The sequence below is a fragment of the Gordionus sp. m RMFG-2023 genome, chromosome 5, assembly GCF_954871325.1.
Source record: "Gordionus sp. m RMFG-2023 chromosome 5, tfGorSpeb1-WG-v2, whole genome shotgun sequence".
In the NCBI taxonomy this organism is placed as follows: domain Eukaryota; kingdom Metazoa; phylum Nematomorpha; class Gordioida; order Chordodea; family Parachordodidae; genus Gordionus; species Gordionus sp. m RMFG-2023.
Genome location: NC_088779.1, coordinates 20,022,607 through 20,094,695, shown reverse-complemented (window position 1 = coordinate 20,094,695; position 72,089 = coordinate 20,022,607). Strand labels below are relative to the sequence as shown.

Below are 72,089 nucleotides of genomic sequence, written 5' to 3'. Positions count from 1 at the left end.
TAACCGCGTAAATTACCGACAAAGCTTCTCTTTCGATATTGGTATAATTTAACTCTGATTTCAATAGTGCTCTTGACGCGAAAGCGATGGGTTTTTCTTTGCCATCACCCTCAATATGAAATAAGACTGCGCCTAAACCTTTCTTTGAAGCATCAGTTGTAATGCCCACTGGTAGATCCGGGTTATAAAAATTTAACGTAGGCGGAGTGCTTATGAGTTTTTTTAGGTAATCAAAGCTTTCTTGATGTGTACTATCCCATGACCACTTGTCTTTATTTACTATTTTGTTTAAGGGATCGGCGATGTCAGCAAAATTGCACAGAAATTTTCGATAATAGCTCGCCATCCCCAAAAAAGTTGCCAACTCTTCTTTTGTCTTAGGTTCCGGCATATTTGAAATAGCCTTTATTTTATCTGCGTTCGGATGGATTCCATTGTCGTCTATATCGTGACCTAGAAACCGTAGTTTTTTTTAAAAAAATATACTCTTTGTGAAGTTTGGTGTAAGCCCATACTTTGATATTTTGTCAAATACCATTTTTATGTTGTTCACGTGAGCTTCATCATCCTCCCCAGTAATCAATAAGTCATCAATATAAAACACGACGTCTTTCATGTTCCCGAAAATATTATCCATAGTTTGTTGGAATATTGCTGACGAAGTTTTTAATCCAAACGGAAGTCTTGTAAACCTGAAATAGCCTTTATGAGTTGAAATAGTGAGAAAATCTCTTGATTCTTTGTGTATTGGAACTTGAAGAAATGCATTTTTAAAGTCGATCTTTGTAAATTTCTTGCCTTTCGATAACTTTGCCATAAGGTCATTGATGCGTGGAATTGGGTACTTGAAATCCTCTAACGCAGGATTAATAGTATTCTTGAAGTCAACACATAGCCGAATTGAACCATCGCTCTTGACAACAGGAGTGAGAGGACTGGCCCATCTTACCTCTTCAACAGGTTCGATTATTTTGTCGCTTATCCACTTCTGTAGTTCTTTTGTAACCAAGTCAATTCTTGAATAAGGTACACGCCTGGGAGGTATGATTTTCGGTGTAGCACCTTGTTTTAGATGTAGTTTGACATAGTTGCGTAGTATTGGTTTCTTGCTAAGTTTTGACTCGCATTGTTTGATCAGTTCTTGAATAGTATTGTCATAATCTTCTTCGACTAAGTTTACAAATCTATCTAGTATATTTCTAAAGACTGCTATCCAGGTCCTTCCTAACAGTGCAATCTTATCACTCTGGACTACATAAGCAGTTAAGATTTGACTTTTGTCTTCGAATTTTGCCTTGACTTTGGTAGTTCCTAAAACATTTATTGTGTTTCCATCATAACCAGTTAATTTAATATCTGATTTATTTAAGATTTTTACTCCAATCTTTTTCGCGATATGAATCGGTAGAATACTATACTTTGACCCGGTGTCGATCTGCATCAAAATAGGCATGTCGTTCAAATATACCGTGACCTTATAAGCATCGTTAGCTGTGTAATTATTATCGGTATCCATATTGTTTATGTCTAAATTGTCTAAATTGTATAAATTATATTCTTTTCTTTCTAGTTTGTCATAATCATCTTCTTTTATCTCTTCTAAATTTACAGTGTTTACTTTATTTGTATATCGTGATTGATTATTGTCGTTGTTATGATATTTACAATTGCATACTTGATTAGTTCCTCGATTTCCAATATTATGATTATCGTTATATCTTTGAATACATCTTGAATCGTTATAATGTCTGTTATATCTGTAATTATAATCATTATTAAATCTATTATTATTATAGTCATTTTTATTATAAATAGCTCTATTATCAAATCTCAAAGAATTATTGTACGATCCTGGATAGTTTGCTCTGACGTTGTAATAATTCGCGTTATAATTCTGATATCTAGGGTTGTAATTATTTCCTTGGTAACTGGGGTTATAACTATTTCCTTGGTAAATATTTCTTTGAAAGTCATGGCCTCTTGCTGTCCATCGTTGTCTGTTATCGTTATTCGATCGTGGATTATGTCTATCGTCGTATCTGACCACCTGTTTGTTTTCTTCAACTTTTATGCCTCTTTGTCTTTCCAAATGTTTTACGCTTGTTTCTTCTTCAGTCTTTTCACTTAAAGAAATGTTTTCAACTTTAGCTATTATATTTTCTTTTAATTCTGTCTCCTCAAAATCATCTCTTAAACTAAAGACTTCTGCTAACGTAATATTCTCTTTCAACGTAATTTTCTGCCTGATACTTCTGCTATTTGATGAAATTTTTACTTTTTCAATGACTCTACTATCGCTTAACGAACATTCATTTTGTAAAATACATAATCTACTTACCCAATTGATGTATCTTTCATTTTTACCTTGTACAGCTGCATTGAATAATAACAATTTCGAACTTGTAGATTTCCTCGGGTGTAATAACCTAAATTTTTCAATCAATATCGATGGATTGATGAAATCGGTAGGTGAACATATCGATTTGAGCTTGATGTATTCTTCGTCTGGTAGTCTTCTTGTGAAGGATCCTGCTTTTTCGATATCAGAGATCTGAGCATCGTTGAATATGTCTTCGAAACGACTTAGAAAAACATCGCCATTACCTGTGTATGTTGGAAATTCAATATTAATATTAACGTTATTATTTGAGGTCTGTTTCATAATTTATAATTTACAATATCCTTGAATTTTTCTATTTTATAGTATTGGATTTTATAAAAATTTTAAGAAGTTAATTTATATTTAATATTTTAGAAAATTTTAATTTAGGATGCTGCCGCTGCCACCATGAAAAGGTTGCAGAAATCAAAGGCAGAAATCAAATGTTATAAACGTATATTACGTCAATTTATTGATATTTAAATTTAAAAAATATAATCATCACATAATTCAAAATAGTTTCCTATATATATTGACAATTTAATTTAATGTAGTTTATAATAAATTGATTTTTTTTTTAAAGTTAAAATAAAAAATTGAACATTAGTTTATTAAGTAAATTGATTTATAAAATATAAAATTTAATATTAGTTTATTAACAAATTGATTTTTAAAATATAAAAGTTGTTTTTAACAAAAAGAAAGAAACAATTCTTATTACATTTGAAATATATTAAGTTACGCCATAAATAGCTTAAGGATGTAAAAAAAACAATTTTTTAAAGTTAAGATAAAATACATGAGTGTCACTGTTTAACAATCCTAAATTAATTTTATCCAAATAAATAAAATAGAATATAGAAGAAATTGTAGTCCATAAATTTAAAATATGTATAGAACTACATAGAAAATATAACATCCATAATAAATTTTAAAAATCATAAATATATTTTAGTTAGATGGCGTAATACATTAAAAATTTAGTTTTTAATTTAAAAAATATGAATTATAGGAGCATAATTCTTTACTTTGGATTAATTTATTTGGTACAAGCTATATAATCATAAAATGAAAAAAAATTTAAGTTTCCATCATTATTTTTGGAGTTATGATGTCAATTTCAGTTTAGTCAATTTTTTAGATTTTTGGGATTTCAAAAATATTTTATTTTTTTGACACATTTTGTGTAAACTAACTTATATAAACATAAAATGAAAAAAATTTAAGTTTCCGTCATTATTTTTTGAGTTATGATGTCAATTCTCAGTTTAGTCAAAAATTTTTAGATTTTTTGGATTTTAAAAATATTTTAGATTTTTGGGGATTTTAATTTTATTCTTTTGATTTATTTTGTGTAAACTTACTCATATAAACATAAAATGAAAAAAAAATTTAAGTTTCCATCATTATTTTTGGAGTTATGATGTCAATTTCAGTTTAGTCAATTTTTTAGATTTTTGGGATTTCAAAAATATTTTATTTTTTTGAAACATTTTGTGTAAACTAACTTATATAAACATAAAATGAAAAAAATTTAAGTTTCCGTCATTATTTTTTGAGTTATTATGTCAATTCTCAGTTTAGTCAAAATATTTTAGATTTTTGAGATTTTAAAAATATTTTAGATTTTTGGGGATTTTAATTTTATTCTTTTGATTTATTTTGTGTAAACTTACTCATATAAACATAAAATGAAAAAAAAATTTAAGTATCCGTCATTATTTTTTGAGTTATGATGTCAATTCTCAGTTTAGTCAAAAATTTTTAGATTTTTTGGATTTTAAAAATATTTTATTTTTTTAACTCATTTTGTGTAAACTAACTCATATAAACATAAAATGAAAAAAAATTTAAGTTTCCTTCATTATTTTTTGAGTTATGATGTCAATTCTCAGTTTAGTCAAAATTTTTTAGATTTTAGGGATTATAAAAATATTTTATTTTTTGACTCATTTTGTGTAAACTTATTCATATAAACATAAAATGAAAAAAATTTGAAGTTTCGATCATTATTTTTTGAGTTATGACATGAATTGTAAAACTAGTTTACTTCAATTAAAATTTAGGGGCCCTTAAAAGGCCGTTGGGTATTTATTGGTCTTAAAAAAGACCGTTGGGTATTCAATGGATGTTAAAAAAGACCGTTGGGTATTTATGTTTTAAAAATAACGTTTGTTATAAATAAAGATTTAATAGTAAATAATATATTCTTTAAACCAATTAGAAATAGCAATATTCCTCAAATCATATTAAATATAATTTTATAAAGAAAAATTAAGATAAATGGAAACTCATTATAAAGTTTCATACGAAGATAAGAAGGTTCTTTCTTGCACATAATTAAACTTACATATATAAACTAAATTAATAATTAAATTTGACCGGAACCAGATTCATACAAAAACATTTGTAGGTATGAAGAAAAAATGAATTGTTCGACACTTTGTATCCTAATTTACCCAAGATACAAAATAATAAAAAAATGAGTGAATAAGAAAAAAATTCGTTAGCCTTAGTCTTTTATTAAAACGATTGTTAGACTTATTTATGACATAAATACCCAACGGTCTTTTTTAAGACCAATGAATACCCAACGGCCCTTTTAAGGGCCCCTTAATTTTAACTGAAGTAAACTAGTTTTCCGATTCATAACAACTATAAATTATTGCATTTATTTATGAGTCAAAAAAATAAAATATTTTTAAAATCCCAAAAATCTTAAAAATTTTGACTAAACTGAGAATTGACATCATAACTCAAAAAATAATGACGGAAACTTAATTTTTTCTCATTTTATGTTTATATGAGTAAGTTTACACAAAATGAGTCAAAAAAATTAAATATTTCTAAAATCCCAAAAATCTAAAAAATTTTGACTAAACTGAGAATTGACATCATAACTCAAAAAATAATGACGGAAACTTAAATTTTTTTTCATTTTATGTTTATATGAGGTTTACACAAAATGAGTCAAAAGAATAAAATATTTTTAAAATCCCAAAAATCTAAAAAATTTTGACTAAACTGAGAATTGACATTATAACTCAAAAAACAATGACGGAAACTTAAATTTATTTTCACACAAAATAAGTCAAAAAAATAAAATATTTTTAAAATCCCAAAAATCTAAAAAAATTTGACTAAACTGAGAATTGACATCACAACTCAAAAAATAATGACGGAAACTTATATTTTTTTTCATTTTATCTTTATATGAGTTAGTTTACATATGAGTCAAAAAAATAAAATATTTCTAAAATCCCAAAAATCTAAAAAATTTTGACATAACTGAGAATTGACATCATAACTCAAAAAATAATGAGGAAAACTTAAATTTATTTTCATTTTATGTTTATATGAGTTAGTTTACACATAATGAGTCAAAAAACAAAAATATTTTTAAAATCCCAAAAATCTAAGAAATTTTGACTAAACTGAGAAGTGACATCATAACTCAAAAAATAATGATGGAAATTAAATTTTTTGTCATTTTATGTTTATATGAGAGTTTACACAAAATGAGTCAAAAAAATAAAATATTTTTAAAATGACAAAAATCTAAAAAATTTTGACTAAACTGAGAATTGACATCATAACTCAAAAAATAATGACGGAAACTTAAATTTTTTTTTCATTTTATGTTATTTTGAGTAAGTTTACACAAAATGAATTAAAAAAATAAAATATTTTAAAAATCCCAAAAATCTGAAAAATTTTGACTAAACTGAGAATTGACATCATAACTCAAAAAATAATGACGGAAACTTAAATTTTTTTTCATTTTATGATTATATAGCTTGTACCAAATAAATTAATCCAAAGTAAAAAATTATGCTCCTATAATTCATATTTTTTTAATATAAACTAAATTTTTTTAAATCTATTACGCCATCTAACGGAAATATATATATGAATTTTTAAATTTATTATGGGTGTTATATTTTCTATTTAACATATCTGTTCTATATATAATATTCTATTTTATTTATTTAGATTATTTTATTTTGTATAAATTTGATTTACATAATATAAATACATTATTTATATTTTTAAAATTTAATTGATAGGCCATAAATAAATATACCTATCTAATCTCAGTTTACCTGTCCATTCGCAGTTTACCTCTCAATTCTCAGTTTAGTTACACCCGTAATTATGTTCCACAAAAAATATTCACATAGATCGATTTGGAATTTCTAAAAAAAATGTGAATTAAAAATTCAAAGGAATGACAACATTAACTTTATGCAAACAAAAAGATGAGACACGATTGACAAAATTTATTAATTATTTAATTATATATGTTTGTTATAATATTGTATTAGTCTATATTTTATCTAAAATATATAAATGCAAACTGTTCATAACCCCCCTTTCCCATTCATGTAGACGCTAAACACTGACATTCGATTTATTTTAATACTAATATCAACATAAGCAACATAATTTATTTAAAATAAACTCAGTTCTTGCTCCCCAAGCAATAAAATATATGTGAAATTATCAGTTATAGGCTTTCCTTATACGTTCAAATGACAGTTTGTCAGACAGTTTTGTGAAGTACGTGAAGCTTGTTAACAGCTTGTAGAGGGCTAAACATTTTTAATTTTTCACGAACTTGACTTATTCCAGTTAGATGAAAATAACTAGACTAGCTCTATTGAATCTTCAACACCAGAGGGATATCTTTTTTATCATGTATCACATATTAAAATTATGTATTTATTTGAGGAAGGGGCAGTGATGTATTATTTACAAAAATTGGCAGGAGGCCAGAGGCTAAGGCTATTATATTTTATATAATATCAAAAAATTAAAAACTCTCGGTATTTCTGGTACGAGTGTTCATAGGATTTTCAAATATGGATTATTGATAAACTTAAGGTGTGGATATAAGAACTTGTTTTATAATTGATCTCTTTGTATTCATATTTTTTAATTTAATATTTTTATTCTAGGTTCTTGAACAATGCTATAAACAAGAGTAAAATTAACATAACTTCTCCATAATGAAAAATTTTATTTAAACGGCCATCTTTTATTTTTCAAAGCCATAGTAAGTGGCTTTGCCTCTTGCGTGCACGTGTAACTACGACCAAATTAAAGTTCCTTGTCAAAATTATTCCTATAAGCTAGTTTTCAAGTTTGATAGAATTTTTATGAAAGAGTTATTCTACTCTTATACAATAAATAGGACTATTCTCTTAATTATCAAACATATCAAAAAATATGATATGTGTAAAATCGATATTTTTTATTACGAATGTGAATAAATTATTTATTAAAATTATATTTCAATAATGCCGCAAATTAAATACTACCAATATCTATTAAAATATAAATATATAAATTTCGAACAGATTATATGAGTTAAAATGAAAAATTGAATTGAATACCAGCGTCTACATGGCCGGGGGGGGGGGGGGTAGAAGACAAATGCCTCCAATATATATTGCCATTTTTGGGGGTAGGTATTGATTTTTGGGGGTTGATATTAATTTTTTGGGGGTAGGCATTAAATTTTTGGGGGTAGGTATTGATTTTTGGGGGGTAATTTTTGATTTGAATTATAATCTTTTTAAATCCATTATTTGATACGATTATGATGGTTATCGTTGATTTTCTGACAATGTCAATTAAAGTAAAGATATTTTTCAATTAATAAATAATATAAACTTTCTTTGTGAACCATTTTTATTTACCATTTTATCAAGTTAATATTTACACATTTCCTATTTGGTACTTTTCTTAGAGGTTAATATATTTATATTATGTTTTTTAATAAATTTATAGATTTTTTTAGCAGGATAAATTTTGGAGGTAATTTTTTTAGTCATGCTTAAAAACATATACCAACAAGCAAAGAATAATAAAAAACATAATATGTAAAAAATAATTAATTATATCATTATAGATGCCAAGTAACAGAACCTTATTTAAAGTGAAATGTGATTATATTAATTGTAAAACTTCTAAAATAAGAAGTGACAAGATACATGAACATTATAAACATAAACATCCTCATGTAAAGCCAGCTGATATGAAATTTACAAAGGTAGCCATCAAAAGAGATAATAATAATTGGGTATCCTTAAATTGTGATATTCCATATAATATAACAAATGGAGTTGAAACCCAGTTGCAAAAAAAGACAATAACATCTTACTCCCGAAAAGTAATATTTTTAATTTATTATTGTAACTAAAGACAATAAATATTATTGAAAATATACCTTAAATTTGTGAATTAATAGAAACTGATTTTTTATTTAAAATTTTACCAATATATTAAAATAAAATTAAAGTAGGCAGGGTATAGAGAAAATAAATTATATATTTATTATTAAATATTTTTTTTAGCTATTTATGACACTATTTTTATATCTATATATACTTTATAAAGTTCAATTTAACAATATGTTTAGTAGTTTAATTAATAATAATAATTTAAAACCAAAGTATTATAAAATATTTAGTTAATATAATGTAGTAAAATAATAAAAGTAAGGTAATGTTAATTTTTAGGAATTTTTAAATTTAAATCTTTTCATCTTTAATTGAATTAAGATTTCAAAGTTCTTTTACTTTTTTTTTATATAAATTTTCTTAAAATATGAATTGGATTCAACTATTGTAAATTTCATCCCCTTTATTTACATTATGTGTTATATTAGGTATGTTTATATTATTATCATTGTTTATTTAGCTATTAGAATTTCTTTAGATAATATACTTTCATCATGTGATCGCAGTTTTATATTAATCTGCATCTATTATGCCTATGAATCTTTCAAGTATATTTTCAAAATGTTTTAACATGATCTTCCTAACAAAGACATTTTATTAATGTTTATAATTAACGCGTTCAAAATTTGTGAATTCCCTTTGTATTCTACATTCACTTGTGCTGTACCTATCACTCGTATCGTCTTGCCATTATAACCTGATAACTTTATATTGGACTTCATAATATTTTTAATGTCTGTTTTCTCAATCATGTATTCTTGTAGAATTAAAACATTTATTAAATACTTAATTATAATGTAGTTAAGAAAAAAATTACCATTTGGCTAAAATTTTATTAAAAATATAGTTTTTCATAAGGAAGCAAATTATAACTCCTCTTTATTTATAGAAAATATCAGTTATTGAAGATTCACAAATTGTATTATCACCTCATCCAATCCCCAGTTACAGTGAGGCGCTTACTTTGCATGATAAGGTATTTAATTTAAATACGAATTATATGATAATTTTTGAAGGAAATAAATTATGATTATGAGGTTATTCAAATATTTCCAACATTTATTAAAAACTTAATTATAATGTAGTTAAGAATAAAATGACCATTTGATTAAAATTTTATTTAAAAATCATAAGTAAACAAATTATACTCTTTATTTATAGCAAATCTCCATTATTGAAGATTCACAAATTGTATTATCACCTCATCCAATCCCCAGTTCCAGTGAGGCGCTTACTTTGCATGATGATGTATTTAATTTAAATACGATTTATATGATAATTTTTGAAGGAAATAAATTATGATTATGAGGTTATTCAAATATTTCCAACATTTATTAAAAACTTAATTATAATGTAGCTAAGAACAAAATGACCATTTGACTAAAATTTTATTAAAAATATCATAAGTAAACAAATTATACTCTTTATTTATAGCAAATCTCCATTATTGAAGATTCACAAATTGTATTAGCTCTACACCCAATCCCAAGTTCCAGTGAGGCGCTTACTTTGCATGAGGTATTTAATTTAAATAAAATTTATATAATAACTTTTGAAGGGAATAAATTATGAGGAAAAGTCCAAGTCTTATTCAGCTATACAAAAAGAAGGAACCAAATGACCCATTTCACTTCATATTATTTAGGATGACAAATATTTTGATTAATTTCATAACTGCTGTAGGCCCATGTCAGCCATTTACAAATAAATTTCAATATCCTGTTACTCACAAGAGGTTTTAAATAATATATAATTTTTATTTATTTTTACCCATCCATTATTTCTATACCAGTATTTATTTTTTTTACTTTTTAAACAGGAGCATGAATATAACCTATTATAGAAAGGTTAATATAGATGGTTACCTCAACCCCATAAATTGGCTATCTTATAGCACTACTTTAGACAAAGTCTTTTGTCTATATTGTATTATGTTTGGAGGCCCTAAATCAAATACTTTTTGGACTCAACTTGGAGTAAATAATTGGAAAAACATTAAGCGTGACTTAGAGAGACACGAAACATCTTCTCTTCATAAAGATTGTTAATATGCAAACATGACCTGGCTTGCAAATAAGAGCATTCAAGATCATTTGCTATCAAATAAACTTGATATAAGATGGAAAATCGTAATATAGTTCATAATATTATCTATGCCATTATGTACCTTATAAAATGTAATATAGCCTTTTGGGGTTCTAATTCAAATGAAGGTAATGTTGTGTGCCTCATAAAATTAATGGCAAAAACGGTTCCAACTTTACCGTTTTTGCATACATGGATAACAACAAAAAATTGCGGAGAAAAAAGTCAGATAAAATTTAGAGACCTTATATAAATTTGCTGACATATGGCCACGTGAAAAAAATAACTGAAATTATCTATATTATAATTTTCCGATGCCCTCACTACGTCATCGTGACGTCATGTCATTGTGACGTCATGTCATTGTGACGTCATGTCATTGTGACGTCATGTCATTGTGACGTCATGTCATTGTGACGTCATGTCATCGCTACGTCATGTCATCGCTACGTCATGTCATCAGTACGTATTTATTTTTATTTTTTTTATTTGTTGATTTTACTTATTTATTTTATACAAACAGATGAATGGAATTTAAAGAATTGATGGTGTACACATAACTAACAGGGATTGAGAGATTTGAAAAATCGTCTTTGAATTGATATATACAATATTCCTTCAACTTTCTAAATATGAATGAAATAAATGATGTGAATAAAAAGATTCAGGCTAATATTTTACTTAATCCTTTCTTTATTTTTTAGATTACCTTATCAATTTTTATCTCATATTATCAATTACACATTAATGAAATCTCTACAAGATACTCAACTTGTATATTTATTTTGAACATACTCACAATTTTTGTCAGTACTTACATTACATTTTTTATACTCATATTTTTCTTTCATAACCAATAATTAAGAAGATAACTAAGTATATTCAAATATTTAAATATTCTTATCCTAACTTATTTATAATCTCCAATCCTTATAAATAAATCTTACTTTATTTTTTTCCCCTCCCTTAATGAATTTATTTATCACTAAATTTTATTATCTCATTCTTTTCTTTCTATCTCTATTATCTATTAACCACTATTTCTCAAAACCTTATCAATCCTTTAATTTAATTTAATTTAATTTTTATTATTTTTATATTATAATAATTTATACCTTCTTTTTCCCCCCTTTTTTAATCTTATTTTTTAATTACCTTACAATTAATTAAACTTAATCTTAATAACATTACATTCATTATGTTATATTTTAACTTTTAGAATATCATAATAGGCTTGATAAGTCCCCCAAAAATTTTTTTTGATGATAGCCCTCCAATTACTAGAAATATGCATCTAATATTGACCCATCTACCGGTTTTACATTATTTTAATGTTTGTATAATTTCAACAATAGTTTATTTATATTTTTGCCTGATTTCTTTATTTGTCTAGGCTAACCCTAATCCCTCACATTGCTACAAAACTTGATGAATCTATTATTAAAGATTAGCAAAGAAAATAATGACGATTAAACAAACGCCTTACCCGTTCTAGAGTTACTGGTAGACAAAATAATAAATAACTACGCTTGAAATGAACTCATATGGAGGTTTATTTTGTTTTTTTTATCTTATGTTTTATATCTATGTTTATTTTATTTTCACCCAGTTCTCCAAATGATATTTCTATCACCACTATCACAATCCTTATGCCACCTCCGCCTATTTTTTAACAAATATAAACATTTAATTCTGTACTATCATTCACTTCACTAGGAGTTAATATAAATATTACTTTATCCGATTCTCTGAGAAACTTTCATGAATATTTAGAGGAATGTTCAAACTTGAATGTACAATACAGCCAATTTCGTCAACTTTATTAATGGAAAAATATGCAATAGTTCTGTCGTAGCTTTTATACAATACTTACGACCGTTTTATGGTTGAGTTAACATTGTCGTTCATGATTCTATTTTAGAAGGGGATACCAATGCTGACATTGACAGAAATATCGTTTTGCGTGTTCAAACTTGAATGTACAGTACAGCCAATTTCATCAACTTTATTAATGGAAAAATATGCAGTAGTTCAGTCGTGGCCTTTATAACAATTCTTCATTAAATACGGCAATTCGTAGTTTAGTCACTTTATTTTAACATTAGATACGGCAATTCGTAGTTTAAATTTAACATTAAATACGGCAATTCGCAGTTTAGTCACTTTATTTTAATATTAAATACGGCAATTCGTAGTTTAGTCACTTAATTTTAATATTAAATACGGCAATTCGCAGTTTAGTCATTTTAATTTAACATAAAATACGGCAATTCGTAGTTTAGTCACTTTATTTTAAGATTAGATACGGCAATTCGTAGTTTAGTCACTTTATTTTAACATTAAATATGGCAATTCGTAGTTTAGTCATCCTATTTTACAGCATTTTATGATAATTTATCAATATATACGGCAATTCATAGTTTAGTATGGCAATTCGCAATTTTCATGGCAATTCGAAGTTTATATCAATTCGTATTTTAGTCATGACATTTTAAAGGCCACGACAGAACTATTTCATATTTTTCCATTAATAAAGTTGATGAAATTCCGTATAGTACATTCAAGTTTGAACATTCCTCTAAATATTCATGAAAGTTTCTCAGAGAATCGGATAAAGTAATATTAAATATTAACTTCTAGTGAAGTGAATGATAGTACAGAATTAAATGTTTATATTTGTCAAATAGGCGGAGGCATAGGCAGCGTCTACATGACAGGATTTTCACTGGATGCAAACCCCCTTCGAAAACCTTTGCCTACCCCCCTAAAAAAATTTGCTGCCTTCAGCGGCGGTGTCTCCCTATTATTATTTTTTACCTTTTTAATTTATTGATACTCTTTTCAGAGAATTTATAAAGGATAACTTAAATTAATCTATCTCTACTACCAACTATCGATATTTTGTGAAAATAAAGAATTTATTTTTTAGATAATAAATTCAATTAAAACCTCCATTATTTACAATAAATTAATTATTATGGCATTATGAGCTTGCTGAAATATCTAAACCTTTTAAATTACATTTAAAGGGATAGCAGAAAGTTTTATTTGGAAAACTATGTGTATGATTGTTTGCAATACATAGATTTGGTCGGTGAATTATATTATAATAATTCTATGATAAAAGTATTAATTTTTACAGCAATAAATTTTGTCTTATTTCATCTCGAAATTTAATAGATAACCCCCAAAATAATTTATCTTACCCCCATTAAAACAGCATCCCCTCCCAATAAAAAATAGGATGCAAACTGTTCCTATTCCTCCCGCTCATGTAGACGCGGGCATAGGGATTGTGGTAGTGGTGATAGTATAATTTGGAGAACTGGGTAAAAATAAAATAAACATATATATAAAACATAAGATAAAAAAACAAAATAAACCTCCAGATGAGTTCATTTCAAGCGTAGATCTTTATTATTTTGTCTGCCAGTAACTCTAGAACGGGTAAAGCGTTTGTTTAATCGTCATTATTTTCTTTGCTAATCTTTAATAATAGATTCATCAAGTTTTGTAGCAATGTGAGGGATTAGGGTTAGCCTAGACAAATAAAGAAATCAGGCAAAAATATAAATAAACTATTGTTGAAATTATACAAACATTAAATAATGTAAAACCGGTAGATGAATCAATATTAGATGCATATTTCTAGTAATTGGAGGGCTATCATCAAAAAAATTTTTTTTGGGGACTTATCAAGCCTATTATGATATTCTAAAAGTTAAAAAATAACATGATGAATGTAATGTTATTAAGATTAAGTTTAATTAATTGTAAGGTAATTAAAAAATAAGATTAAAAAAGGTGGGAAAAAATAAGGTATAAATTATTATATTATAAAAATAATAAAAATTAAATTAAAGGAATTGATAAGGTTTTGAGAAATAGTGGTTAATAGATAATAGAGATAGAAAGAAAAGAATGAGATAGTAAAATTTAGTGATAAATAAAATAAATTCATTAAGGGAGGGGAAAAAAATAAAGAAAGAGTTATTTATAAGGATTGGATATTATAAATAGGTTAGGATAAGAATATTTAAATATTTAAATATACTTGGTTATCTTCTTAATTATTGGTTATGAAAGAAAAATATGAGTATAAAAAATTGTAATCTAAGTACTGACAAAAATTGTATGTTCAAAATATATATACAAGTTGAGTATCTTGTAGAGATTTTCTTAATGTGTAATGGATAATATGAGATGAAAATTGATAAGGTAATCTAAAAAATAAAGAAAGGATTAAGTGAAATAAAAAGTTTCATTCATATTTACAAATTTGAGGGAATATTTTTTGTACCATTACATCCATGTTAGGTACGTGTACACCATCAATTCCAGTCATCTGTATGAATAAAATAAAATAAAATCAACAAATAAAAAAAATAAAAATAAATACTTACCGATGACATGACGTAGCGATGACATCACATAGCGATGACATGACGTCATGATGACGTAGTGAGGACATTGGAAAATTATAATATAGATTATCAATATACCAATGATCTTTAATTAATTTAATAATCTATTTTAGATTGATATAATTGCTCGTTTCACTTATGACTTTGTTGCGAGTGAAAGTCTATTAGGTTTATTTTTGATTCCTTGATTTCATCTTCTATTTTTTGTAGACTCATTGGATTTTTGCTTTCTCTACTCCCAAACGGAATAAAGCGTCGGCACATTTGTTTTGATTTACAGGTCTATGAATTGTCTCATAGTCATAATTTAATAGCTTCGTCGCCCACCATGTTACACTGTTATTTTATATTTTATTTAGGTGTCTTTTATCACCTAATATATTATTTAAGGGTTTATGATCCGTAAATAAAATTTAATGTCTTCCATAAAATGTCTTCCATAAAATGATGGAACTCCTCGATAACGAACATGATCGTCGAGGCCTCCCGATTAATGGTGACGTAATTCATTTCAGCTTTATTCTGGACTAACTCCAAATATTAAAATGTATCTCCTAAATCTAACATCAATAATATTTCAGCACACGCGAACCTATTTGTCAGGTCGACGAAAGTTGGCAATGAATGGTTATCTATCGTTAAATATTTGTTGATTGTTAAATAAAAATCTCCGTACGGTACCGGATTAAGACATAAACGATTGGCGTAGTCCAAGTGATTGTAGCTGTTGTTGGATCCACCTTTTCAATAACACCTTCGTCTAATATATCCAAATCAGCTTCAGAGGTTTGACGTTGTGGAAATGGAATTCTTCTTGCTGGTAAGGCGATCGGTGATGCGTTCGGTTGTATGCAGATAACTGCTTGTTGGAGTTTTATTCTCCTAATTTTTTTAAAAAACTTTAGGTTCGGTGCAATAGTATTTTAAGTAAGAACATTCATATTTCTATTATTTACCCGAACTTCTATCGGAAGCTTTATATAGATATCTCTAAAAAAAGGTAATCTAAAATAAGGGAATTCTCTCCTTTAACTACCCAAATAGGAAAAATTTAGAAATATTTTTTACTTCGACTTTGTACATTTACCCAACACTTTGATTTTAATATTGTTAAATCCTACTAGTTTATACGCTGGTGGTAGTGATGATTTGCCAATATGTCTCAAGGCAACTTCAGCTATCACACTGCAGCTGCATGCAGCACCGGTATCGAATTCCATTGTAAACCACAAATAATTTATCGCACATATTTTACCTTTATTAGGAAACAAAAGGCGAGATATCCGTGGTATTATCATCTATATGACATGAGTTCTGCAATTTTTAGCGATGTGGTTTGCCTTGCCGTATAAAAAGCATATGACTTTTTTTGTGAAGTTAGGTTTAGAACTATATTTATAATTATTAGGAATATAATTATTACGATTGAATTTCTTGGCATTATAACTATTATTATTATATTACCATTATTATAGCTATTATTCCCAACGTTTTTTTGGAATCTTGCGTCAGCTTATGATTAATGAAGTATATTACACAGTTAAAGCACTAACTTATGTAACTAATGTATTAAATATTCAAAATATTATTATAATAAATATCCAAAATTATTGGATTTTAGTAAATAATCAAAAATATTTCTAATTACTCAACATTTTACTATTAATTTTTTTTAAAAAATATCAATCAATTAAAAATGGCTGATTGGCAAAAGGACACCGAGAATCCGATAAAATATAATCCTGATTTTTTTTTTCAATTTTTATTGTTTAATTCACTAAACCTACCTATTGAAATCTCAAATTACAATTACTAGATTTAATAGATTTTGTTAAAATTAGACTACATCTTGTCTGTAGTATTGTAAATCGACTCAATCCTAACAGTCAAAAATATTTAGTAAGCCTTGTGACATAAGTAAAAAAATTTTTTCAAGATTGTGCTATCTCTTAAGATTAAACCTCTAAGACGATATTTTTTCCCCCTAAAATTAGGTTTTGTTTTTTAGAATCGCCTCAAAATCTAGTAAAAATAAAGCCATTATCCTCACTACTCGCTCTAGGTGAACCGAATTCTATACTTTAAGTAAAGCAAAATTTTTATTAGGGTTGTGAATTTTTTTAAATAAAATTTCATGTTTCAAATATTAATGGGTAAATATATTTTTATTTGGAGGGGTGTCGGCACTACTAAAATAAATTAAAATTTACTGTCATCGCTGTCGGTTGTTCTTAAATATTTTCTCATCAACCTGTACCGTTTTTATAAGCCTTTATTTTAGTTTTAATATTTAATGATTAATTTTATAATCTTTTAACCTTTATTAGTATTCATAAAAATTGCTAAATTAGAAAAATGACTATTTTAAATAAAAATATATCAAACTTAAAAATTTTACTTCTCTATCATCTATGCTATAGAGTGAGGGCAAGCTAAGTGCTTGAGATGAGAAAGCCCTTTTTGAGAATTAGCAAGTTGAAAAATAGATTAGCACCCAATTTTTAAATAATTAGTACCCATTTTACATTAATATCTAAAATATATAATCGCCATAATCAAGAAATGAATGTTTTAGTATAATCTTAATGTTATTTTTATTTTTTCTAACAACTTTTCTATCATCTTAATGTTAAATAAATTGAAGGAGACTATATACCTCTAATGTTAAATTTTTTTTAAAAAATGTTTCCTTTTTTTAAAATTATTTTCTATACATCAACGAGATTCGAACCACTGACTTGATGTTCGATAAGTAAACGTTTTTTTTATAATTATAATGGGTCGGGCTGGGTTTGGAAAATATTTTTATAATATGTTTTTTATTGGAAGCTGAAAAAAATTTCAAAATTATTATCGGTTGGCCAGGTTTGAGAAAAAAAATTATAATGGGTCGGGCTGGGCTTGGAAAATATTTTTAAAATTATATTGGGCTACGCTTGGGGAAAATTTTTTAAATTATTATCAGCTTGGATGCTTGAGAATTTTTTTATTATTAACTATGGATCAGACATTGACCTCAAACAAATAAACAAAGGCCCATAGAATCTGATTTTAATTGTATTTTTAAATTCATTATATATTTTTTTAAATATTTTATTCCAGTTCTCAACTACCAAAATTATTATGATCTTTGGTTGAGGTTGGGAAAATTTTTTAAAAATTGTTATGATCTTTGGTTTTGGGTGGCAAAATTTTTTCATAATTATTATTGGCCTTGGACCTTGCTTGGGAATTTTTTAAATATTAAATATTAGGCATAGATGAACAGTAATATTTTAACAATAATAAATAATATTGATATGGGTATCAAGTAAAAGCTTTAGATATGTTTTGATTCAAAACATACCATTTAAACTTAGTTTTAATGGATTGGACCGCCTGAAGATGGGAAGGGGTTTTAAAGAATAAAAATTGGATATTATTTTCAAATAACAGGTAACAACTATCATAAGATGTGATAATTCTCATTCCCCGTCATTTTTGACGGACTCAGCAATACTGACTCCGACTAAGGGGAGCTCTGGTACTCTTATTTATATATTTTTCATTTTTCCCTTTGAGATAGACGGGTCATCATACTTTTCTCCCTTATTTGATGATAGATGAATCAGAAATTAAGAATATCTTATGAGGTGTGATATACAAATTTACCTCTTTTTCGCCTAAATTTTATTATTTTTATTAGTGTTGTTAAATGGCTCAATTTGAGCCGATTTTTAAAAACGGCTAACTCAATAATTTATCCAGAAAAATATTATGCAAGCCTAGAGATTTTGCTCATAAATGGCACATAGTATAGAACATCTATTGGCGAAATCTCGACAATTAGGCAATATTTTCCTGGCTATAATTTTGAGTTAGCCGTTTTTAAAAATCGGCTAAAATCGAGCCGTTTAACAACACTAATTTTTATAATATTAATAAAGTATATTTAGTACCATATACACAAACTAATTATACTTTATTCCCGTCATTCTTGACGGGTTATTAATTAGTTTTATTATAATAGCTTTCTTACAAAATTTTATTGCATATTTATATTTTGCATTAATTATTATATTTTTCTTTTCGTTTTAAGCAAAACAAAAGAGTGTAAAATTTATGAAACAAATTTTAAATAAAATTGTACATAATCCATTTATGATTAGTTAATTATTCTATTATTCTATTATTATTTTATTAAATGATTCTATAAATCAAATAAAACAAATCCTAACTAAACATCAATACATTCCGGTTATTTAAACTCAACGTACATCTATTTTTGCACTGATTTATGGCTATAAAAATGATTTTGTATTTTTCAATAATTTAATATTCCTTTTTAAATCATCCGATTATAATTCAAAAAAAAATGCAAAATCAAAGGATGAAATAATAAAAAATATTTTTCTAAAAGTTTTGATAAGAAAATGAAATGATACATTAGATTAATATATACTTATTTTTTGTCTTGATTTTTAAATGTATTCATGAATTTAAATCAGTATAATTTTAATTCTGAAAAAAATAAAAATAAAAAGATGAACTTGGTAGAAATATTTTTCCAAATTTTTTAATATGAAAATTTAAAAGATGTATACTTTTAGTTAAGGGTTTTTTAAGATTATTTATTGGTCAGGAATAGCTTTTGAGTTGCTTTCTACATTTATGTTAAATTATATTTTGATTAGCAATTAGATATAAATATATAATAATTAAAGTAGAAGATATAAATCTAGACATGTTTCCCAGCCGAAGCAAGGCAAAGGCGGGCCAAAGCCCTCCCCCCCCCCATCATAAAATTAATATATAAATATAGTTACAATTTTGTTACAATTTTACTATCATTGAAAGAAGTACGGTATTAAGTACATGAACTATACTACAGAACTGGTCGTAACAGAAGGTAAGTTGGTTAATGTTTTGGATGGGCATGTACACTTTCTTTCCATCATTATATAATTTGTATACCTGAAAAACCCAGTATCTTGGTATATTGGGGAAAAGGTTAAATATGTTAATTCCCATACACGCCTTAATTATGCAAGAGATTGTGAAAATTGACCCATAATCGTATGGTTTTGTATGGCAATAAGTCTATTCACAGATGACTGTTATCCAATTGGCGTTCGGCAAAAGTCGACGAACACCAGTTGGCCGAACACCAGTTGAACTTGGCATATGTACGTTATAAAATAGTTGGAATGAATGTTCCCCTCTTTTATATAAAAAAGGAAAGGCCAGAATATAAAGTTCAGGGTGACCAGAAAGTCACAAATGAAAACAAAAAAATATATATATGTATTAGGCCCACTGTAAAAAGCTAGCAACTCCCCTGTCCTCTAACTATAAGCTCCTTTTTAAATTAAACTAGCTACCGCTATTACTATTTCATAAAAAGGTAGTCCCGCTTTTGCTATTTAGTTTTTAAGAAGAGCGCGCTCTCGCATCAAATTTAAAAAAAAGAAACACACTTCTTAGTCGCTCCTTTGATTTTAGTTTTTATAATATGAAATATACAAATATTATGATTATCTATATACATATTATAATCAAAGATAAGGATTAGTAAAAATAATTTATATTTTTTGCTTTTAAAAATAGCAATTTTCTACCATATGAATTTGACAAGCATCACAGTCTGTTTAGTATTATTAAACAGGCTCCCAACAGGAACTAGAAAGAGGGGTACTGTTATAAAAAAAATTTAAATTTAAATTATTAAATTAATATTTTTTGTGGTGGTATTGAATGTTTTTTTTGTTTATATAATCTTTATGACAATCAATTTAATTGAATCCAAAAAAAAAATCTAAATTATTGGAGGGTATTCTAAATGTAATTGTAGTATTTGTGTTATGATTTGTTTTATTATACAATAAATTATTTTTTTTATTCTCTATTTTGATCAATGCTTAACGTTTTCTAATTCATTTTAAATGCAGGATAAAAATAGACATAGCTTAGCCAGGATTTTGATATGATTAGGGTAGGGGCACTATGAGGAAGGTCGTTCCCACATGTTTTATTCTCAAGGAAGGGAGGGGTATTTTATAATAAAAATAAATTTGGGCTTTCATTTTTATCTTAAAAAGTGTTTTTTCTAAAATATTTCACATATAGAGTTATTTTAAAAAATTATTATCATTTTATTTTTTTAATAAAATTCTTGTTTATAGAACTACAATACATACTATTTTTGAGGAGACGTAATATGGCAGGGTTTAGTACGTGCAATGCAACAGTTACCGTTATTCATGGAAAATATAATAGTTAGCCTCTCCTCAGTACCTCAAAAAAAGTTAACTGTTAGTATACTTCTTTATAACTTGTAACAGTTATAAAATCGTTACATTAAAAAAATTAATTTCATTTTGCTAAAAGTCATTAAAATAATAAAAGGCAATATAAAATATAAATGCTCTATAGTTCTATTGGAATTAATATAAAAATAATAAAATATTATAATTTTGAACATATCTTAAAAGATTAAAATTTTCAAATATTTATTAATTGGCAATAGAAAAAAGACGTTCAATGGGCGCGGAGGATGATAAATTTGTCTTATAAAATGAATAAAATTTCTTGCTTATAGGATATTTATGCAGTATATTAATTTCAAAAGATGGATCATGGAAATATAAAATTATTTCAATCTCGACATCATTTGAATTCTTGAAAAAACAATTATAGTAGAAAACTAATTTAAAACTAAGTGCAGAATAATGGATAAACGGATTATATTAACTTTGAATTTGAAACGGAATAAAAGTTTAGGCGAAGATATATGGAAGCATTATAAAATGGGAAATTGTGTTATATTCCAGCAGATTCAAAACTATAGGAAATGAAGAAAAATGAGGTCAAATAAAGTAATAGGATTAAATGAAGGCAATGAGGAAGCATCAAGTTTACTATTCGGTTCCGAACCCCACGAATCAAAAATAAGTCTAAATAATACGTAAGAAGTTTATTTCAAATCCCCGTATTAAAAATAATAAATTACAAGGAAATTCATATAAATATATTATATGACATACCTAAATACCAATAAATTACTAAAATTTGTAAAAGCAAAGTTGTTTTATTTATAATTCTATCTACCGACCGGGTGTCTCGAAGCACTATTTATTATATTGTTTGGCGCGGTATTTTCAAAAATGGATGTCGAAGCTTTTCAAATCGGGCAATTTAAGATTAAAGATGTTTTAGCTGAGAAAATTCACGATCTATTTGCTGATTTTTTAATGAAGTATATAATAAATTTAATGATTAGTACATATAAATATATGCTTAGTTTTGATATTGACGAAGATAGAATTTATTTAAAGGAAATTAATGTCTTAGCATCAACTATTGATAGAAATACCTTGATAGTAGATTTTGGGCATGTAGAATCATTTAATCAAAATTTAGCAACTACAATTCAAGAAGATTATTACAGGTTACTTTATATAAAATGACCATTTTATATTTTTTTTAGAATATACTCTCACTTATGTTTAGCACTTAAACAAACTGTTGATCGTCACACAACCAAAAAGCAGGCTGAAAAATTTTATTATGTTGGATTTGCAAATATCCCTACAAGATATTCGTATTTATAATGTAAAATGTATTAAATTAATATTTTATCAGATTAAAAGAAATGAATTGCTTAAAAATTGGAACTCTACTAAGAGTGAGTGGGCAAATCATAAGGACACACCCTGTACACCCTGAATTAGTTAGTGGGACATTTGTGTGTTTGGATTGTCAATCAACAGTTAAAGATATTGAACAACAATTTAAATTCACACAAGTATTTATAAATAGTTTTAAAATTATTTTATATATTTTTTAGCCAACAATATGTCATAATCCAGCATGTACGAATCGTAGCAAATTTTTGCTTGATATTCATAAATCAAGATTTGTGGATTTTCAAAAAATTAGAATCCAAGAAACACAATCTGATATATCCAAAAGTAGTGTTCCAAGAAGGTATTTTTTTTAAAAAATATGAATCTTTTAATTTATTTAAGAATGTATTTATGACTGACAAAATTTTAAATTATTTTTAGGAATATATTTTATTTTCAAAAATAACACCAATCTTTTTTATTATCATTCAAAGTTTAGGATTTTTCTTTTTGTTAAATACTTTATCAACTGTCAAATTTATAAAACTTTAAAATAAAATATTGGATTAGACTCAAAATAAAATACTCAAATTGAATCATTTTTTTAAAAAAAATTTTAGATCTGGTTTAACCTTAAATATAAATAATTTAATTCTTGAATAATTTTTTTTATATTATATGTTTATATTAAAATAAAATAGGGTCTGATCCAATTAGATAAAATTTAAGCCCATTACTAAATGATCTGGTTCTTTTTCTAAAATATAGATATAAGGTGTTTTTTAAAATTAGTGAAGCTTGGTTATAGTTGTAAAATTTATAAAAATTAAAATTTCAAAAATCGAGCTCAAATCCATTGTTGGGCTCTCAAAGTCAATTTTAGGTGTAATCTGTTTTAAGAATTTTAAATTACTTGATAAATATTTTATCTAAGTTTTTAAGGTATATACCATTTTATAGTACTTAAAATTTACTTAAATTATTTAATGTCAATATATTTCCAGTAAAACCAAAATGAGATATTTTGATTAGATGGATATAGTGAAATTAACCAATGTGTGAATAAATTTTTAATCATTAGGCATGATGGGCCTTCCCAAAATGTTTGCCAGGCATGATTGGGTTTGAACATAAATTTTCAGTGAATCATGGAAATTAATTTTAAAAATTAAAATGTATATTTGCTAATTTAATTCTGGAAATGGAATCATTTTTGAAAACATGATTACATAAAATTTCAATTGAATGGAAAATAATTTAAAGTAATTAAAGGAAAATTGAACATTTAATAACTAATTGTTTAATTTTTCTCATATTTATTTATAAATCTAAAAGATAATTGATGCAGTTTTAAATTTAATGAATATATTCAAAGATGATGAAAGGATTCCATGTTCATGCCATATATTAAATAACAATGCATTATATTTTTGAAAATTGTTTACCTAAAATATAACCATAAGTAAAAATGGTGTTAAAAAGATAGTGCAATATTTTAAGCAATCTGCAGCAAGCTCAGATATTCAATTAAGATATAATAACTATAAAACTATGTATATATTATGATACAAAGTTACTTATAAAATCATATGATGGAGTATAAGTTTACCTGATTAACTAACAAGAATTAAATATAATAGGTGATCATTGATATAAATATCATATGCCAGTTAGATATTTTTTTATCTATATTCAAAGAATCCTCAGATAATCTGAGTACACATTCTCATCCCACTATAAATAAATGAAATTTATATATGGAAACAAAAAAATAATAAAATTTTATCAATATCCTAAGATGATAACAAGACATGTCTTTTAAAGGATAGATTTATTATGCAGCTACTACATAAGATAGGCTAAATTCTAAATCCAAATTTCAATAGTCTTAAGTTTTTAACAGGTGATGAAAAGGTAGATACATATAAAACAACTAAAAATGCTAAATGAATGAAAATAATACAATATGCACGAAACAATGCCAACTAATTTTTAACTGATTCATCCTGCATAAAAAATCCTAGATAATTTTGAGATTATTCTGATAAAGCCTTAACATCTACTGATTAAAGTTCTGAAGATGAAACTTAAAAGATTCATTGCTCATAAAACAAATGCCAATGATATTGAAGTTTTGGAAGCAGGGAAATTCATTTCCTTTTTTGAAAAAATTAGCTGCTAAAATTTTGTCTGCCTCAACAAGTTCGGCTTCTAGTGAAAGGTTATTTTCTATAGCCAACCTCTTATCGGAGGAAAGATGAATACAATTAAAATTAATAAAAAAAGATGGACATTCTTCTTTCTTAATAAAAGTTTTAATTTATAGATTGTAACTATTTTGTGTTATTAATATGGTATATGCAAATAAAAACTATGATAGAATAAATTTAAAAAAGTGTAAAAGTATAGCAAGAAAGTTTTGAAATTAAAAATACCATGAATTTTTGGGTGTGATGGATTTGATCAAAATATTGTTATTTGTGAGCGAGCGCTCTGGTCAAAATTTTTTTTATTAACCCTTTCGCGCCCAGCAAGATCATTTGTCATCAAAATTTTTAATCAATTAATTTTTATATTTAAAGAAACTAATGGTTGGTACTTAGAGATATTAATTTTTAAAACAATATTTATTATTTCGTATTTTATCATTAACCTGTCAAAATCATTATTTTATTATATCAAAGTACAAGTATTTTATGTTCATGGGAAATATTCTGGGCGCAAAAGGGTTAAGTGTGAAAGGGCATGAATTTTATTATTATCCATGAGCAAGTGGATTGTGAGTAAAAAATTAGGCTTGCACTAATTTTGAGATTACTTTTGGACAATGAAACTCACCAGATATGTTTATTACCATAAATATAGTTAAAAAATTGAAATTTTATTTTGCTTTCATAATTTTGGGGAAAATAAACTAATTTTTAATCTTTATCTATGAGTAATTTGAGATTATTTAAAATGAGATTGCACTATATTGACTTTGAGAGCCCATAACTCCAGAATAATTTAAGCTAAAGCTTTACTTTGATAATTATTTAAGTTGGACTTATAATTATCATACATAGTTTTATTTGTTTTCAAACATGCTGGTCAAAATCTCGTTTTTTGGTTGATTTGTTGGAATGACCCTATATCCAGCTCATAAAAAAATAATCAGCTACTATCCAAATTTTTTTTAATGCCATTAAAATTGGAGGTTGATTTATACTGTCTGAAGCTAGTAAACCTGAATATTTATTATTTTTAGATTTCATGTATATTAATAGTTTTTTTAAAATAATTTTCTAAATACTTTGCTAACAAATTTTTAATTTTTAGATTTCTAGGAACTCATAGTTTATTCCAGGGATTCAAACCAAACCTGGAGAAGAAAACCCGGGTTTTTGGGAAAACAATCTAAACTTGAACCTGAATCCCGTTTACCAAACCCGTAAATTTTATTTGAACCCGAGTTCAACCAGGTTCAGTGTATTGTTTAAAATCATATATTAAGATATTTGTATAATTTTAAATACAAATATTAATAATTTAATTGAGATTTTATAATATTTTCAAATTTCCAATTAAGTGAAGCGGTAATAATTTTGAACAACTTAATTTATTTACGCCATTTTTAAAACTTATTTAATTTATTCTCAAAGATTCCTATTGGAGTGTTAGTAAATTTTAAACACTTAAATTCATTTACGCCATTTATTTTTAATTTTATGATTATTAATTAGAGGAAAATGAAAGTGAACAAGTCAAAGTAGAAATTATTATGTTGTGTTAATTTAAAAAATTATTTCAAATTTTTTTTAAATCGTATAACTATGCTTTGTATTTTTAACAATATTTTGCCTATAATAAAAAAATAATTTTTTATGCCAATTTATATCTAGTTTTTTAATTATGATATAAATATTTTTTTTTATCAATTCAAAAATTCTAAAACCCGAGCTGAACCCGAAACCAAATCCGGGTTCAAAAATATTTCCCTGAAAACCCAAACTGAACCCACCTATTTTTATTTTACCTTAAACCACACTCAAACCGAACACGGGCAAAAATTTGGCTGAGTTTGCATCTCTGGTTTATACTATTTATTTTTTTCGATATTTTTTATAACTTACTATGCCTTTTAAAAAAAATTTTGGATGGCCTGGAATTTTTTTTACTTATCTTTAAATTTTCTGGATTGCCATTTTAAAGTGTTTAACATTTTCTATTAGTTAGAATTTGTAGTTTATCAAAATAAATAATTTTTTTGAAATTTTATAACATACCTATACATTTTTTAGAGCTTCCTTTAAATTTTCTAAATCACCTTGAGATGTTTAACATGATTTCATTTTTGTCCTACCCTTCATAAAGCTATAAAATTTGTCATAATTAACACTTCATAGTATATATGACTGGATATTAATAATAAATAATTATGAATGAGGAGTTTTTAAAATCATTATATATGCTAACCCTTCATAGGCTATGCCTAACCTGATATAAAATGTAATAATAACCTTGGCTGACGTATTTGCCATCTAAATTCACATCAATGACAAACATTATTGAATGTAATATGATATATATAAATCAAATGTCAATAATGGTAATTTTTTGTTTATTAATTAATTTGACAATTTTTTGCTTTCATTTATGCTCCTCCATAAATAATAATATTCATGCTTCTTTTAATTCAAGCTTTGATATGATAGTGAGAGGTGAAATGGTAGATGTGGCAAGACCTGGAGACAAATGTGATTTTATTGGAACTCTGATTGTCATACCTGATATTTCAAAATTAGCTACTGCTGGTAAGAATAATATGTGATTTTATAATAAAAACGGATATATTAATAGATTATAATAGCATATAGTAGATTAAAGGTTTAGCCATGTTGGCCTACAGCTTACAAATTAGTGATAGCCATGAAATTGGCTAATTAACCCACTGTCAAAAGGGCTAACCTTGAAACCAAATTAAAATCAGAAAATGGGAAATTATTGTACATAGGCCGTTTTAAAAATTGGCAAGTTTTTAGTTTAATTTTAAATAAAATTTTTGAAATTATTTCCATTCCTTAAATTTCAATATGTTGATAACATTGAAAAAAAATACATTTTTGAGTTCCATATTGGCCAAAAAATATATTTTGTACCAAGTTATGAAATGTTTAGAACTTGTTACTTATTAAAATATGCTACTTTATTTCTATTTTATTTATAAATAAATTCACATTTGTTATCTTTGAAAATCAATTATTACATCTAATAAGTATTAATATATTATATAAAAGTAATTAAATAAATTAATTCATGACATTTAATTTAGCCATGATATAAAAAATAATTTTTCTCAAGGTGCCCGAATTGAAAGCAGCACAAGAATAAAAGGAGGAGAAGGTACTCAGAATGAAGGTGTAAAAGGTTTAAAGGCATTGGGAGTCCGGGATTTGACTTATCGATTGGCGTTTCTAGCTTGTAACATAGAATTCTCTAATATGGATGTGCCAAAAAAAATCAATAATAAAATATATTACTTTATCTTTATATTTAGCATCAAGGATATGCAAACCTGGCCTGTTTCGTTCCAATAATTTTTTAGACAAATTTTTAAATTTTTTCCTAATGTCAATTAAGGCCTCATATATCTACTCTATGGCTATCTATTTCTATAATGATAATAATTTGTATTTTGATAACTGTATTTATAATTGAATCATATATCATAAATAATTTGTAGAATTTTTAATGAATTTATTATTTTCTTTATAGATTTAGTATTTTAAATAGACAGCTCTTAAAATAGAAAGAACTAAGCACATATTAATCAAAATAAATGTATTAACCTAAAAATACCTATCAAAATTTTAGCTCTTAGGTTGGCCTATTAAAGTTTTAATAACTAAAAATTTTCGAAATCTGACCAGATTTTTTATTTCAAGGTTGGCTAGTCTGTATATGAATTGGCAAGCCTATTTTTTTATTAAGGCATTGCAGATCATGAACTATGACAATTCTTAGATCGAAATTATTTAAAAATCTGTTCCCATTGGGTGACCACCTACTTAATTAGAACCGAATTGCTCTACTTGTGGAGCACAAAATGTATGAAAATGAAATATATATTGGATAAATTTTAATTTTTAGATGCTGAATTAAGTAAGAAAGGGTCAAGATTTTACCATTTTTTATCATTAAGCGATTAGAATTTTAGAATTCCAATCTTGAGTGCACATTATATTTTCAATTTTTTTAAAGATGGGCATTAATACAATGTTGGATGGTGAGATCAGTGCCGAGATGATCAAAGAACAGATGACTGAAGAAGAATGGTCTAAGATTTACGAAATGACTCAGGACAAAAACCTCTACCAGAATCTTATAAGCTCACTATTTCCCGCAATTTATGGTTATTTTATATATTTATTGGAACATCCAATAAGAAAGGGAGCCTTATATTATATTTGGCTAAATAATTTCATGATCATGAGAGTGTTTTTTTTTTAATTTTTACATCTTTGATAATAGCAAGCAATTCAAATATTTTCTTACCCAAAAAGAATTAGAAATATAATTATAATATATAAATAATAAGGGCTTTGATTAATGTATTATCCTATGACATTGAATATTATAACAAGGGATGTTGATATTGGATGATACTTCCAATTTTCACTGACCAGAATGATAATTAATTTTGATAAATTAAAAAAATGTTTAGTTTGCATTATGCTATGATTGGACAATGAAGAAGAAAATGTCTTACCCATTATTAAATATTTTATTATTAGATGCACAGTAATTGAGGGCCAATACTCACGGTATATGCTATAAGCCCGAATTTTTATAAAAATAATCATTACAAATGTATATGATATTCCAGTGTAGTTATATTTTTATATAAATAAATTGTATATTTAGTTTTAAATACATTTGATTAAGATTTGAAATATAAATTTTTTGGAAGGCATAGGAGTATTTTTGCTAAACGGTCTAATTTGGGTCAGTTTTTAAAAATGGCTTGGTTAAGACTTTAACAAAAATGATTTGCAAGCCTCAAGTTTTGGCAAATGAAGTCCACACCTTTCGCCATATATTAACAAAATATACAGGCCTACATAATATTATTTTGGCTAAAATCTTAATCGGGCCATTTTAAAAATCCACCCAAATTGGGCCGTTTAACAATACTACATAGGAGACACTTACTAATATTGCCTATTATACCAGCCTTTTCTATGTTAAATTTAAAATATTTTTTGACGTTAACATATACTTTGTAAGTATAAGTGGTATCTTTTGGGGATCGGTATTGGCTAAATAGGTGGCATTAGTGCATCTCTAATTATAACAGTGGGACCTATAAACAACAATATAAAGTAAGTGTGGGATTTTGCATTTAAATACCTTTTAGTTTAAGATATTTTATTTACAAAACATTCACAAGCTGAAAATAAAATCTAATTTAATCAAATGTGCAACATTACGTTAGTGATGAAGCATGAAGTTTATTATTAGGAAAGTAATTATTTTTTTGCAAAACTAGAGAAGAGATAGATGGGAAAGGTACATTAGGGAAATTCGCGGGGCGCTATTTCCTCTTCTTGCCCCTGGTGGCTAATGCTTCTATCTTGTCCGGCCTTCTGCAGTACGAAGTTGACGGGCTGAGTGTCAGACGATTTTTATCTCTTCAGCACCGAGATACTGCTCCTGATAGGATAGGTCATTAGCTTTAGCAGTTTACCAATTCCAATGGATTACCAAGGTGAGTACACGGATGCGCTTGGTCATAACTTCGACTAGCTTGGGATCCGAGTTTACGTTGAGCAGATCCACCACATCTTTTATGTGTTTGATTTTGGGGTGGTCCCTGTGGCCTTGCATCTCGGCTCCGCTAGATCTGTGCTGAGATTTAGCGTATTTCTCCTCCGAGGAGGTGCGTAGCCTGATCTCACGTCCAAAGGATGTACACGTCATGCTCCTATGGTCAGTTATGCTGCTAGAGGGGGATCTGTCTTTGTGTAGCCTGATCTATGGTTGTGGCTAGCATAGAGAGAGGGCTTGAATAGCCGCCATCATCGTCAGCATGTCAGAGTTGCTGGTACTTGGCATCTCTAGGGAGTTGTTCGGAGTGAGTTCATTTGCTGCCTGTCCTAGATTTATTGGATTTGGAGCAGCTATTTGTCCGCATTTGTTGCGAGTGGTCTTCTCATGATAAATCAAGTAAGAGACTGAAATAGGCGAAATAACAAATAATATCGGAAAAGACAATAATGGTTAACAATTAGTAATATAGTATGTGTATTTATATAAATAAATATTATCGGGAAATATTTAACATGTTAAAATTAGCGAAATTGGTTTTGTTTTTTGAGTAATATGACTAAATTGCAAACTATTGTTTTATTTTAAAATTTAAATCAATTAGATTGTATAATCGATTATGACTCATCCTGTCCAATAAGTTTTTATTCTTTTTAGAGATGAAAATTCCAACTCTACATTTGCCATTGTTGAATTAGAAGGAAAATTTTGAGATTTTTTTAAAATTATTTATAAAATATATATCTTCTGTGCAAATATTAAAAAGAGAATGCATTTTATTATTAAATATATGATATTAACATTAGTCGAAATTTTTTTTACCCAGCCTGAACCCCAAATTTTTTTTAAAAGTTTTGCCGGCCTGAACTCGAATTATTTTAAAAAAATTACCGGCCTGGCCAGGCCCGAATTTATTTAAATATAGAAATTAATTTTTATTATTACTTTAAATAAAAGAAATATGTTATATAGCGTTTAGTTTCAATAAATTAAATCAAAATTTTTTATTTTACATAAAAAATTCACTTATGCTATTTCTTAATATAACTTATAAATAAAATTAATTGATAATTGAGTCATAGGTATTGTAAAACCCTTCTTACTTTATTTCTTTTTCTTATTTTTCGTTTGGGGTTTTACTTTTACTCTTCTTTCTATTTTATTTGCTATTTTCTTTATTTACCTTACAAAGTTTAATATATATAATATATATATATTTGATGTTAATTCAATTTCAATGTCAAAACTTCTTTTTATTTCATACTTAAAACATAAAAACAGAAGAAAAAATAAATAAAAATATAATCATCGTTATCCACGCTTTTATATATTTTTTTACAATCTTATTATTTATTTATAGAAAAAAAGAATAATAATATAATCATCGTTTTCCACACTTTTATATATTTTTTACAATCTTATTTATTTATAGAAAAAAACAATAATAATATAATCATCGTTTTCCACGCTTTTATATATTTTTACAATCTTATTTATTTATTTATAGAAAAAAACAATAATAATATAATCATCGTTTTCCACGCTTTTATATATTTTTTACAATCTTATTATTATTTATTTATTCATGGTTGATATCCCTCGTCAATCTTCTTTCCCTTATTTATTTATTTACTTTTTACATTATCGATTTTCTTCATTATCATTCGTTTAGTTGTAATTTCCTTTGCCATTATACCTATTCTAGTCGGAGGTTTTGGTAATACGTCTTCCTCCCTTGACATGCCCCCCTCAGAAAATGTGATCCTCCGCATCCTTCTCCCAGAGGCTCTCCAATTCAGAATCGTTAATTAAAACCTCCCACCAATCTCCTAATTCTCCATTTTATCCTTCAGCTCCGCCTAGCGTCGCCGCTATGTCTTCTAACTCTTCCATCTCCGTCACTTCCAGACTGTCCCTCAGATCTTCCGTCGCTGGGCCCTCAGGAATTGCCTTCACCACCGCCGGATAATTCTTCACCCGTGCCTCATTTTCCACCATCAAATCGACCACAATAGGATTTTATTTTATTATAAATTCATATTGCCTGTGTTATAATTATACATTAATTTGATATAATAGGAGGCTCTATCAACAAATATAAATTTGTCTGTAATTTTTAAATTATAAGATTAATTCTTTTATTTGTTGATGTTTTTATTGTTGTGTTTCTTTAAGGTCATCCCCAAGTCTAGTTGAACCTTTTTTTTATTTTGCATTTCTAAGATCATTTTGTATCAATTTTATAAAAGCATATATATTTGGAGATGAGGATTTGACTGATTTATTTAAAGCAGAATGCCAGCCCTCTAGGTGATCTTGAGGAAACATTGAATTTTGTCCTATTAAATAATAAATTATTAATTTATTTTATATATTTAGTATACCGAGCCAGGTTTTATTTATGTATTAAAAAAACTATCCATAAGAAGATTATTGTTGCAAATATATGGCAACCGTCATTTATATCTTCAGGATTTAGTAGAGTTAGTATACACATTCTTCTTACAATAGTTCTAACCAGGGTTGGCAAGTCGGCCAATTTACTGTCAAATTCAGTCAATTGACCAGAGGAGTATTTGACCTGGTCAAATACGGTCAAATGCTCTAAAAAAATCTGAAAAAAAAAATTTAAAATATGTTTAAAACAGGAAAAAACGATATAAATACATGTGATCACAATGTTGCTTATTTTTTGGGTCCCCGGAGCATCTCACTAGTAGTGAATTCAATGAAGTATATGATATAATTCAAGAATTAGCCATTTTACAAGGTTGTGATGACCAAAATATTTTAAGTGATACAATTAATATCAGAAGCATAATCAGCATGTTAATAGCAATATACATGGAAAACAGTAGTTTCCATAATAAACAATCAATTCTGACCTCAATTTATTAGATTAAACTTTGCCAACATGCCCATTAAGAGACTAACAATTTCTAGTTCTTCTAAAGAAAAAGGTCGATTTGGGTTAAAATTCTTTTGAAAATAGAAATCGAAAGATATAGACATCGGGAAAATTGATTAAAGAAAATGATAATATTGAATATGAGTCAGAACAAGACTCTGCCACAGAGATCTAAACGTTAGTTATTGAATGACAATGAATTTAAAAAATTAATATTATAGATACATTTTATTATTATATTTAAAATAAAATTAATATTGACTTTAAAAAACATATATTTGAATTGCGTAAGTTATATTGAGAAAATGCATATGTGAAATATTCTTAATCATTAAAATTAATCTTAAGTAATCATATTTATATAGTTGCATCATCTGATATAAGAATTGCTTGATTGAAATAATTATCTTATATATTGTTAAGAAATTGATTAGAAATATCTGATATATTTATGAATAGAAAATTACCTGGATAAAAAATGTATATGATATTAAAAATTGCTTGCTTGGATTTGATAATAATTACTTGGAATTATCTAATATATTAAATAAATGCATATTGGATAATTACGATTAAATAAGCATAATAGAATAATTACGTTAATAATGGAACAATTACGTGCATATAAATTCATATGAATGAAAAAATGGTCCATTTTAACCGAAAATGGACCATTTTACGATCAAAGCCCTTCCGAAAATATGTACTATACATTTTCGGCTTGAGATCGTACTTCTATAAGCTTTTTTCAAAAATCGGGCTGCAGGCCTCTTTTATATTCAAAACAATCGGCATCTTTATTTTAAATTCTTTTCTATATATAGTGTTTTATAATTATGTAATTTAACTTCTAAAAATATGCAATTATAGACCTCCATAATATAATATTAAATGTAGGAAAGTTATAATATTCAAATAACGTAACCTTTAAAATATATAACGTAACCTTTATAATATATAAAACATTAAAATATAACAGCCTAGACCTTAAAAAAAATTACCGCCAGGTGATTGTTATCGGCGAAAAGGATGGTCACAGTACATCTTTGATTATAACTATTTAAAAACGGGTTTTATTGAACGTCATCTAATATTATATTTTACAAACATAATTTATCAAGGTAATGAAGATGTTAAAAAGGGTATTCTTCTCATGTTATTTGGCGGTGTTGGTAAAAGAACGATTGAAAATACTACTCTTAGAGGAGATATCAATGTTTGTGTTGTGGGTGATCCAAGCACTGCTAAAAGTCAATTACTCAAGTTATTTATATATTTTATTTTGTTTATCTTTGGAAGCTAGTTGTTGATATGCTCAAGAAACATTTTGCTTACATATTTGATTCTCATCCTAAGGCCATTTAATATTTTATTCTATGTGATATGTGATATATAGAGCTTTTGCCCTTTAGTGTTGAAGGTTCAACAGAGCTATGCTAGGTTTTCCTCGTTTCCATCTAATTGGAACTAATTTAATTTGGGTGTAAAGGGAGCCTCCACACTTTTGTGGGCAAGCCTCACGCACTTGAACGCACAACATTTCGAAAATGTTACTTAAACCTCTATAAGCTTATTTAAAAAGGAGTGGGGCAGAAAAAGAGCCTATACCCGAGAACTACAGCATAATTTAATTACTTTAAAGGTGGGTGGTGGCTGATTTTAAGTTTAAATTCTTTAGTGTAAGTCTAATGTTCATAGAATATGTAAATAAAGATATGATTAAATAAAAAAATTTGCCTGATCAGTATGATAGAGTTTTATATTAATAATTCATACCACACAAATACAGTACTATCATTTATTCGCACCGGATCATAGTAAAATTTTATTCATTTAAAAAGTCATTAAATCATATGTTGGGTAATGTTATGATAAACCTTGATCAAATTTGATGCTTACAAATCATCTTAATATTTTATTCGGTACAATTTATGAATAATTCGATTATTTAAAAAAAAACTTATTTTTTATGCGAATATATGATAAGCTCAATTTATAAATCCTAACCTTCTCACCACCCCAATTCCTGCTATAGCATAGATTATTCTCAGCTATAGATTTTATTTTTATTTAGCCTAAAAAATCATAAATTAAATAAACAAAAAACTAATTAATTTAATTTTGGGTAAATATTTTGGCCCAATTTAATAAAAATTTAATTGATCACATCTAATTGAATTTTTTTTAATATCATTTTATAATACTTACTATATTAGACATAAATAGATTTCTCATTAAAACCCAACAAAATGCTTAAATTTTTTTATATATGTGAGCCAATTGGAATTTTTAAAAATACTTTTTTTATATAGAGCAGTTGAAGAATTCAGTCCACGAGCTGTGTACACTAGTGGTAAATCTAGTTCAGCTGCTGGGCTCACAGCTGCTGTTGTCAGGGATGAGGAAACTGGTCAGTTTGTTATTGAAGCTGGAGCTCTTATGCTGGCCGACAATGTAATAAAAAAACGTATAATATTATTTATCAGAGAACCTGTATCCTATTTTTATGAAATTTAAGTAAATATCACTAAGAGGGCTGGGAATTTTGCGTCACTCACCCTGTATCTTGTGCCAAACGGATCCCCATTAGCCTATGAGTGGACATCACATATATATGTTTCAAAATCGTCATTGGCACATCTCCGAAATTTTATCTAGGGTTTAAAGACTACTAGCTAGATTTTTTACCACTACATTTTAGTCCTAGTGAAGTTAGAACCATAATTATCAAAAAACGAGAGATACGTTTTTCTTTAAAAAATGTATAATGATTCGCTCATATTTAAGTTTAATACAGCATCTTACTTGCGAATATATAATTATGATTAGATGAGTATTATGATATGTTAAAATAAAAAAGCTTGAAATTGTATTCTCTTAATGAGTGAACACAATAATAAAAAAAATAAGCTTAAATTAATTTTTTTTGTAAATTATGATTTGAAAAGGGGGTATGTTGCATTGACGAATTTGACAAAATGGACTTAAAAGATCAAATTGCCATTCACGAAGCAATGGAACAGCAAACTATCTCCATTACAAAAGCAGGGGTAAAAGCTACTCTAAACGCAAAAACTTCTATTCTTGCAGCCGCTAACCCTATAGGGGGCAAATACGACCTTTCAAAATCGCTTAAGGCTAACATCAGCTTGAGTGGTCCTATCATGTCTAGATTTGACTTGTTTTTCGTTCTGGTGGATGAATGTAACGAGGTAATTATAATAGGCACTTTCCTGTAAACGTTTCTCCTTTAAAAAATAATTGTAATTTTGTAAAAGAAAATATTTTTTCAAAACCATTTAAATAATCTATTTTAAGATGTAATCTAGTTAGCATGTTATATATTGGTTTTATTCTATGTTTAACCTCCTTTATATAATAGTTGTTGCTAAAAATATTTAGATAATTGATAACGCTATAGCTAGCAAAATAATAGCCCTTCACAATAACGATAATGATGAGCAACTCAAACAAGTCTATTCCTACAAGTCCATTCAGAAATACATACTGTTTGCTAGGAAATTTAAACCAATGGTAATTTATATATTTTTTAAAAAATAATTGTCATACATAATTAGATCCTATATTTTAAATTTGCACAATTAACATAAAATTTAAGATAAGCAAAGCGGCGGCTAATTGTATCGTGGACAAGTTTAAACAGCTTAGACAGAGAGATGTGTCAAGTATTACTAAATCGGCATGGAGGATCACCATTCGACAGTTAGAAAGCATGATTCGAATAAGTGAAGCTATAGCTAAAATGTATTGCCTTGATATGGTATTTTAAAATATTTTTTTTTAATTTTAATTCTTCTTTTTTAAAAAAAATAGGGTTATTGTTGGCCTAGCACTTGAGTCATGCAAGTCATATTCTGGCCTAAAAAATTTAAGTAGCTTGGACATAATTTTTTTGAAATTAGGGCTGGAATTTAAATAGATATAAAATTATATTTTTCTTATATTATTAAAATAAACTATAACAAAATAATTAAGGTTTTTTAAAAATTCAATTTATAATTTTCAAATGAAAATTTTTGGGTTGGACATGAAACGTAATTTTAAATTTTTTTGGCCAAACTTAAAAATTATAGGAAATGCTTAGGGCAATTGAATTTCAGATAAACTGAATTTTAATTTCTATAAAACTTATTAAGTTTTCAATATAATTTACTTATAACAATAATATCAATAGTTAATTTTATATACATAAGCATCTTATAATATCGATTATAATAAGCGACCGTTAGAACTGGCCTATCAGAAATCAATATTGAATTGCAAAAAATTGTTAAATACTCATTAAAGCATAAATTAATTTCATTTGCCGATTACTCCCTTCCTTATAAGATATTTTTTATTTAATAACTTATTCTGAAGTTTTATTAACATTTCAAGTGGTTATTACGTATATTAAAAATTTATCGAAGTCATATTAACTTCATAACTTCTAATTTTAACGTCTTTAGCTTACTTAAAGTATATAGTGTAATTGTCAATTGTCATAACCTTAAGTTTTTTAAATATTATCTGAGTAAAGACTTTGAAAATAACATTCTTAATTTTAAAAAATTTGGATGCATCTATGTTTTAAATATACTTTAATTTTAATCAAATTATTTTCAAAATCTAAAATAAAACAAATTTTGATTTTCTAAGGAATGAGTGATTTCTTTTGAAATATTTTCAGTCAGTTGGATTCGAAAAAAAATAAAGCAAAACTACTCTGTCTTTTATCTCTTTCAAATACTTACCATTCTAATAGAAATATCTTATCACAACTTTATAAATTGAATTTTTATTTAATATAATATTATAGGTAGAACCAGCCCACGTTTTAGAAGCTTACAACCTATTAAATAAATCTATTATAAGAGTGGATCATCCTGATATAGAAATTGACAGTTATCTCGATCAATCTATCAACCTTCAAGCTGATTCACAAAAATCATCTCTTATAACACCCACTCAAAAGAAGTCTTTAGGTTTGTATAGTGTTATAAATTATATAAAAAACCAGTTTTACCTAACATTTTTATATTCATGACTAATGATTTATTAGATCGAGATATACTCATTGATCTAGAAAAATCACCTATTCCCCGGAAAAATGTCAAAGTAAATTATTAGAATTTGTATTACATGTTAAAAAATTTTGCTCTATTACCATAATTACTATACTTAATACATGATATTATCTAAATTCATTATTTAACATTTTTAAAGCTATCCTACAATGAATACAAATCCATAGCAAACATGGTTTTAATTTACATGAGGCAACAAGAAGCTATACTCGAACAAGACACTACAATACAACAACAATCATCAGAGGATACCTTATCTCAATCAACATCTTCTAATTATCTCAAAAGAAGTCAAATAATTCAATGGTATTTGGATGAGATATCGGCTGATATAGACTCTGAAGCTGAACTTATAGAAAAAAAATTGTTGATTGAAAAAATTTTGGATAGACTTATCGATATAGTTTTGATTTTATATATACATATACTCCTATTGAATTCCATTTTAAATCAACCATATCATCTAAATAATGGTGACTTTCATTTTATTTTGCTATAACTGAGTGGAACTTTTGCGTTCCTTAAATTTTATTAGTTAATTCAAGCTACATAATTATATTAGAAGATTTGTTGCTTAAAATAACTTATCCAAGGTGTTTAAATTGACCTTATTTTCAAGATTTTTGAAAAAAAAGGATCAAATGTCCTTATTTCGATATCATTTTGTAAAAATTCTGATTTTTGATAATAAACTGATTATATTTGTTTTCCTAGCATAGTTGAGTGGGCTATAAATTTTCTAAATTGGAATGAATTTTTAATATTTTCAGGCCAAATGAGCAGAAGAGACTTCAATTTATTAAAAATAATAGTTTAATTTTATAATATATCATATTGTCAGAGTTGTTAACGCTCCTTTTTAAAAGTAGCTAGCTCCCACTCCCGCTCCTACCTTCTCAAAAGGAGCTAGCTCCCGTTCCCGCTACTACATTTATAAAAGGAGCTAGCTCCCGCTCCAAGTAATATAGTGTCACTCCAAAACCGCTACTTTTATTTTCATTTTTTAGAAGGTACACGAAACAAAATCATATTTTTTTTATCAAAAAGCTTTATTTATATTAAATGATCTATCAAAATGTTTATAACCATTTATTAGCTTTTAAAAGTAATAAATTTTCTAAATTAGAATCTAACAAACATCCACGCCTCTCCCCTAAGACCTATTTTACAATACTAAATAGGCGCTCCACAGGAGCACTAGAGGGAAGCGGGGTATTTATTTTATAAAGATATTTTTTAATTCAAGAATTTATCAAAAATAGTAATTTTGGTATCATTATTTAAAAAATATTTGTCCAGTATATTATCATCCTGATGATCAATTTCATGGAATCCAAAAAAAATCTTATAAATCAATTAGTATTTAAAAGAAAGATTTTTTACTTTTAGATGCTTTTTTAGATTGAAGCTGCTAACTTTTGAAAGTTTAAAATATTTTTTGTATAATGGAAATGGAAATTTGATTTCTTCATCTATGATCTCTAAAACTATTTTTTATTATTTATAAAATGAATATTAATATGACTTACAAAACTTTCAATATAAAAAGGAAAACTTGATGTTTAATATTTAAAATGATTAGATGAAAAACCAATGTAAAACTCGGCTAAACATTTAATAATGGATAAATTTAAATAAAATAAAATTTCATTTTTATTGAATTTTAATTAACAAATATTATTAATATTTAAAAAATAATTAAATTTATACATTAAATTTAAAGGAGCGGTGAAGTGGCGCTCCTACACTCCAGCCCTAAAAAGAGCTAGCTCCCACTCCTGCTTAGTGTTGTTAAACGGCTCAATTTGAGCCGATTTTTAAAAACGGCTAACTCAATATTTTAGCCAAAAAAATATTGTCTATGCCTCAAGATTTCGTTAACAGATGTTCAAACCTTTGTGCCACCTATGAGCAAAATCTTAAGGCTTGCATAATAATTTTCTTAATAAAATAAAATATTGAGTTAGCCGTTTTTAAAAATCGGCTCAAAATGAGACATTTAACAACACTACCTGCTACTCAATTTTTTAAATATTTATTTCAAATTTCATATATATTTGTTTATTACTTATTATGTATATAATTAATGTATTACTTATTATATATAAGTGATTTAACAATAAAAATATTTTATTGATTGAATATAAACTATAACTGATCATTATAATATATTTAAATGACATAATTTATTGTATAGTTAAATTATATATGTTATACTAATAAAAAGTATATTAAAAATTAAAACCATTGGTTTCTTTACAGAATGATATCGTTATTGGTTTCTTTACAGAATGATATCGGATCGGTAATCGGCCGATATCAATTTAATATCGGGAATATCGGATCGGCCTCCAAAATTTGATATCGGTACACCCCTAATTAAAATAAATAAACTGTCACCAGCTATTAAAATAATTTATAAATATTAGGCGAGTGGGTGGGTTTTACAAAATTTTTATAATCGATGGATGGGTTAAAAATTTCAAAATAACAAGTGGACGGACTTTTTGGCTAAACCTCCCCCCCCCCATGGTAGACCTCTAATATATATTTTAAAAATTAATAAAAATGATTTATATTTTATTCTCTTCTCACTTCCTTAAGCATTAATTAACTAACATTGTTAAATAATAAAATGTATAATTACCAATGGCTTTCCTGCAGATTTGCTAAACCCTAATTTTAAAAGTAGCGCGCTTCAGCTATTTTTCAAAAAATTGGCTCGCTACCCATCAAAAAAATAGCGCCCTAAAAAAATTAATAATTGAAAAAAGGTAGCGCACTATCAGCTATCGCTAACACGCTACTTTAGCAACTCCTTTTTCCTATTTAAAAATCCCTCCCCCCCTTCATACAAAAATAAATTATATTTAATATAACTTTTTATTTATAATATGTATATGTTTGCGACAAAGTATTTTTACTGACAATGTGTTATTTTTACATACAACTTTAAATCATTTTTTGGGTTTGTTTTAATAAATTTAAAAATCGGATTTTATCAGAAATATATTCTATCATGTTTGGAATACCTATCTTATGAATTGTAGACAATTTTGTTGTTAACCTTTGAGTCATTCATAATTTATATAGAAAATATATGAAATCGAATATAAATTATATTAAGTTTAAATGTTTATGAAAAAATTGTCTGAAATTCATAGAGTAGGTATTCCAAACATGATGGAATACAATTCGTATAAAATAAGATTTTTAAATTTAAAAAAAAACACGCTCATAAAATGAATTTAAAGTTGAAAAAATAACACATTGCCAGAAAAAACACATTGAGGCTAACATATATAAAAAATGAATTTTATAAATATTTTAATTTAATATATTGTATAGCTGAGTATAAGTATTTTATCATATAATAGAAAAATAACATTGAAATAAAAAGCAATCTTCATCTTCCTATGGGTGTGGGATTAAGTTCTATTAAATTTGAATTTTTTGCTTAATTATTTACCGAGATAGTAAAAAAGGGGGGTGCATTTGTTAAAAATTACGATTGAGTTGATTTGATATAGAATAAATTATTCTATTGTAAACGTTGAATTTAATTTATTACTTACATCGCCAATTTTTGCCAATAACATTCAAATTTTTAAAAACCTTAATCAAAAAAATTCGTTACTTCACCAATGAAATCAGGAGAAATTTTCTAGATTAGACAAAAAAATTAAATTAATATTATTGGATTTGTTCCTTTTTTAGGGGAACATAAATATTTAAATTTATAATGAATTTTACTTATTTTTAAAAGTTATAACCAATATACATATTTAATTATGCTAAATTAATCAGAATCTATTTTATATAATTTAGGATCACGTTATAATCAAAATTGGAACCTATGGGCTTAAAGGATCTCAGACTCAATTAAAGCTTGATGATCCATTTTTAATTGTTCATCCAAACTATGTACTGGATTTAGATTAAATAAGGCATTATTTAACTTCTATTTTTTACTGTAATTTTATAAATATCTTTTTGTATATACTATTTTTATGGCAAATTTTTTTTGTGACAATTTAAAATATAAAAGCGCCTTAATTTTTTTATAAATTTTACATAATATTTATATAATATATTAATCTTAATTATGATTGGTAATATTGACCTTTTTATTAGAACTAACAAATAATTAGTATTAGTCTTTAATGATAGCTTTAATTGGTGAGAAGATTGTGATATTAAACCTATATTTTATCTTTTTTAATAATATCTTAAATTGCTTATTATAATTTATTAGACACAATTCTTATCTTATAGAATGGGGGAGGGTAGGTAAATTGAAAACTATTTTTAATAATAATAATCATTTCATCATTGGGAGAATTGGTTTCCATAGAAGCTAAGCTAGTTCTTAATGCATTTGTTCTTGTTCCTTGATTGGAGCTGGTCAAAAAAAATTTGCCTGCATGATGAAGATGATACAGGGTCTAATTTACAATCTTGTTAAAAGGTACTTTTAAAAGTAGCGCGCTATTGCTACCATTATTTTAGAAATAAGCACCACGCTAATTAGGTTAATGATGCTTACTACCTTAAGGTACTACCTATCAAATTTGAATTTTATCATTTTTCATTTGGATAGGCACTACCAAATATATTTATAATATATATTTAAAAAATCGTGATTTTTGGAAAGCCTCTATAGCCTAGTAGGCAAGAGCTTGGCTTACTGATCCCATGCTCCCGGGTTTGAATCCCGGGAATAATCATGTTTTTTTTCTTATTCTAACTTGGTGGTTCCATCCTTGGGGGGATGATATATAGAAGGCAGGACTCGACCACGTGATTCCGTATTAATATATTAAATAATAAGGGTCTTATTACATTTTAATAAATTTTGGTCGGTATTTAGCAAATTAGGTTGGTATTAGAATATTTCCATACATTCACTTGGTAGTAAGCATCATTAACCCGCTAATTACGCTACCTTATAATTTTTTTTACGTATCTCTCAACAATAAAAAAATATGCCTAATTGTCATCCCCAAAACTAAAACCACGAAAGTATAACAAATGACTAAATAATTGTTCAACACTAGCATACAATGCAGTATAAATTTTAATATACATATTTTTTATATATACGATATTTTTAGATTTAAAAAAAATGCATCTAAAGAATTTTCAATGTTGTTATTTATTTCAAAAAAATTATTTATAGAATGTGGCGTTTTAGATCTGGCTTATATCTAAAATTATGTAGGGAATAAGTGGATGACCATATTTATCATTTCACCAGGCTACAGCCCCCCTTTAACTTTTATCTATTGAACCAATTATTGAAATATGCATTTTATAGCATGTTTTTAAAAATAATGAGCACAAAGATTTAGTTAACCAATCTACTCCCGATAACATTTTTCCTAGATATAATTGCAGGAATGATAATAATAATTATTTTAGACCTAATAATAATTTTAGATAAAATTTTTATAATAGAGATAATAATTATAATAGGAACAGAAATTGGAATTACGATAATAATAATTTTAGACAAAATTTTTATAATAGAGATAATAATTATAATAGGAACAGAAATTGGAATTACGATAATAATAATTTTAGATACCATTAGTGTTGCGTAATCGGCTAAAAACTACGCCTAAGCCTAATTAGATTAAGCCTAAAAATCGGCTAAGCCTATATAAATCTGCTAAAATTAAATTAGTCAAAATTCTGCATCGATGCTTAGTATTATTATTTATTTTAGTAAAATAATTTATTTTATTTATATTTAATGTAAATATTTTATTATTATCAACAAATAAACATGATATGATTTAATATTTTTTATTTATATTATATTTTGAAATGAAAATAAATTATTTATTTGATGTTATTTTAATAAAAAAAATAATATGCTGCTATATTGTAATATTCTTTTTAATATAATTTATTAGTGATTTTCACAATCTTCTTTATAAATACATCTTTTATTGAGGAATTATATTGTAAATTTTATTAGATAAATAAACAATCTTTTAGGTGAAATCTTTTATATTTTTTTATCATTTTTTTAAAATTATGTATTTTTTATTAAATGAGGTGGATTTTATGAAACTTTTTTGATGATTTTATATGATCTTTTTAAGGATGATATTTTAATGTGACAATTGTCATAATCGTTATTTTATAAGTTTTTTTAATTTTTTTGAAGAAAATAGGTTAAAATAAGTATTAATAACATGTGTAAATATAAATTTAGTGAAGATGTACCAAAGAAAAGTGACAATTGTCATAATCGTTATTTTTAAAGTTTTTTGAATTTTTTTGACGACAATATGTTAAAATAAGTATTAATAATATGTTTAAATAAAAATTTAGTGAAGATGTACCATAGAAAATTGACAATTGTCATAATCGTTATTTTTAAAGTTTTTTGAATTTTTTTGACGAAAATATGTTAAAATAAGTATTAATAACATGTGTAAATATAAATTTATTGAAGACAGTGAAAATTGTCATAATCGTTATTTTTAAAATTTTTTGAATTTTTTTGACGAAAATATGTTAAAATAAGTATTAATAACATGTGTAAACATAAATTTAGTGAAGATGTACCAATGAAAAGTGACAATTGTCATAATCGTTATTCTTAAAGTTTTTTGAATTTTTTCGACGAAAATATTTTAAAAAGTATATATAACATGTTTAAATAAAAATTTAGTGAAGATGTACTCTAGATAAGCGACAATTGTCATAATCATTATTTTTTAAGTTATTTGATTTTTGTTGACGAAAATATGTTAAAATGAGTAATAATAACATGTTTAAATAAAAATTTAGTGAAGATGTACTATAGAAAAGTGACAATTGTCATAATCGTTATTTTTAAAATTTCTTTGATGTAAATGGGTAAAAATATAGAATGTAAAATTAAAATTGCCTGAGTATATGCCATAGAAAAACATATGGTAATAATAGATTCTTCCCCAAAAACAGGAGCAAATTGGCATTTTATTACATTTGTTCATCGGGTCAGAAATTAATATGCAAAATTTATATCATAATATCTAATCCTAAGTTAGAAATTATTATTTTTTTACCAATTTTCACCAGACAATCTTGTTTAAAATTTGGGTAAACTTTTTTTTCTATTTTAAAATCAATATCGATGCAAGTTAACTATTTTCGTCAAAAAACTTTAAAAATAACAATTATGACAATTCTCGCTTATCTAGAGTACATCTTCACTAAATTTTTATTTAAACATGTTATCAATACTTATTTTAAAATATCTTTGTCAATAAAATTCAAAAAACTTTAAAAATAACGATTATGACAATTGTCACTTTTCATTGGTACATCTTCACTAAATTTATATTTACATATGTTATTACTTATTTTAACGTATTTTCGTCAAAAAAATTCAAAAAACTAAAAATAACGATTATGACAATTGTCACTTTTCTATGGTACATCTTCACTAAATTTTTATTTAAACATGTTTTTAATATTTATTTTAACATATTTTCTTCAAAAAAATTCAAAAAACTTTAAAATTAACGATTATGACAAATGTCATTTTTCATTGGTACATCTTCGCTAAATTTATATTTACACATGTTATTAATACTTATTTTAACATATTTTCATCAAAAAAATTCAAAAAACTTTAAAAATAGCGATTATGACAATTGTCATTTTTCATTGGTACATCTTCACTAAATTTATATTTACACATGTTATTAATTCTTATTTTAACATATTTTCGTCAAAAAAATTCGAAAAACTTTAAAAATAACGATTATGACAATTGTCACTTTTCATTGGTACATCTTCACTAAATTTGTATTTACACATGTTATTAATACTTATTTTAACATACTTTCTTCAAAAAAATTCAAAAAACTTATAAAAGAACGATTATGACAATTGTCACATTAAAATATTATCCTTAAAAAGATCATATAAAATAACATCAAAAAAGTTTCATAAAATCCACCTCATTTAATAATAAATAGATAATTTTAAAAAAATGATAAAAGATTTCACCTAAAAGATTGTTTATTTATCTAATAAAATTTACAATATAATTCCTCAATAAAAGATGTATTTACAAATAAGATTGTGAAAATCACTAATAAATTATATTATAAAGAATATTACATTTTTACAATATAGCAGCATATAATTTTTTTTATTAAAAAAACATCAAATAAATAAATTTATTTTCATTTCAAAATATAATAATATAAATAAAAAATATTAAATCATATCATTTTTATTTGTTGATAATAATAAAATATTTACATTAAATATAAATAAAATAAATTATTTTACTAAAATAAAAAAATAATAATTAATGCTAAGCATAGATGCAGAATTTTGACTAATTTATTTTAGCCAATTTTTAGGCTTAGCCAATTTTTAGGCTTAGCCGATTTTTAGGCTATACCTAATTAGGCTTAGCCGATTTTTCCACCTAAAATCTCGGCTAAGCCGTTTTTAGTCAGCTAAAATTAGCCGATTACGCAACACTAGATACCATGATAGGAATTACGATAATAATAATTCTAGGATCCCATGCTAATTATAATAAATACCGCTACAACAATAATAATAAATCTAATTACGGTAGAAATAATACATGGTATGATAATAATCAGAGGAAACATCCAATACAGTGATCGAAATTAGAGGTCTGCAATTCTAAGAAAAAAGTTTTATTGTGTTTATGATGGGAGCATTAGGCTCTGCGCTGATTTTAAGAACACTCTAAATCCAGCTCTAGAAAACTTCAGATATCCACTTCCACGAATTAATGATCTAATAGCTAAACTTTTAGTAGGAAATAAATTTAAGATCGATTTTAAAAATGCTTTTTTACAGGTCCCGATTGATAAAAGTTGCAGAAATATTTTAATTATATCTACGAACAGCTGCTATCTTCCAACAGATCATGGAATAAATCTTCGGTTACATGAAAGATATGATATTTTACATTGATGATTTACTTATAACCGGAAAAGACGATGAAGCTCACCTAAATAACATAAAAAAATGTTTGATAGAATATCATCGTTTGGGTTAGTACCTAACTTCAACAAAAGTGTGTTCTTTAAAATTAAAGTGAGGTTACAGGGTCATGATATTGATGCCAAAGGGATTAATGCTAATCACGATAAAATTGAAGCAATAATTTAAATCCCAGAACCAAAATCAGCTGCTTAATTATCAACATTTCTGGGAATGGCTAGCTACTATAGAAATTTTTGAACAATTTTGCAGAAATAGCCGATCCTCTATATATAATCGTCGGCTTGGAATTTAGAACACTAGAAGTTTTCATGATCTAAAGAAGTTGATTAGTCTTCCTCCTGCCTTGACTTATTTTAGAATTACCTATAGGAATTTCCACTGACGCATTTAAATGTGGTTTAGGAGCTGTATTATTTCATACTGAAAAAGACGGCAAAGAAAAACCAATAGCTTTCGCGTCGAGAACCTTATTAAAATCCGAAATGAACTATACCAGTATTGAGCGTGAGGCTCTCGCTATTATGTTCGCTATAAGAGGTTCCAGGAATACTTAATCGGCACAAAATTTACAATTATTATTGACCATAAACCTCTTGTTCACATCTTCACCAAGGGTTTTAAAGACAATAGTACTATATCCTTTAGACTCCAGAAGTGGAATATAACATTAGGAGGATATGATTTTAATATAAAGTATAAAGTCGGTAAATATAATGTTTTCCTATCTTTCGAGATTGCCACAAGAATGTCACGATGAAGTTGTTGAAAATATCACAATTATAAAGGACTTTGAGGATTTACCTATCAATTTTAATCAAATACGTTATGAAACTTTCAAAGATATTGAATTAAAACAAGTCATCAATGATATTAAGAACAACGTGCCTATAAAGAATAATATCTATAAAAACATTGAATTGGAATTAAGGATTGTCTTTACAAAAGCAACAAAATCATAATTCTGTCTTCTATGAGAAAAAATGTACTACAGTCATTACATGAAGATCATTTGGGAGCAGGAAAAATCACATCCTTAGCCAAAGATTATATGTAGAGGTCTGGTTGAAAAGTTGTGACGATTGTAATATATATCATGACAATCCTAAAAAGATACAAAAACCATGGGTTTCGACAACCAAACCATTTGAAAGGATACACATAGATTATGCGAGTCCGTTTTTCACAAGAAATTGGTTGATAATAGTCGATGCCAATAGCAAATTTCCAATTATTGTTCCCGTTAAAAATATTACGACCGATATTACTTTGAAAGAAATTTTCAAAACTATTTCACTATATGGAATACCGGAAACTATAGTTACTGATAACGGCACTAACTTCACAAGTAATGATTTTGAAAAATTTTGCAATGATTATGGTATCAAACATGTGCTCACGACAGCATATCACCAGCAATCCAATGGCTAGGTAGAACGCATTGTGAGAACGTTTAAAATACATATGAAAATGAATAACAAAATTGACTTAGATACTGCACTTGACAAATTTTTATTCAATTATAGAAACACGCGTAATGACACTACAGGAGTTACTCCTTCCAAGAGAGTGTTCAATCGCGATATTAAAAACCGTTGGATGAAAATGAGAACAAAATCAACGTTACTTTACCACACAATTATATCTTTAACATAGGAGATTTTGTTTGGTAAAGTACAAGGTGATGAAAAATGGTGTAAAGGCATGGTCACACACAAAGAAAGTGACATGATGTTCCAAATTAAGACAGAGAAAGGTATTTTGAGGAGACACTTAGATCAATTAAGAATAAGTAATTATTTTAACACACTTATTAATCATGACTCTAATTCTAAGGGTTCTTTTAAGGAGGGAAGTGTGGACAAAAATATAAAAATAACGTAACACCGATTTCGAGACCAATGCGAATTAAACAACCTCTTATTTAAAAGATTACATAACTTAAAAATAAATTAAATACTAAAACACATAAAATAAAATGAAAACGCTAAAAATATATAACAATCTTATTGATTTATCATTCTTCATTTATTCTTATATCCAACTTGATGAATTATTATTTATATTTGACTGACTGATGATAATAATAATTTTGAAAATTAAACTACTGAGTAAGCAAGCTACATGACAAAATCACGATTTATGAAGACAACTTACGATAAAAATATCAAGCTTACGATTTAAACAAACCAACGATTGTGACAAGCCAACGGTTACAATGACTTATGCAATAACTTGATAACCAAAACGATAAACTATTTGAACGACTAACTTTCTATGACAGTTTAGAAAATTTTATGGGAAAGCTTTTTAGTAGAAAGAGAATGTTGAATAATGATTTGACCTCGTCTTATTTTATTGTGTAGATTATTCTTAATTTTATTTTGTAAAAAATACTTATTTAACTAGTTCTTTTAATATGTACTTTTATTTTATTTCGCCTTTTTATTATTCAATCTTTTGTAAATTAACTTTTGTAACTTAATCTTTTATTTTGGTTGTTTATATTCTAATTTATATATATAAAGATATATATATATTGTAAATGTTTGAAGAAAAATATATATAGTTATAGAAATAAATAATTACGGTATTAATCAATGACATATAATAATAATAATTGGGTATTAATACATGTTATTTTTACAAAAATATATAGTTAAGCATAGAGTTCGAACTAACCAATTTTATTCTTCAAAATAATCCTTTTTCAACATAATAATTTAATCTCCATAATTTATATACTAAAATATAATATTAAAAATGTATATATATAACCTAAATAAAATAAAATTTAGAATATAAACTTTAAACATATATAAGTTTTTAAGTAAAATAATTTTTCCAAGATGATGAAACATTTCGTACAGGTAATAAAATGTTTTTTTATATTTTTTTGAATAATATAAAGTATAATAAACGATGATATATATAAAAAAAAATTAATAAACTAAAATTATTTATATTCAACAGAATATTAAAAGTATTAATGAAAAAAAATATGGTGAATTAAAAAAATATAATTAAGCGTAATATATATTTACAAGGTAAAATTCTATCTTCTTTGTGATTGAGCTTATTTTTCAATGATGGTATTAACTCCCTATCCATATTAAATAAAGTTAACATAGTGTTTTAATAAGATCTTGGTCGACGATTGTATCTAAAATAGTATGCCTGAAGATTTTACTCATAATCATAGACAACAGAAAAAATTAGACATCTATTTCTGTTGAACATGGATTATTATTTTATTATAATGGTTATTATTTAGCGCAAATTTTTATATCTTACATTCATTAAATTAACACCATTTTTTCATTTAATTGTTTAATAGATTTTTTGTATATATAAAGGATAAATTTATTATAGTTTTTGAGTTAAATTGTAGTTTGATATTTTTAAAATATATTTATATAATAAAAAATTTTGTTTAATCTTGCTTTGATCCCTGGCAACCTTTACATGGTGGCAGCGGAGGAATATCTGTTAAATTTATTTTTTTCTACTAAATATAATTTAGGTCAAATGGATCAATCAACTATGAGGAGAATTGTTAAACTATATATCAAACTAGACGAAGCTATCATGGATAATGGAGTTGTTATAATATGAACATACAAGAACCAATATGATAGTTAGACAATAGATTATGAATTCTATGTAGTAAAACCAATGATGATTTATAAAATATTCTAAATCCAAGTTAAAAAAAAAAAGGAAAGTTACTGAGTAAATTAAATATAAATCAGTCATAATGAACATATATGAATACTTAGATAACTTTAAAAAATATTAGCTTAATAATAAATTAACAGTCAAATTTCTAGATAGACAATATGATTTTAGCTACTGAAACTTAGATAACTAGATAAAAAAAATTTCTGAAATGTTATGTTCATTCTAAAAACATGTAAGTAATGATTAATTTGAAAAAGTAAAAAGTAATTTAAATTTTAATGATAAATCTCTAAATTATGAATAAACCTATATGGGACAATAATAATAAAACAAAGTCCATAGACAAATTGGAAGATTATTTAGTATTTCGTGATAAGAATACTCTAAGCTTAATATTTAATTTACCAGATGGTTTATTTTTGGTCATGAAAGCAATTTTACCAAGAGAGTTAAATTCAAGTTATGATGAGGCATTGTGTACATTAAAATATTTATGTAATTATAAATCGGATACAGAAATAAAAGAAAATTGTTATAATAAAAATTTTAGTAAATCTAATAATGAGAATTATTATAAAAATAGAATATTAGATAAAGAAAAACATTATTATAAAAGAAATGATCATCATAATTGTAAATCTTTTAGTATCAAAAAATTGAAAAATATTGAATTAAAACCCAATATTCAAAATGAAATAGATTCTTATAAACTAAAAGAAATAAATTATGTAATAAAATTTGAAACATTTATGATTATAGAAAATAAGGAAATAAACTTTATAGAAAATAAGGAAATAATCATTAAAGAAAATAATGAAATAAAAACTTGTATAATTGATAAAAAATTAAATAAAACTGTGAAATGTAAAACAATTAAAAATGTTTTTAAGAAAATGATATGGAAATCATATATTAGATATGGAAGGCGATAACGACCAATCAATTCATATTATTTAGTTATTCAATATTTGATTAATTTATTCTACTACAATTATTCTAATTCGATATTCATTAAATTAATTCTATTTCGATTATTCGGCGATTATTATTCAATAATACATATATTCTAAAATTATTCAATAACAAATTATGATAATAATTAACAAAAGGATGACAAAGTCGAATCACATACTAAACCGTTTTTTTTAAAGATTTGGAGGAAGCAAGGCAAGATAAGATTTTACAACCAAAATAACTATCATTTGCCAAGACGAAACTATGACAGATTTTATGATCAAAATAGATGGGTAACTCCTTGAACACGAAAGATTTACGTCTAAAGAGAACCTAGGCGGGGTTCCTGTAGAGGGTAGAATGTTGAACATGGATTATTATTTTATTATAATGGTTATTATTTAGCGCCTATTTTTGTATCTTACATTCATTAAATTAACACCATTTTTTCATTTAATTGTTTAATAGATTTTTTGTATATATAAAGGATAAATTTATTATAGTTTTTGAGTTAAATTGTAGTTTGATATTTTTAAAATATATTTATATAATAAAAAATTTTGTTTAATCTTGCTTTGATCCCTGCCAACCTTTACAATTTCAGAATACGAGGCTTGCTAAATATTATTTTAATAAAAATCTTAATTAGAGCGTTTTTAATAATCAGATTTTAATATCCCTTGTTAACATCTATTTTCTTGCTTATAGGCAGTAAGAATTAAGTGAAAAAGTAATTACCCGATTAAAATAAATATTAATTTTAAAAGGTTTAATTAAATTTTCTAATTTAAAGTTTATGTCCTTTGTATGAGTTAATATAAGAATAAAATTCAAGTAATTTAAATATCATAATGTCGATATGCTGCTGGCTAGCTTATTGATTTTCTTTTCGTAGATGTAACAATACGACTACTAATTTATAATAAAACGACTACTGCTTTTTATTCCAATTTATTTCAAACATCAAATTTTTAATAATTAATTTTCGAATGATCCATTCTATTTTATATATAATATATATAAGTAATATTTTATTAATTTATTACATTTCCTTCAAACATTTTAAAGTTAGATTTCTTCAATAAACCTCTTTGTAGGTTTACGGTTTCTTGATGAACAACGTAATGTGGTATTTGTATTTGTGTTTTATTTGCTTCTTTCACTGGCACAACCATTTCTGTAACTTCCAAAGAACTTTCATGATTTGGTATAACTAATGAATTTCTTAACTGATCTGCATGCTTCCGTAATGTTTTCCCTGAAGTTTCAACAATATAAGAATAAAGTCCTATTCTTTCTTTAATTACTCCCTCTCTCCAACTATTGGTATTTTCATTATTTAACCATACAGGTTGTGAGATTTCATATGATGATGGCTTTGTCTATCAATGACCTTTACTATTTCGTGTTCAGCATTTGGTCGGATCCAATCCAGACTTGTTTTCAATTGCTTCCCAAACATAATTTTGGCAGGAGATCTCCCTGTGGAGCTATGCTCTCCCAATCGGTAGGTTGTTAAAACCTGTGTCATAGATAGCAAACCATTTTTTAGTCGTTCTATCATAGCATCAGCAGAGGTATTCTGCATTAGATCAACTTCTAACCATTTGGAGTAGGAATCGACATCAATTAGCCAATATCACGAATCTACTGGTCCAGCAAAATCAATATGGATTCGCTCTCAAGATTCCTTACCAACAGTCCAAAAATATAGAGGTACTTCTTGAATACTAGGTCTATTTTTCTGGCATCCAGAGCATATTTTGATAAAATTTTCTATATAAACATCACATCTGGGCCACCAACAATACAATCTAAAAATAGATTTCATTACATTTTCCTCAGGATGTCCCCGGTGAATCATTCCTAACACTGCATTTCTTAATTTATTAGGAATAACCAATCTCCCATTCCATTCTATATTATCACGATCGATAGAAAGCTCTTCCCGTCGATTATAAAAATTAACTATTTCTTTGTCTTTATGACGATCAAAGTTTCCCCAACTTTGCTGAATATGTATTGCTACTATTTTTAATATTAAATATTGCTTCGACTCTTTTCGTAGAATATATTCTGACAATTGCATATCATCCAAATTAATACTTCGAATATCCAAAGCATGTTTAGAATCTTGATTCTTTTCCGTGTCTAATATCGGAAGCCTTGATAATGCGTCGGCGATTACATTTTTATTACCAGGTCTATATTCTATTGTAAAATCATAAGAAGTCATCTTCCAAACTCAATGTGCCAAACGATTATTAGAAATTTTAGGTAAATCGCGTTTCTCCCCAAATAATCGCTCTAATGGTTTATGATCAGTTCGAAATAAAAATTTTCTACCATAAATAAATGATTGAAATTTTTCAATACCAAATAAAAGTGCTCGAGCTTCTTTATCAATCGGAGCGTAATGTTTCTCTGATTCTAATAAAGTACGTGACGCGAACGAAATAGGTTTTGTCCTTCCGTCTACTAATTGATGTAACAACACAGCCCCTAATCCTGAATCAGATGCGTCGCATTCCAAAATTATAGATAACTGCGCGTTATAAGGAATTTACGTTTCCTCGGATGACAATAATTTCTTAACCTCATCGAAGGAATTTTGTTCATCTTTCGACCACCGCCAAGGTACTTTCACCCTCGTTAATCTATGTAATAGCGCCGCTTTACAATGTAGATTACGAATAAATCGTTCATGATACACGAGTCCTAGAAAAGATCTAAGTTGTTGTATATTTTTAGGTTGTGCATTTTGGATAGCCTTTTTCCGGGTTAGGATGTATACTGAATTTATCAATAATCACCCCTAAAAATGAAACCGATTTTTGTAAAAATCTCACTTTTGTCAATTTCTCCTTAAGACCTGCTGTCTGTAATATGTCTAACACTATTCGCAAATTATTTATGTGCTCCTCATCAATTCGACCAGAAATAATTACGTCATCTATGTAGACACCAGTCATTTAGCAATCTTTTAGCAACTCATCCATATATCTTTGGAATATAGTAGGTGCTAATGCCAATCCAAAAGGCAATCGTCGGTTACAGATATAGCCCTTATGAGTCACTATCGTTAGTAATTCCTGAGATTCCGATTCTACTTCCAGTAAATACGCATCTTTCAGATCTATCACGGTAAATTTATCACCACCTTGGATTTTCTCTAACAAATCATCTAAGATAGGAAATGATGGTCATACAATAAACATGGATTGAGTGTAACTTTGAAATCAGCACAAATTCGAATATCGCCATTACTCTTGCATACATTTACAGTTGGCGTTGACCTCTGTACCCTAGCTATAGTCGAATCAATTTTTTCGATAATTCCTGCAGCCACTAATCGGTCTAATTCCATTTCAATTGCTTTGCGAAGTGTAAATGGTACCCTACGGGCTGGAAACGATCTAGGTAAAGCGGTATTCTTTAAATGTATTCGCACTGCAAAATCACGTATATGTCCCATCTTATCATCAAAAATTTCTTGATGTTTATTAATCAAATCTCGAATTCTAGAATTTAGTGTTATGCGACATTTTTCTTTTTCAATATTATTGACCAAATTGCGTACTTGTTTAATCATAACCTGACGAGGCATTTCTAAATTGAATTCCATAATCCATGGTAATACGAAAAGAGGGACCCCAGTTGTATTCATTATTACCACTGATAGGGTCATTGTCTGTGATCCAATTCTAACATTGACATGAGTCTCGCCCTTAACGTCTAACGGATGATCACCATATTTAATGAACTGGTTGGCCTAATTTTTGGCCGTCCAATACTGGTCCATATATCAATTCCTATCAATGACGCTTGTGCACCAGTGTCAAAATCAAATTCAACATCTAACCCATTTATCTCTGCAGTTAGTTTTGCTCGATTCTCTCGATTTTGTTGAATCTTCCAAATATTATGATGAGAATCACTTGATGACACTATTATATAATTTAAATTCTTTGATTTACAGCAAACTGCAAAATGACCAATTTTTTTACATTTATTATATGCCGCATTTGTAGCTGGACATCTCACTTCTCGGTTATGAATAAAACCACATTTATAACATTTAAGTTTATTATAATCTTTATCATTATTATATAAGTATTTTCTCTTTATCAAATGTATTATTATACTTGACTTTATTATAGCCTTTATCTAATGTAGTCGTCGTTTTAATTGTATGTTTATAATTATTATCATTTCTGTTGTTATTATCATTTATCTTATTAACAACAGGCATATTTTTATTGCCATTTCTTTGTCTGCTCGCTCAAAAGCTAATGCCAGATTAATAAATTGGAAAGTCAGTACATTATTATCTTTATTAAGACCGTTGGGATAGAGCTCTAAGATCTCTTTCCAATCCCGGTATTTCCATGCCAACCATAAACTGATCACGTAAACGCTCGTCAATATCATTAAGATAATGGCAACGCTTGCCAATTGTTCTAATTTTATCTTCAAATTCAGATATGGTTTCATTTGTTCTCCGTAATCTAACGAAATCAAATCTAGTAGCAAAACCGGTTGACATAGGTTAATAATAATTTAAAACATATCGACTTAATTACCTTAAAAGATAAAGTTTCGATCGAATCAGGATAACAAAAACGGTCCACTAACTCAATATTCTTATTGCCAAAAAATGTTAAAAATGTATTTTTATATTGACATTCAAATGGGCTTACGTTTTTTAACCGAAAACTGGCTTCCCAATGAGAAAAGTATCTTGAAATCGATGTATTGTCGAATTTATCAAATTTAATCGTAGATAAATCGTCAAATTTTTTGAATCTCCATTTAAGGAATTATTTTCTCCATTTAAGAAAATATTTTCTCCATTTATCGTCGCCATTTGTAACAATACGACTACTAACTTATAATAAAACGACTACTGCTTTTTATTTCAATTTATTTCAAACATAAAATATTTATTAATTAATTTTCGAATGTTCCATTCTATTTTTATATATAATATCTATAAATAATATTTTATTAATTTATTACAGTAGATAGTATGATATTTGCGATATGTAAAAGTTTGGTTAATGATACTACCATAGGCAGTACCGATCAAATAGCGATTTCTTTTTAGTGGACTCATGCTCATCACCTACCATCTAAAATTATTATCAAATATAAGATATAATATACAACAGAATTATATTATCTTATTTATTTCTCTAAATATTAATATTACCTGATTATCATTTAATCCTAAATCTAAATGGCTTTCCATTGTTGTTTAAAAAAATTCTAAGCTAGTTTAGTATCGAATATATACCACTACCTGTTTCGTTTTTGATTCGTTTCGTTAAAAAATAAATATTTAAAAATACACAATTGGTAGTACCCATCAAAATAAAAATTGTAAAATCGCTATATGCTCGGTACTGCAGCAAGCATTAGCCCAATATCATTGCATTAACCTAAAAGTTTAGTACTACAAATAATACAAGAGTAATATCATAAATATTCAATCATTCATTTAATTTTATTTCGTATGGGCTGAAGATGATTAAGTAAGATAAAGATTTATATATTATAATAAATGATTCAATTAAGCTCATTGGGTGAAATTAATGAAAATATTAAAAGTAAAAGGATTTTGATATAACTAAATTTTATTTTTTGCTAGTTGATATATACAAGCCAGAAAGCTGGCATGAAATATTAAGACTTCAACATATGTATTCTCAATATATTATAAATTATCTTGAGTATGCTCTTGAAAATCAATTAGAAAAAAAATTGTAAATTTTAAAATAATTACTCAAATATATTATAAAATATTAATTATTTGTATATAGATGGAAATTACTTTTTGAAAAATATATTGAAATGTTTTTTGAAGAAATGGTAGAATGCAAAAAAGTAACATACTATTATCATATTATTATATTTCAAATCTAGACACAGCAAGTTTTAATTAGTAATTTAAACCTCTTTTTGGATATGAGTTTTGGATTTTTTAACTTGGTTATATCTAAATTTGATAATAATTAATCCATTTATAATAGATGTTACATCAAGTATTCATGAATTATAATGTAGAATTTCCTTTACTGAGGAATAATAATTCATATGGATTGTTATCTAGTAATATTTTATTGGAATTGTTTATATAATTTAAAATTATTTATAATAAAACATGATTTTAATATTTTATTTTGTTATGACCATATAAAATTAATAAATGTATTTTATTTTAGCAAATTTAATTTCTGAAGAAATCAAAAATAATATCAATAAACCTTCCAAGGATACAATTATACATATGACACAATCCTGTATCCAATGTTTGGCAGATATAACTTATTATAAAGGGCATTTTGAGCATGCCTCATTTTTATTTTTAAATTCCTATATAGTTAATCCTAAAAATGGTGATAATATTTTTAGTTGATTAAATAATATATTTTTTCTTAATTTAATCTATTATTTTATAGGATATCCATTTTTTCGAGTTGCCTTGATTAATCCTAAAATTGAAGATCTTTGCACTAGAAGCTTATATTATTTTATAAGAGCCTTAGGAAGTGAAATACCTTATGTAGAAGCAGAGTTTTATGTTAATAATAAATTCGAAGAATTATTGAAGGATCATGATACACTAACACTAAAAAATGACTCAATTACCCCATTTAAAGATTTTTTGGAAATATATCTTGCCACAATTGGCTTGGCAGTTTTATTGAAAAGTTTAAATTTAATTATATCTGAATACACTTTAATTTGATAATGTTTTGCAATATAAAATAGGTGATTCTTCTCAACATCTTATTAGTAATAATATGAAGTCATATGGAAAATACTTATGTCATTATATAAAGAATGGCCTCTTAACAAAATCACAATTAATGATGCTTTATGCAATTATGATTTATTTTCATGATAATATTTTGAAGGATAAGGATATTGGAAAGGTTGTAGCCTCGGACAGCTTCTCTATTCACTCTATATTATGTAAGACTATTTAATAACAAATTCAATTTAAATATACACAAAAAATAGATTACTGCCTGCACATCCTCATATTTGAGATTTTGAAAATTGTTAAGCAGAGATAACAAATTTAATTTCTATATAGGGTAATAATTTTAGTGTATGCTCAAACACAGACCAGACACTCAGGAATTTTATAAAGGATTTCCAGCACTGATTTAGATTTTTAGCCTAGCCCAAAAAATATTTTACACGAATTGCTTCTTGAATTTTTTTTAACCTGGCCTATAAATGGCCCCATTCTGAAATTTTTTTTCTGTAATTGGGCTGGGTCATATCAATCTCTGATAATGATACTTATCATTATCTTATTTATGCAATTAACATGACTTAATTTAAAATGTCAGATGTGAATTTAAAGTGCAGACGACAATATATTTGTAGGTGAACATACATTAAATTCCATAAAAGAATAAACTGGCTATATATATACAATTATGCAATACACTACTTTAAATTTCCTGCATCAGGGCAATAATATGCTTTTTAGTTAAGGTTAGTCATTTGGTATTTGCCATCGATCCTCAATTGACCATAAATTTTGACCGATTTTAAGACATGGTATGGTATTGGCCTTATAAAAAAGTTGTTTATATTTCATGCAAATTAACAATGGCACAATCCTACTGTTTGAATAATAAACGCCTAGTCTTAAATACCTGGGGTTTGATGGGCTCTCATAAATTGGTCTCTGCTTGATCTATGTTCCCAAAATGTCTAACAACCAAACAATTTAATATTTTCTAAGCCAGAATGTTAAAACTAACCAGCACCCGTTCAGACCATACCACAATCCTAAATTTTTCTAAAAAGTAGTTAGTTGATAATCTGCTCATTTCCAGCTTATTTACTTTACTTTTTACCATCGATTATGATCGGACCATGTTCTATTATTAAAAATTAAAAATACACTTATATTTATTAATCAATTATTTTTAGTCAATTTTATTGAGAATCTGTGCAAAGTCATGGTTAATAGTAGTGGCAATATGGTACATTCTCCAATAACACCTTTGATCCATGTATTTTTGAAATGGTTGAACAAATCCAATAATCGAAAAATATTTGTTAATCTGAAAACATTTAGGCAAGATGAATACAAGTATATTCCTTTTTTTTACCTATAACGTGTTTACTAATTGAAATTTGAAAACTTATAGTATAATACAATTTAAAAAAATTTACTTGATATTTTTTTAAATTTCATTTTAACAAATTCTAGTTTTTGGCGCCTATTAAAAATTACCAAAACTAACCTGAAAAAATATATCAAACGGATATGGCCTAACATTCAGAGGGAATATAAAAGATTGGGATTTTCTTCCGAACTTTTTGACCAAATTTGTAATAGCGGCATGTTGCCCGAAGACTACTCCTTTTGGGGGTTCGTTCCTTTGAGAAGTGATGATCATGAAATGGCTTCTAAAATTGAATATTGGAATCTTAAACCAGTACACAGGCAGTTTCAAAGCTATGTTAGGAGCCTTCGAATGATACATCTTTTAGATAGCGCCTTTAAATTTTGGTTAGATTTTAGCAATCAATTCAATTTTATTTCGGATTCATTATAAGCTAACCTTTATATTCTATCAAAGGGGATAAAAACTTCATTTTTTTGGAATCTAAGAAAAATTGAAGTTTTTGTTTTTCTTAATGAACTCTATTGAATTATAATAGAATTTTTTTATATTAGCTCTGAATTATTTTATATTAGATATAAATTTTATATTAGATATGAATTATATATTTGCTTCTTTTTTTACAATAAACGCTACCTATAATATACCTACCAAAATAAAAATATGGTATAGATAAGCATCTCTACTATGAATTTAACAATTTTTTAAAATAAATATAGTCTTATAGAAGATATTGATACAACAATAGTTGAGTTAGACGAATTTCCAATAACCTTTCACCTTCCTACAGTGCCCATTAGAAACAAGATTGAAAACTTGGTACATAAGGTATTTATTGTTTCATTATTTTAACTAAAATCTATTTAATGAATTTGTATTATCATTAATTAAAAAAAAAATATAATTAGATAGTAATTTGATTATTTAACATAAGTATGGATCATATTACCTATTCAAAGAGTTCAAAACTTACCTCTTTCAATTTTGGTAAAAATTGGTTCACACATGTTTGTATTCTAGTTTTTTGATACAAAAATCAACCATTTTTAAAAGCTTTGTCACTCTTAAATATGCGTTATTAACTAAAAATGAAATACATTTAATTATAAAATTTTATATTTATAACTAATTGATAATTAGAGGGAAAAACAAATGAAATAATGTATTATATACAAGGTCATTTTACCTCATTCTATTTTCAAAATGACTAGGAGCTTTCCTACTGCTCATTTACTTTTCTTATAATTTTTTGCATAATTAGCGCAGTTACCTAATTTTCTCAAAAAATGCCGCCAATAGTATATTTTAAAAAATGTATAGCAAAAATTTTAGTTTTTCCCCTTAATTATCAATTATTGACTTAGTTATATGAAATTTACTATTCGAATTGATCTAGTTTTTAATTAATAAATTATTTAACCGCGATAAAGGGTAAGCATGGTTTTGTACCTTAAATCCACATTATCTCAAATATAATTACTAAAAGCTAACATTTTGTGTTTGTTTAACTAGGACATATGTGACGACAGGTATTTAAATCTTTATCAAAATTGGAAAGGGGTCCGCCATCTCAATTTTCGAAATTTTAATTTGAATCAGAAATAATATTTAAAAACTCATTAAATAATGTTAAAATCCTTATCAAAATGTAATACTTTAAATCAGGCGTTATATCCCACATTAGATTATGCCATTTTTTAATATAAATTGACCCCTACAAATCCATATTTTTATAATCTTTTAATTTAAATTCTCACCCCATATCCCTCCAACCTTTTAATATTGATCTTAAATTATAGCAGGACTTTTTTAATTTCAATTTAAATCCTCACCCCATACCTCGCCAACCTTTTAATATTGATCTTAAATTATAGCAGGACTTTTTTAATTTCTACCCTATAATCCCTAGCCATTTATCTATATCTCTAACCTTTTTAATTTCTACCCTGTAATCTCTAGCCCTTGATCTATATCTCTAACCTTTTTAAATTTTAATTCTACCTAGTGATCTTTTTCAAGCCCGGCCCAAAATTTTTTTAAAAAGTTTTGCCGGCCCGGCCCGAACCCTAAATTTATTTTAAAAAAATTTACTGGCCCGGCCAGGCCCGAATTTATTTAAATATAGAAATTAATTTTTATAATTACTTAAAATAAAAGGCATATGTTACATAGCGTTTAGTTTCAATAAATTAAATCAAAAATTTTTATTAAATTTAATATAAAATTGATAAATATTAGATATATTTAATAAAATTTCCAAGGTCAGACCCGGCCCGAATTTTTTAAAAAAATATTAGGCCCGGCCCGGCCACTTTGCAGATCCCTAATTCTACCCTCTTTCTTTATCAAATTTAAAATTCAAATTAGACAAGTTTGATATTGATATTTTTTAAACATAAAAATAAAAGAAATACATTAACGAATCACTTGTTTCTATGATTGCCATATTTTTACATTTAGCAAAACATCTGTAAATAATGATTATTTTATACCCGGTTGTTCATGTCATACCTTTTCTATGCAAGACATAGCATACTCTTAGTTTTAGAAGAATTAAAATTTTAAAATTAAATAGTTTTTAATAATAAATTTTTTTCCTGTGTAAGGCAAGAAATATTATAGGCAACTAATATTTATCAAACAATAACAATAATTTTTGGTTACAAAATAATTTCGCCTTGTAGGCCTACAAATTTGCAAATTTAAACGAAGATCATAATAAGCTAATAAAAATACCCCAATATTCTACCAACCCTCATTTCTCTAAAAAATAAATTATAATAAATAACTTTAGAAATTTTTTTTAGTATAACAAGGTTAATAATTATCATATAATAGAAAATTTTCCAAAAAAAAAAATTTTAATAATAAAAAAATATGCAAAACCAAAATTAGTTTAAAAAAATGTAATCTGGCCAAGTATTAAACTGACCTTTCCTCCAATAAAATTTATGGAAACAAAGTCACCTAAACCCCCCCCCCCCCCTCACTCCCTTAGGAAAATCCTGGTTATATCTATTATTGATTACTATATGAATAAAAAATTTTAAAAACATATTTTAATATCGTCTTTTTTTTCGACTGAATAAAAATTCTTTAGTTGATAAATTTCTTATTTTACAATATGGTTTTTTAAAAAAAAATAATTAGAAAAATTTGAGGTAAACAAATAGGCACCCCTTTGGAACCAAGATGTACTCCTTTGAAATTATATTTTCTTGAATGAATTTTTTCGCAAAATCTTTTTCCCTTATCTTCCTTACTTAGGACAGAAAATTGCATAACTAATAAATATAACCTGAACACTCTCTTTTGCTTACTTTCTTTATAGGGCACGGCATAAAGAATTGGTTTGAGTCATAATCTCCGATATCGTTGGTTCATGATTCCATGTAAACTACAAATTTTTTAAACCTATTAATTGAAATCGACATTCATTAACCCTTTTCTTGATGTGGATAATATAAATAATATTAATTATTCGATTTTTTTTAAACATTGCATAAATTAGTGTTGAACGCCTCGATTTTTTAAAAACGACTAACCCAATATTTTGGCCAAAATATTTTAAGCAATCCTCGAGATTTCGTTATGATATGTCCAAACATTTCTGCCATCTATCAGCAAGATTTCCGGGATTGCCTAATATTTTTGGCTAAAATATTGGGTTAGTCGTTTAACAACACTGCATGAATTGAATTTTAGAACATTTTATTAATTTATTATTATGAAATTATATAAATAAAAGATGTTACATGATTATATATAAAATCACGAAATAACCCAAACAATATAAATATCCGACCGGTTTTTTTAAACAGTTCTAGTCTTATTTATGACATTTTTATTGCTATATATTTTTTTAAATGTATTTTAAAAAAAGATGTAATTTTAAAGAAAAATTATCTAAATTCAATTTTTTTTTTTTTAAAAACAAAATTAATAATATTTACTAGCTCGCACTTAAAAAAAGCCTCTACTTTGACAACGCTCTTTCTTACCAAATAATCAATCAGGCTAGTAATCCAATCAACGAAAATATTCTTACAGTAAATTTTTATTTAAAAAATACCTTATACTATAACTAATAATAATATATTTAAAGCCATATTCAAAATACTTATCCATTTTTTAATTAGAAAGAGGGGGAAGTACCTCAACAAAATTTGGTATACAATCACGGGAAGTGCTTTGATGCGAGTAACTTAATCCCGAATAATGCGTCGAATTCTTCCGACTATCTTTTAAATAAAGGGAACTCTATCGACTCTATGAAATACGAAGACCTACCCTGCTCTAACCTAAACAACATGTTTAAGGATATTCTGCTTTCTGATCACCTGGCACCTAACGGCGCCATTTTTAACGAAAACGATATTGTCAGCAAACCCAGCGAGCAGCTTTACACTGATTTTAATTCCCAAAATTTACCGGATAATGGATCTAAGAATGTAACAAACAAATAATAAATTATTCGAAAATTTGTTCCATCTATATAATGCTTATTATTTTATGGGCAGATTTGGGATATGTGTTTTGATTTAGATATAAATAATACCAAACTTAATGCTGAATTGGATTCTAAATGGAAATTGGATTTTGACCTACCAAAAAGCTGTAAATACTATAATTAATAGTTTTAAACTTTCTTATTTCACGATATTCTTCTTAACATTTTATATATTTTATTTTATATATGATTTATTTTAACATGTAAATTGTCCAGCAAATATTTTATTTAGAAAGTCATTTTTTGACATACAAAGATTTAACAGTTTTATAATGTATTATTTTTTAAATGATATCACAGTCTGTTATTGGTGAAATATTTTATTATTTTATGCAGATCCTTCTTTTCTTGATCTATCTATGGATAAAAGCATGAAAATAAATGGGAATTTGGAAATGTTTAAAGATTTGGATGATCTCGACGTTGTTGTAAATTCAAATGGCTATGATAAAGTTGGAAAGAAAATAAAATAAATAACGAATTCTGAATTAATATATTTTTAAATTGTAACAACATTAATCTATTTATTTTTATCGCTTAAATATAATGTAATATATCTTAGTAATTTTAAGATGATTTTATTTTTGAAGTATAGGTTAAAAATTTTTTTAGTAATTTCTTCTATAACCTTTGCGCTATTCTAATATTTTAAAACTCAAATTTATTATTAAATTAATATTTAATTTATCTAGAATTTTTCGACCTACCTAGACGATGAAGCAAAATAAATCTACAAAAATAATAGTTAGTTGTCATCCTGAGGATAGATTAACTTGGTGATGGTTATACATACGACTTTGTGGAGAAAAAGACAAAATTAAACTCTTATTTAAAAAAATTAAAAAAAAACATTATTTCAACTTTGTGGCTTTTCATAATCAAGTAAAAAAAACATAGTACATATATATTTTAATAATTAAATAGTAGGGTTAAAAATAACAATGATATTTTTGCTTAAAAAGTAACGAACAATGTTATTTTTGCTTAAAAGGTAATGAACAACGTTACTTTTTACATTTGTTTAAAGTAACATTTAATATCGAAACAACACTCTTAAATATCTTTTTAAACTTTATAAAAAATTTATCGTTTTTAATGAATTTTGATCTAATTTAAAAAATATATATAGTCATCAAGACGGATTGTTAGCTCGAGGCTATCGGATTGGGCTCCGACATATATTGGTTTTCCCAAAACTTTTTTGCAGTGAAACGAAGTTTTACTTTGAAGAGCATATTTTGCTTAACTTTTAAAAAATAGTTTTATTTACTTCCTTATATTTTATGGAAAGAAGAAGAAAAGGTTATGAGGATAAAGCTATTTAATTTATATTTTTTGGGTATTTTAAAATTTATTATTCTTTATAATCAGATACTTCATTTATATATATTTTATTTAGTGTATTATGTTACATCTATAAATCTGATTTATTAATGCTTTATAAGTTTATATTTTAATATTAATAAAAATAAAAATATTCATGGACTTTGCAAGTTTTTTGTGAAATTTTATAAATGGATGGTAGCAGAGAGCTCAGGTAGCCCTGCGAAAAGCAATAATCTTTTTTGGCTAATTTTGGAAGTGGATCCTCTAAAAGAAAAGCTAAATATATGCCACTAGGGAATAATAACAAATCGAATAAGATATTTGTTTTTAATAATTCAATATTCCTTAATTAAATAACTAATAATTCCATTGATTAAAAAAGATAAGCTAATTATTGAATGTTATTAGATTATCTATCACTAAGGTATAGTCAAAAGTATAAAAATATTACAAAATATATTTAGAATTTGGAAAAATATTTATTAATATAATAATTTTAATAGTCTCACTAAACGTGTTAGATTTATTCATGACATCAATTTTTAAAAAAAGCTGTTTTAAGACCAATTTCTAATCATATCTTATTAAATATGCAGGAAATAAATGTAAAACTATTGATATAAACTCATTATTAAGGCCTAATGAGGCGATTTTAAATTGTTAGTATTCGCGGAAATTTAGTAACAGAGTTAGTTATTTAAAATTATAAAATATAATTTTACCAGAACATTATTATAAAAATATAAGTTTATATTTTTAAAAAAGCTATGATTATTTTGAAATATGGCTCTTATATATATTTTAAAATAAAATTATATTTACATTCAAATATTTTTTTAAAAACGATATGAAAGCCTAATTAGAGGTCTTCATTGGGCGGCTTTTGAACCATAAGCCCGCCCACCCAATATTTTAAAAAAATTTAACCCGCCTGCCTATCAAAAAATACCTGCCCGCCCATTATTAGTCTAAAATTTTTTACCCCCCCATCCATTATTTATAAATTTTAAATCAAGCCCGCTATTAAAAAATTTAATTATGGCCATTCTTTCAATTTTATAAGCATCTTCTAAAAATATTTCAGCATTACATCTCTACAAGAAGTTTTATAATTATGGAAATGAATGCTAAATTCTCGTTTAGAAGCACAAATTGCAGGAATTGCCAATATTTTTCTTGTTAATCTTGATAGCTTTGGCAAATCTCTTTATTGTTATTTCCACCAAAGTAGTTTTAAATATACAAAAGAGTTTTTATAATACCAAAAAAGGACATTTTAATATTTAATATCTAAAAAGTTCATAAGAACAATTTTTTTAATTAATATTTAAATTATTTTTAGCCAACCCGACCATTGCTTAAATTTCTTAACCCGCCCATAGTTTAAAAAATCTTTTAACCCGCCCGCCTGTTCTTGAAAAAAATTTTGCGATGGGCGGGCCGAAACAAATCTCAATGCAGACCTCGAAGCCTAATCAAGTTTAAATAATAGAAAATAAAAGTTAAAACATGACTACTTAAATTTATTATTTACATTGTATTTTATTTCTTCTAATATTTATATTATATACATATTATTCTTAAAATTCATATATAAATTCGTATGTAAAAAATGTCAATTATTTTTTATTGCCTTTTTCATTGTCAATAAAAGCATCATCATCAAGATCCTCATAATTTGGAACTTCATATCTGAGGGCATTTTTGATATTAAATGTGTGATTATCGGTTATTTCGTCTTGTTTGTCCCAAACTTCTGGATATTTGAAATAATCGCCAACCGAATATTTTTCCAAATTAATCGGGGTACCACATTTAGTGCAACCTTCTATTTTAGGATTGAATCCATCTTTCTTGCAATTCAATTTATTAATCCTATCGTACATACACTGATCAACGTTGTTATTTCCTAAATATGCACCTGTACTTTTTATAGGTGGCCGCCTTAATTGGTCTTGTTTTGAAGGCTTTTCCTCCACGAGGGAATAAGCCCTAACCAAATTTCCACCGTTTTCGCGTTTGTTAAAATACCGTTTGTTTTGCCCAGTCTGGGATGACATATATTTTTTATAAGCTAATTTTGCCCTCAAAATATCTTGGTCATCTAAGTAATTGTTGGCGAATTTAGGCGTTCTCAAAGAATGCTTCGTTTTGAAATCATTTAGAAATAACTTGGGTGATTCCTTCTGGTCTTTATAATCATCCGACATAGATTTAGATAGCTTGCGAAAAGCCTTTACCATATTGAATTCATTTGGATACACGTCCGAATTTAAAAATTCGATTGTTAACATTTTATTTTGATCGTCGAGTCTTTGAATAGTGTAATCTCTGTTGGCATCAACCAGTTGTTTACGTTTGATATAAATTACAACCGAAAATAAGCAAATCAAGCTTATCAAAAGAATCACTAGGAGCAAAATGAAATTGCTACTGTAAGTATCCGGCTTGTAAGCCGCTAGATTATCCTTGTTGATGTAAATGTTAAAATTATTTTTATCGCCTTTGCCTTTAACATAAGTGGTTGTTGTATTTTGAAGCAATGGGTTATTCATAGGCGCTTCTTTGAATTTTAGAAAGTTAAATAACTCTTGACGTATCACTTCTTTTCTGTTGGGGAAATATGATAATCCTTGAGCTACTAATCTTACGTTAAACGCTTTCACCTTTATCGTCCACGGGGGTTGCAGGTTTAATTTCGAAACTAAGATGGAGGTTTCTAGCGTCTATTATTTATATTTTTTAAAATTTACCAAACATGATACATTATTTATTTAAAAAAATTTTTAAACCTGTGTAATATGGATAAACGAAGCATTTTGTTTTATCCAAACAGAATATATAACCCGACTAAATAAAAGTTTTTCCACCCTTTTGATCGGTTTCCAAGTAATTAAAACATTATCCAGCTCGTCTTCTGCTGTTATTGACCTCATTTTGACTAACTTTGACAAGTCTATTTTAGGATAAATTTTCTTGGTCTCTTGAAACGTTATTTTATTGTTCAATTTTGAGTACACTAAATGCTTATTATTGAATTTATTGCTGCTATGATATGCACAGGCAATTTGACACCCCGGAAACTTTTTATAAAATTTAAAATATACGATAATCAAAATTAAATAGGCTTTAAATAATTAAGATTAATTTTTACGCATAATTCTTTGACGGAACAGAGAATCCCCCATATGTGATATTCAGAATAGAACATTTCACAGTTCTCCCAGCACTGGAAGTTTAAAAAAATATATAGAATTAGTATTTTTATAAAGAATATATTTAAGATTTAATAATTATTTATTTAAATATAAAGGCACTTTATAATTACCATATAACAATTAGAGTTGTTGTGACATTCTTGGTCTGACGTGTAACTGAGTTTCAGCTAAAAATTGTAAAATGTCATTTATTATATATAAGAAAATAATTATTATACCTTGTTCATGCAATTGGATCTACATTGGGCCACTTGGTCATACAACACCATATTACTCGCTGATACGCTCAGTCCAAATACCAGGATTATAAAAAAGCATACAATATTAAATTCCATTTTTCGATAATTATGTTGTAAATTATTTTTATAAATTTAAAACTCAAAAAAAAAATTAATAAATGGATGTTAGATAATACGAATTGCTCATCTCTTATTTTGAAATGCTATATTATGCTTGATATATTTAAATAATTATGATAATATTGTAAAACAAAAGTCTTTTAATAAACACCGGTAAAAGAATATAAATTAATTTATTTTTTTTAAATAAGATTATTCTATAACAATATATAACTGGTTATTTTTCAAGATACAACGGAAATTGTGATATTTTTTTTCTCATTATTTTCAGGTATTACATTTTACATAATTAAATAAAAACATAACACTTGAAATGAAAAATTGTTATTTAATTGGTGGAAAAATACTTTTATAATTTATTATAAAACATAATTTTGTACTTCTTGAAATCGGAATTTATTGATATTAAAATTAATTTAAAAAACATCTACGATAATGAGCGATAAATTGAAATTTTTAAATTTAAGGAAACTTAGTTCTTTTATCTAAAAATTGTGAATGTACAAATATCCAATTATAATAGAGATTCTGAAAAAAATTCATATTTTTGCTAAATTTTTATTATTTTAGTTTTAAAAAATAAATTGAATTATATAAAGTTATTGGCTTATTAATTTATAATTAGGGGAGACCTGGGCAAAACGCACTGCATGTCAGAAAATTATATATTTTTAAAAAATATTTGGGTCTTAAAATTTATTTACAATATGTTTAGGTTCAGACAGAAATAAAGGTCCGGTTCGTAAGAAATAATAGTATCTTTAAAAAAATTATATTAAACCATATTTAATTAAGATATCTTAAATATTCTCTTCTGTCAAAATATATTTATAAATTCTATAGTTGAGAACACTTCTCCATACCCTAACCTTGGTTGTTGGCATAATCAAATTGCAATATATAAATATACCTGAATATGCTTACTTTGCTATCAATCAAAATGGATTATTAATGTTATTTGAAGTGGTATCAAAGGGTTCAAACCGGTTCATATACTTTTTTTAAGAGGTTCGGATACAAAATTTTTAACCGTTCGGTTTAGGTTCTGTAAATAACAACCCAGGTTAAAGGATGGCTCCCTGGTTTACCTTATATTTAGGAAAATAGTACATAGAATTTTTCCGCATAGATTTTTAAACATATCAAACCATAAAAATTTTATATCAAATGAAAGCTTGGTAAATACACGCTATTTTTGTTTCAAATTTCAAAATTTTATAAATTAATACTACTGATTTTTTTATAAAAAATTTTTTATAAACTATTAATATAACTTATTTACATGGGGTGGCATGTCACCAGATTATTTATATTGTTACACATTTTAATGAACGATCTTCCATCTAGGTAGTATTATATGTAATTGGTTTCAATGTACCCTGCGTTTTTTTATACTTTCTCCACTGTTTTACGGCATGAAATTTAAATGTTTGGTTAGTCAATGTTTGTTATATTTTTATAGACATTTTAATTAAATTTCAATGTGCCCCCGTCTCCAATAATTATGTTATGAACATATTGTAGTGTAATATAAATATAATATTTATTCAAGTGAATATGATCATAATTTTTATTGGATTATATGCATAATTATAGCTATATATAAAATATTTATGATATAACTGAGTGAATACTATATCATTTATGATTATGAAGTTAAAAATCAATATAAACATATGTTTAAATACGATTAGTTAAATATTAGAATTAGTTATCTGCATCGGGCATAATTATTCAACCCCGGATGAAATTTTTTAAAAACAATTTGTTGTGCCCGTCCGGATCCCGAACAAAATTTTCTTCTATTTGTCCAGAAAGGCACGACCCTAAATGAATATTATTTGTCCTTCTGGCCTGACTCGAATTTATTTAAATATAGAAAAATTTTTATTGTAAAAATAAAAATTTACAAATAAAAAATAAGAAATATTAGCGCTATGTTTCTTGCAAGAATAAAATATATAAATTCATTTGACAAAATGTAATGATATCATATTTAAAAAATTAAAATTAGTCCGAAATTTTTTTAAAAATATTAGGTCCCATCCAACCCGAACAGAAATTGCTTTTTGCAGATCTCTAATTAGAATATTATGCATATTTATTCAGGAAAAATTTCCAGAATAAATGACTAAAATTTTCCGGAAACGAATACCATAATTTATATATTATCGAAAAGGGATTTTACAACTTTCAGATAGAGTTACTAACTTTTAAAAAATATTTTGTGGTTATTTTTATCAGGAACAATCTTAACCAAAATTCATACAAAGGATCCTCACAAATTTATTTATAACGCAAATAATTTTTATAGTGGAAAGATGTTATATGATGTCCATTAAAAGGCCG

General features: G+C 26.2%; 2 protein-coding genes across 4 annotated transcripts; both read left to right on the top strand.

Moving 5' to 3' along the window:
* The first annotated feature begins 22,552 nt into the window (after positions 1 to 22,552).
* On the top strand, positions 22,553 to 42,584 carry LOC135930558 (DNA replication licensing factor MCM6-like). 2 transcript variants are annotated; one of them, XM_065467374.1, is made up of 16 exons: positions 22,553 to 22,560; positions 22,600 to 22,713; positions 22,755 to 22,917; positions 22,960 to 23,099; positions 27,419 to 27,531; positions 28,079 to 28,224; positions 28,979 to 29,129; positions 34,574 to 34,715; positions 35,765 to 35,906; positions 36,401 to 36,664; positions 36,855 to 36,986; positions 37,072 to 37,233; positions 38,272 to 38,437; positions 38,515 to 38,570; positions 38,679 to 38,942; positions 42,368 to 42,584. In XM_065467374.1, exons 3-16 carry the CDS (start codon positions 22,765 to 22,767, stop codon positions 42,479 to 42,481), a joined length of 2,145 nt encoding a protein of 714 aa, XP_065323446.1. In that variant the 5' UTR covers positions 22,553 to 22,560; positions 22,600 to 22,713; positions 22,755 to 22,764; the 3' UTR covers positions 42,482 to 42,584. The 2 variants fall into 2 exon arrangements, with proteins under 2 accessions (XP_065323446.1, XP_065323447.1); XM_065467375.1 differs by lacking the exons at positions 22,553 to 22,560; positions 22,600 to 22,713; positions 22,755 to 22,917; positions 22,960 to 23,099 and adding an exon at positions 27,298 to 27,326.
* Positions 42,585 to 57,614: 15,030 nt separating this feature from the next.
* Positions 57,615 to 66,267, top strand: LOC135929544 (uncharacterized). 2 transcript variants are annotated; one of them, XM_065466174.1, is made up of 19 exons: positions 57,615 to 57,705; positions 57,749 to 57,780; positions 57,822 to 57,936; positions 57,994 to 58,057; positions 58,097 to 58,162; positions 58,204 to 58,282; positions 58,396 to 58,569; positions 58,633 to 58,884; positions 58,946 to 59,149; positions 60,128 to 60,290; positions 60,411 to 60,713; positions 61,047 to 61,155; positions 64,284 to 64,376; positions 64,467 to 64,527; positions 64,582 to 64,778; positions 64,848 to 64,944; positions 65,174 to 65,289; positions 65,530 to 65,719; positions 65,967 to 66,267. In XM_065466174.1, the coding sequence occupies exons 1-18, from the start codon at positions 57,698 to 57,700 to the stop codon at positions 65,563 to 65,565; spliced, it is 2,169 nt and encodes a 722-aa protein (XP_065322246.1). In that variant the 5' UTR covers positions 57,615 to 57,697; the 3' UTR covers positions 65,566 to 65,719; positions 65,967 to 66,267. The 2 variants fall into 2 exon arrangements, with proteins under 2 accessions (XP_065322246.1, XP_065322245.1); XM_065466173.1 differs by having other exon boundaries at positions 57,620 to 57,705; positions 64,467 to 64,778; positions 65,967 to 66,263.
* The last annotated feature ends 5,822 nt before the right edge of the window (positions 66,268 to 72,089 follow it).

Excerpts from the sequence above, each read along its gene's own strand:
- LOC135930558 (XM_065467374.1), top strand. The coding sequence starts at position 22,765 with ATGAATTGCTTAAAAATTGGAACTCTACTAAGAGTGAGTGGGCAAATC. Across the intron at positions 22,918-22,959 it reads AACAATTTAAATTCACACAA|CCAACAATATGTCATAATCC; the intron begins GTATTTATAAAT and ends TATATTTTTTAG. Across the intron at positions 38,943-42,367 it reads TGGATAGACTTATCGATATA|GATCACGTTATAATCAAAAT; the intron begins GTTTTGATTTTA and ends TATATAATTTAG.
- LOC135929544 (XM_065466173.1), top strand. Across the intron at positions 57,781-57,821 it reads AATTAATGAAAATATTAAAA|TTGATATATACAAGCCAGAA; the intron begins GTAAAAGGATTT and ends ATTTTTTGCTAG. Across the intron at positions 64,945-65,173 it reads TTTTGACCTACCAAAAAGCT|ATCCTTCTTTTCTTGATCTA; the intron begins GTAAATACTATA and ends TATTTTATGCAG.